The sequence below is a fragment of the Eurytemora carolleeae genome, unplaced genomic scaffold, assembly GCF_000591075.1.
Source record: "Eurytemora carolleeae unplaced genomic scaffold, Eaff_2.0 scaffold295, whole genome shotgun sequence".
Classification (NCBI taxonomy): domain Eukaryota; kingdom Metazoa; phylum Arthropoda; class Copepoda; order Calanoida; family Temoridae; genus Eurytemora; species Eurytemora carolleeae.
Window position 1 is genome coordinate 13,100 of NW_019396215.1, and position 62,115 is coordinate 75,214.

The 62,115-nt window shown below is 32.0% G+C and overlaps 5 protein-coding genes and 1 long non-coding RNA gene across 8 annotated transcripts in view; 3 read left to right on the forward strand and 3 right to left on the reverse strand.

Annotated features, from left to right (window-relative positions):
- The window catches only part of LOC111698355 (mitochondrial uncoupling protein 2), a 14,294-nt gene extending 11,416 nt beyond the window's left edge, over window positions 1-2,878 (forward strand). Inside the window, exons 11-13 of one of the 2 annotated variants that reach the window (XM_023468669.1) lie at window positions 1-58; window positions 1,805-1,867; window positions 2,730-2,878. The exon at window positions 1-58 is cut by the window's left edge and continues 5 nt beyond it. In XM_023468669.1, coding sequence (XP_023324437.1) covers window positions 1-58; window positions 1,805-1,867; window positions 2,730-2,859 — 251 coding nt within the window. In that variant the 3' untranslated portion in view covers window positions 2,860-2,878. The remainder of the gene's footprint in view (window positions 59-1,804; window positions 1,868-2,729) is intronic. The other variant, XM_023468670.1, reaches the window with a different exon arrangement.
- Window positions 2,879-11,808: 8,930 nt separating this feature from the next.
- On the forward strand, window positions 11,809-15,687 carry LOC111698356 (uncharacterized). Of its 2 annotated transcripts, XM_023468671.1 has the most exons (10): window positions 11,809-12,082; window positions 12,366-12,382; window positions 12,819-12,877; window positions 13,422-13,472; window positions 13,789-13,827; window positions 14,258-14,340; window positions 14,397-14,442; window positions 14,757-14,808; window positions 15,163-15,232; window positions 15,546-15,687. In XM_023468671.1, exons 1-10 carry the CDS (start codon window positions 12,020-12,022, stop codon window positions 15,660-15,662), a joined length of 597 nt encoding a protein of 198 aa, XP_023324439.1. In that variant the 5' UTR covers window positions 11,809-12,019; the 3' UTR covers window positions 15,663-15,687. The 2 variants fall into 2 exon arrangements, with proteins under 2 accessions (XP_023324439.1, XP_023324440.1); XM_023468672.1 differs by lacking the exons at window positions 11,809-12,082; window positions 12,366-12,382 and adding an exon at window positions 12,390-12,521.
- A 1,821-nt stretch (window positions 15,688-17,508) lies between these two features.
- On the reverse strand, window positions 17,509-20,537 carry LOC111698358 (mucin-5AC). Its single transcript, XM_023468673.1, has 3 exons — window positions 20,351-20,537; window positions 20,203-20,282; window positions 17,509-19,146 (listed from the first exon to the last, which is right to left on the reverse strand). Exons 2-3 carry the CDS (start codon window positions 20,234-20,236, stop codon window positions 18,065-18,067), a joined length of 1,116 nt encoding a protein of 371 aa, XP_023324441.1. The 5' UTR covers window positions 20,237-20,282; window positions 20,351-20,537; the 3' UTR covers window positions 17,509-18,064.
- Window positions 20,538-20,672: 135 nt separating this feature from the next.
- LOC111698362 (uncharacterized) lies at window positions 20,673-29,375 on the reverse strand. Its single transcript, XM_023468676.1, has 8 exons — window positions 29,289-29,375; window positions 25,788-26,352; window positions 25,580-25,651; window positions 25,415-25,483; window positions 23,205-23,245; window positions 21,461-21,570; window positions 20,863-20,920; window positions 20,673-20,764 (listed from the first exon to the last, which is right to left on the reverse strand). Exons 1-8 carry the CDS (start codon window positions 29,308-29,310, stop codon window positions 20,673-20,675), a joined length of 1,029 nt encoding a protein of 342 aa, XP_023324444.1. The 5' UTR covers window positions 29,311-29,375.
- A 14,260-nt stretch (window positions 29,376-43,635) lies between these two features.
- LOC111698360 (uncharacterized) lies at window positions 43,636-44,546 on the forward strand. Its single transcript, XM_023468674.1, has 2 exons — window positions 43,636-43,934; window positions 44,199-44,546. Exons 1-2 carry the CDS (start codon window positions 43,681-43,683, stop codon window positions 44,374-44,376), a joined length of 432 nt encoding a protein of 143 aa, XP_023324442.1. The 5' UTR covers window positions 43,636-43,680; the 3' UTR covers window positions 44,377-44,546.
- Window positions 44,547-49,342: 4,796 nt separating this feature from the next.
- Window positions 49,343-59,771, reverse strand: LOC111698351 (uncharacterized). Its single transcript, XR_002764521.1, has 4 exons — window positions 59,656-59,771; window positions 55,807-55,894; window positions 51,184-51,253; window positions 49,343-50,502 (listed from the first exon to the last, which is right to left on the reverse strand). It is a non-coding gene; the product is annotated as an uncharacterized LOC111698351 (long non-coding RNA).
- Window positions 59,772-62,115: the final 2,344 nt, after the last annotated feature.

Consider the following 62,115-nt stretch of genomic DNA (forward strand, 5'->3'; position numbering starts at 1 on the left):
TCGTAGCTGGAGTAACCGCTACCCTGGTAGCTAGTCCAGTTGATGTTGTAAAAACAAGGTATTATCGTACTGCAAAAATAATTATGTGACACTTTTGTTCATCCTCAATATTGAGTTCTCAATAGTGAGTTCTCAATTGTGAGTTCTTAAGAGTGAGTTCTCAAGGACATGAGTTAATAATAGTGAGTTCTTAAGAGTGAGTTCTCAATACTGAGTTTTCAATACTGAGTTTTCAACAGTGAGTTCTCAATTGTGAATTCTCAATTGTGAATTCTCAATTGTGAGTTTTCAATGGTGAGTTATTAATTGTGAGTTCTCAATGGTGCGTTCTCAGTAGTACGTTCTTATTAGTGAGTTCAAATAAGCGAGTTCTCAATTGTGAGTTCTCAATAGTAAGTTATCAATAGTGACATCTCAATAGTGACTTCTCAGTGGTCCTCAAAAGTGAGTTCTTAATTGTGAGTTATCAATAGTGAGTTATCAATAGTGAGTTATCAATAATGAGTTATCAATAGTGAGTTATCAATAGTGAGTTATCAATAGTGAGTTATCATTAGTGACTTCTCAGTGGTCCTCAAGAGTGAATCCTCAAAAATGAGTTCTCAATAGTGAATTCTTAATAGTGAGTTCTTAATAGTGAGTTCTCAATAGTGCGTTCTTAATAATGAGTTCACATTTGTGAGTTCTCAATAGTGAGTTCTCAATAGTAAGTTCTCAATAGTGAGTTCTCAACAGTGCGTTCTCAGTGAGTTCTCAATAGTGAGTTCTTTATAGTGAGTTCTTTATAGTGAGTTCTCTAGAGTGAGTTCTCTTAGAGTGAGTTCTCAAAAGTGTGTTCTCAATGACATGAGTTGATAATAGCGAGTTCTTAATAATCCGTTCTTATTATCCTTTCTTAGTTTGCGACATTTTAGTGCGTCATCAATTTGCGTCCACATGCTTCCTTAATATTAGTGAATACTTAAAAGTGCTGATAAATAAGTGCGTCCTGTTTTTCAACAGAGAATTCTGATAAATACTACCAGCTAATATTAGTGAATACTTATAAGTGCTGATAAATAAGTGCGTCCTGTTTTTCAACAGAGAATTCTGATAATAAATACTCCGAGCTAATATTTCCAACACCAAGAGTAAACTATCCCTGTTGTATCTCTTGCACAAACTTTTTATCATAAAAACGTGTCTGCATACTTGTATACCTGCATACCAGGTGTTTTTCACGTAACTTGAAGAAAATTGGCAGAAATTCTTTTTTTTAGCCTATTTTCAGTTTTTAAGATAAGATAAGATAAGATAACGTTTATTGCTAAAATAAATGTATCTGTATACAGATAGAGTTTACAATCACAAAATTGATGATTATATTAACAGTACAAGTATAAAGCAATTAGGTGGAAAATAGCTCTTGGCTGTTTTGATTATTTTTTCCACCTAATGTTAGTAATAATAACAAAATATTTCAATTAAATAGATTTAAGGAGAACGATTAGAGATCAGGGTGCGAATTTATCATATGCAAAATAGTTTATACATAAATTCGAATAACTAGAGTTTAAAGTAATTTTCAGACATGTACACAACAAATATCAAAGCATATTAAAACATATCTAATTAGTTTTACATGAATAGCAATTCGGTTTATAACACATTGTCCTATAATTTTCAAAAAGAGAATTTAGTAGTCTATTTTTAAATATACTTAGAGAGTTGCTTCTTTTTAAGTCAAGTTTTAAGCCCAGCGGAAAAAATATTTTTGTTTTTGATCTGGTTATTGGATTTAAAAATTAATTGTTTTTATGTACAGGTTCATGAACAGTCCTGCTGGGCAATACAGGGGAGCTTTCCACTGCGCTGTACGTACTGCAAGGTAAACAAAGAAAAAACTGGTTTTTCACTATTTTTAAAAATTCTGAAGTTTAAATTAATCACTCTGAAGGCAATTAGTTTTATATACTTATCAAACCCGGAAACATACTTCTTTAAATTTTGATATATGTTATTGTTAGACCATAAAACACCCCAGTCTTCGTCGTACACATCAAAACAATAAAGACGACTTTTGATTTAATTTTTTATTTCTAACAATCTTTCAAACATAATGGATACGCTTACATGGAAGCAAGGAGATGTTGTCAATTAATAGCTTCTCTTTGTTTATTTTTATCTTGTAATTTGAAAAAAGCTTGTTAGAAATCAAACTTAAATTTTAAAGTCGTCTTCATTGTATTGATATAAACACCGACCATAGTATGAGAATATACAAATTTAGTAAGTTTATCCAACCTTTTTCTTAGTTCTGTGCAAGGAACTAGACTAGTAACTCAAATGTACATAAATTTTGAACTGCACTTTCTGGGAGCAGTGTAATCAAACTCAGTCCTTCCCATATACCGGTGTTAGGGTAGAAATCTAGGACATTCACAGAAATGACATAAAATTTCTTAAATTTGTTAGTGACTAAAATTATCGGAGAAATCACAGTGAATTTTTTCTTTGTTATATATTTTAACGAATTAAGGCACAGGTTTTCTTAAACCACCATCCCCCCCCTACTGCAGTACACAGAATTGACATCTCGGATATGGCAGTTCCTAGTCAATGTTTATTTCTTGGTTCTGTGTATTAAATAAAAGTGCCGTGTAAGAGAGTTTTAGGTTAAAAAGAGAAAATAATTTTTTTTCCCTAAAAGGATATTTTATGCAAAACCATCCTTATACTAATCATTTTAGAACTGAAGGTTTGCTGGCTTTCTACAAGGGCTTCAATGCTAGCTGTATGCGTCTTGTATCCTGGAATATTGCTCTCTGGTTAACCTATGAGCAGATCAAGATTGCTGTCAAAAAACACCAGAACTCTTAATAAATCTGATAAAATGGTGGCGGTGGAATTTAGCTGGGGAGAAGGGGGGGGGGGTGCCCTGTTTCAATGTTCGACACAAGCTCATATTTAATCTTTCAAATCACGTTTTATCAACTTTATAAGTTGTTCTTTAAAACATATCTGAGAAAAATACTCTTTCGCTTTTAAACTTATAACTCAGTTATTGACTATTTTTTTCATTAATAATCGACGAAGATTTAAAATTTTGTTTCTATCCTGATTTGATAGTTTCGCGCAAACTTAATTTGATTTATTTATAAAATTTACTCAAGTGATCCACGTGATTTTTCTGCTGTGATTTTCAAGATTTAAATCAGAAGTTTTAGTTATTTTTTGTTCTCTTATACAAATATCGACTGAGCACTTACCTAAGTGTGTATTATCTGGACCATATAATATATATCCTGTATTGACGGTAGATTATGTGTTTATATTTATTATATTGATCATGATAACACTAAATAAACAATTTATGAACTGAAATATTGCAAACTTAAAATAGAGGTTAAGAACAGATAGTTTTGACTAATGTGGAAGCAACAACGACCATCCAGAGCCCTTTCTCTCTAATATAAAAACCTTTCCTAAATATTCACTATTTTCAGGGTCCATAACTTTGTGACTTCTCTTATTTTTGTTGTTAATTTCAGTGGCGGATATAGGAATTTATTAGGGGGGAGCGAAACTGTTACTGCGTTTAGCTCAAAATCACCCTTAACCCTTTCTTGCTCACCCCTAACATTTTCTTGCTCACCCCTAGGGGGAAGCAGGGGAAATATAAACCTTGATTTTGACCTCTTTATTGCACAAGTTTCATGTTCACCCTAAAAATTTAACTGTTTTCTCATTTTTAAAGCCATAGCTCACTACGTCGATTTGACCGCAAAGTTCAATATATAACTAGTAAACACTCTTCAGTCTTTTATTTTTATCAAATAGAATTTTTTTAATTTTTTAGATTTTGGATTTCAGAATTTTCTGTGTATTTTTCGTAGTTAATTCTATAAGCCTTAGCCTCATGGGTGAGCAATTTAGTTTCAGACGTGAGGAATTTTCAAGGAGTGAGCGGCCCTCTCCATGGTTCACCCTGTATCCGCCCCTGATTCATTTTTGCTGTCATAACATTTTTTGAGATTACTGCAAAAAATAGCTTAATATCATAAAATTTTTAATGTTATTGATCAATATGATATTTCACATACTTCTAAAAAGATAATAAGAAAAAAATTAGATTTCTGATGTTGAAAACGACTAAGTGGTCTGTTTTATGCGGATATTTTAAGTGATAAAAAAGCTTTGATGTTTAATTTTATCCTCAAAGCGACAAAATAAAAAACCAACTCGAGAAATATTAAAGGCACCGGATCCCCAATGATACCCTTGAAATCTTTATTTACTCAATGATGTTTAAATTTGTGTAATTCTGATCATTCCTATACAATTTCAAGTAGAAATGCGCAATTGTCCCTTTTCTAGAAAAACTACAATTGAAATTAATCTGTTTAAGATTATAAACAATGAATCGAATTTACATTTATCATATAAAGCTTTTTAAGGTACCGAATTAAATCGGGCATTGTCATCTTTACATGGAGGGTCACTGAAATTACACTTACAGTCCCTTTAGCACGGAAAATGTTTGTGATTCCGATTTTCTAATACTTATATCTCTAAAACCAGATGGTGTAAACCTTTAATATTTCTAACTTTGATTATTTGATCCATCAGAATTTATAGTTTGAAATATCTAAGGTCTAAAACATTGATTTGTAGAGATAAAGGGATTAGGAAATCAGAGTTTGTGACAATGACTCAATTCCTTTACGAAAAACCCAGGCGTTCTAGCAAAGCCCAAAGGATTAGTGAAAGTATGAGAATTAGTAAAAGTATGAGAAGTATCAATGAATTGTAATGTCAAGTATTTTACAAACTGGTGAACTGTCCTTAAGACACTAAAATATGGTACAGGGCAGTAGGAAGACGACTTGAAGGTCGTCTTAAATTTGATATAATTTCCTGCATGTTTTTGTCAACCTAATTTTAGAAGTAAAATCACATAAGTCCTGGCAGTCCCAGCCCTTTTGTGCTTTCAATATTGTTGTCAGATTTCATCAATTTGTTTTATTTAAAAGATTGAAATCTGAACGAAATTCTTAATATCTTTGGTAATTTTGACGACACAAAAAGACAGACCACATTTATTTTTGAAAATCCCAGAACTAGGAGAATTTTGTGGTTAATTGTTTAAAGAATCATAGAAACGTGTGTGATGGTATCAAATTAATCAGATTGAAAAATAGTTTATTAAAATTATCATTAACTACAAAAATAACAAAGTATACGATTTTGTTGGTCTAATTCTTAAATTATTTTACAGTTATTTTTATCTCTTCTATTTCAGTGTTGTATGTTAACTTGATATTGGGTGTGACAATATTTCTTAATCTTTACTTCTCTTGTTCAATAAATATTATGGATTATCCCATAACAATTGTAGTTATTTTCCTTCACCAAATGAAGTAATTGTGATGATTTTAGTTCTAGTGTTTCTCTTCTTTCTGTAATTGTAGTTCTTGTGGATATTGTGGCCATCACAACAAATGCATAGCTTTTGTGGTATTTGTGGATTATATGGCACTCTTGTTCGATGTTCATAACCACTGTGTTTCTCGTAGAAATGTAGTTTTTCTGTTTATTTCGTCTGCAGGTTGTGAAACTCTTAGTTCTTCCATTGTTATGTGTTTTTTCTAGTTTTATTTCTATATTTTCTCTTGAAGGTTTAGGTGTATTCTACAATAGTTCGAGTTTTCTAGTTTCGTTTCTATTTTTTATTCTAGTTGGTTTAGGTGTATTCTACAATAGTTCGAGTTTTCTAGTTTTGTTTCTGTATTTCCTCTTGAAGGTTAAGGTGTATTCTACAATAGTTCGAGTTTTCTAGTTTTGTTTCTATATTTCCTCTTGAAGGTTTAGGTGTATTCTACAAAAGTTCAAGTTTTTTAGTTTTGTTTCTATATTTCCTCTTGAAGATTAAGGTGTATTCTACAATAGTTCGAAATTTCTAGTTTTATTTCTATATTTCCTCTTGAAGGCGTAGGCGTATTCTACAATAGTTCGAGTTTTCTAGTTTTGTTTCTATATTTCCTCTTGAAGGTTAAGGTGTATTCTACAATAGTTCGAGTTTTCTAGTTTTATTTCTATATTTCCTCTTGAAGGCGTAGGCGTATTCTACAATAGTTCGAGTTTTCTAGTTTTGTTTCTATATTTTCTCTTGTAGGTTTAGGTGTATTCTACAATAGTTCGAGTTTTTAGTTTTGTTTCTATATTTCCTCTTGAAGGTTTAGGTGTATTCTACAATAGTTCGAGTTTTCTAGTTTTGCCCTCCGGGTGTATAATTTGTACATTTTGATAAAATACTTGAAAAGAATTTTAAAGAGAAAAAGAAATGAAACAGGGCGAGAAAAGAAAGTTTGAAAATGAGAAGAGAAATTTTAAAAAAGGAGAGATTTTAAAATGAGGCAAAAACGGAGAAGGGTTGGGAAAAAGGGAAGAAAATGAAAAAAGTTTAAAATTGAGGCAAAAAATGTGAGGGGTTGAAAAGGAGGCAATAAAAAGCATATTAAAACTTACTAGTTTTGGGACAGAATATGAACCTTTTGAAACATAAAATGAAAGTTTAGGAACAGAAAATGGAAGTTTTGGGACAAAAATGGAAGTTTTGGGACAAAAAATGAAAGTTTTGGGTCAGAAAATTAAAATGTTGGGACAGGAAATTAAAATATTGGGACAGAAAATGAGAGTTTTGGGACAAAAAATGGGAATTTGAAGCAAAAGAAATAAACAATTAGAACAGAAAAAAATCTTTCGGCTGGAAAATGAAATATTTTGGTTGGGAAATGAAATATTTGCGATGGAAAATGAAGTTAACAATTAGCATGTCAAGAAATGACTATTGGAATTAAAAAGTTCTAGCACTAAGATTCTTGTGGTAGTTCTATCCTATAGAGATTTACCCCCNCCAATGAAACAGATGGAGGTAACGTTCTGACAGACAACCATTAGTATTAGGAGGTCCACCTCCACCCCCCCTACCCAACTACTAGGGTTAAATTCTTATGGGTTTACTGTACTTGTCCCTGTCCAACCCCCCCCTCCGTCTTGCTTCCCTACCTAACCACTATGGTTAAATTTTGATGAGTTTACTACACTTGCTGTGGTCTACCCTCCTTCTGTAGCAAAAAGCATGTAAAATTGATATTCTGTAAACTTGCGGTACGTTGTACGTCATAAATGATTTAATGTTTTAAAATTAGACATAATGAGATTATTCATTGAAACTGCGTTTCAATCGAATACTTAACATGATTAGTTCAAATCATGCGACATACCTAAATTACGGTATAAAATAATGGCAGAGATAGTTTAAATGCGTTATATCTATTCTCTTTAATCCTTTAACTATTTACCTTGAACTTTAACTAGGGTTAAATTCTGATGAGTTTACTGTACTTCTCCCATTGTCCCTGTCTACCCCACCCACCCAACTACTAGGGTTAAATTCTGATGAGTTTACTGTACTTGTCCCTGTCTAACCACTAACTACTAACTAGAGAACTTTGTCAGTTATTAGAAGTATTCCCAATTGTTTTCATATTTTTCCTTTATTTATCATATTCTGGATTTTTAAAGTGTCAACTACAATACCTGGACACACACCCTGGATACATTCTAGTTCAATAGTTGTATTCTGGATATACACTAGTGTTGACTTAATAGTCAGCTTAGTAAAATAAAAGAAATCAATAAGGCTATTTATTAAAATTTATTGAAGTGCAAAATAAAAATGTTTTAAAATAGTTTTTCCAGTGAGACTAAAATTGATTGGTTAGAAAATAAAATAAGGAACTGTTGACGAATATATATGATCACATCATAGGAGCGTTGTAGAGCTTCATGTTGGTGGTGCAGATTCACAGGAACTTAAACAACAGGGATCACCCCTGCAGGTTCAGATTAGGGGGGGGGGGAGAGATCGCGGCTTATCAGTCATGGCAATTGAGCGATTTATGTCTCTAGTAGCCAGATAAACTATAGGGGTAAGCATCGCCTGTTGCTAGGCTAAGTATCTGTATCTTCCTGAAGCAGCCAGGTTTCTTCCTGGGTCGGAGCTGTTTTTTCCTGACTGAATACAGCGGCAGCCACTGTAATATATACAAACTACACAGAGTCGTCTTATATTATATTATGTTATATTATATTATATTATACTAGATCAAAACTTATTTTGTGAGATGGCGCTAATCTACAACGCTTGATATCAATAATCAGTTTCGTTTATCTTCGCATAATTTACGTAAATAATACATACCTTGTAGTCGTGGGACATCTCCAAAAATTGTAAGGCCTATGTTTGACATTTTTTCCACGGCCCTTTTTTTGGAAAATATTATTTTTTTTCCAAATCATATAATGCTGAACGTGAATTAGATGAACAAAGAAATGCGCAAATTATTTCGGGCAAGAAAAAATAAGAAAAACTTGAAAATTTATCACTAATTGTTTGCTGTGCTGTGAAGTAAAAAATATTTGTTTTGATGAATGAAAACATTATTTTCACCTAGTTTAAAAATATGCCACGAACTATCCAGTTTAGAATATTAGCATTTTATGTCGCTTTAATGTAAAATTCAGCCTGCTTTGTAGGCCTGAATTTTACTATCATGGGGATATAAAGATGTAAACCACACAAAGCAAAATCACACTCCTCTGTGATCTACATACTTATACTGAATCTACATACTAGTACAGTGTTTTCAAGTTTTCGACTGAGAAATATCAATTTTTGTTTTTATTTTTAAAGTATCTTTAGTTTTCTGTTGTTTCCAATGTGAGGGGTTTTAAAGTACTTTGAATTATTTATAAAGCACTTTGATTTGAAGGATGCCTAGTAGAGGTGTGTTCTGTTGTTAATCAAGATGATTTTAAACTTCCATATATGTTAATAATTTATCCCCTACACCCTACCTATTGAACTAACAGAACACCAATTTTATCTATTCATTGCTTAGATATTATATTTCAGGGGCTTAATTTAGAGAAAATCCATCTTTACAAGAAGCTCTTAAAGGGCGAGTTAAAAAAGAAAAGAAATTATTACATATTTACCTACATACATAATAAATACATATTCATAATATCTTAGCAAGATTTTTCTTCAATTAAAAACCTAGAATATTCTAAATTAAAAGAATGAGGAATGGAGCACTATAAAACAATCTTCATTAATTATACAGTACTATTCCTTGAATTCTCAGATATTTAAAAATGTATTTATATTTACCTTTAAAAAGTCGTAATAATTAAATGTTTCATTTGAATTTGTTCAAAATATTCACACTATGCTCTATCTTATACTTAATCCAATTTAAACATGCATTTTGAGGATAAACACATATCTGAAATGCAGTAAATTTCATTTTTTGTTTTTATAAAACACCTGTAAAAAAGTAATTAATAATGACAATTAAGCGTTTTAGTAGTTTTTGTATATGGAAAGGACAAGCCTGTCTTCCTTGATCAGTCAAAGGGTTCAAGGGTACTATTGTGAATCAAACGTGCAACTCTACAAAATGGAGAGTCGTTATAAACTATGAACCTATAAGCGCTGCGTTTCATCTAAAAGCTTTAGAATTATTGTATCAATGGGTAACGGCATAAAAAGAAAGATATGTTTTTATTAAACCGCAATACATTCATTCACCCATTATTTTTAATATTCTCTGTTGTTTGTAATTTTTGATTTAATTAAAGCATTATTATCATTTATTCCAGGAAGGCAAGAGTAGATCCATTATATGTTTTTTATTCACTTCAGGCATGCATTTATCATCAAGGGCTTCAAGGCAGCAGTAAAAGATATTAAGAAACCCACTTTTTTCCCATCGTTGCCAAAAAAATAGCACAATTTTGCGCAAATTAGCTTGCGGGTGGACATTGACACCCCTTTTGCGCGGAAATTAATTTGATGTATACTAGCGCAAACTTGAATGTAAGTGAGTGCAATATGCTTGCAAAACAGATTTTGCGCGCAAATTTGCATGTTTAGCGTTAATTGTTTATTTACTTGAATCAAATTTTAGAATCACAAACTGTCCTAATCAAACCCTTTGCTCGTGTAAATGCAAGTGCAAAATATTTTATATAAAATGTAAAAAATGCGGCATAAAAAACAAAAAAAAATCCTATGGAATTACGCAATTTACGCGAAACGATTTTTGAATTCCACTCGAAACCCTGTAAACTCGAAAGCCTTTATATGGTTAATAATATACTAGTGCAGGATTTAAAAAAAAAAATAATTGAATTTCTGGTACGTTCTACACAAGAACGTACACAGAAAAAAAATGTAAGGTTGGCAAAAAAAAGTTGGGGGGGGGGGGGCAAAATTTGAACCGTAAATTCAAAACATTTGGCTTCTTGGATACTTTAAATGTACACTTACAGTCCAATTACATTTCAAGTACCACATTATCTCTCCTTCAAACAAAACTAGCAGAAAAAACCAAATTGATTTTTTTAATGTTCTTCAGTCTTCAGTTTCAGATTTTAAAAGTGTAATAGCTATGAGTTCTAGGGAGGTCTAGGTGGGGGCACTGCCCCCCTTTGCAGGTCTAGGTGGGGGCACTGCCCCTCCCCCTGTATACGCCCTTGGCACTCTGCAGTCTGTAGATGCAGAATATACAGTCCTAACAAGATACAGTAGAAGCCGGGTGACAGAATTAAATTAAAATAAATTCACCAAATTAATCAATATCTATGTTTTAAGAAACATTTAGGCTCAAAGTTCAAGATTTTCATAAAATCTGCCCATTACTACATTAATAAAAAGAATATTGTTAAAGCATCTTTGTCAAAGGTTTCCACTTTCAGGAGAGGGTGCGGAGATTTTACAAAAATTAACCTCGTGCTAATTTGAACTTTTCTTCTAGGTTAGGTTTCAGAAATTAACAAAAGTAAAAATTGTGTTTAGATAAAGTTTAATATATACATTATACATGCTTTGGGCCCCCCCCCCCCCCCCTGTCCTCTACTTTATGAGGTCCCTTTGCATGTTGCGAGGCTTCTGTATATTATGGAAAAGTATTAAAACTACGGGAGGGGGGGTGGAGGGGGAGGGGGGATATATTCGCAGATCAGACTTAGTTTTATCCAAACCTCACTTGAACACGGTCGATGTAATTATCTCTTCTTCTGTTTATTTAAATTTCTATTTAAACTATTCGTCAACTGGAGAATTTGAATTTGTTTGTCTGGCTCAGTGAAATCTATGTTTTATGGGTTTCTGGGCACCAATGGGTGCTGAGCCCCCCTAGGAACTAGGAAGAACATTTTTACCCCCCCCCCACGGAAAAATTCCTGCATGCACGCCTTATAAACGACATTATTCTAATATTATACAGGTTCCTTTATTAAACTTATTTGCATTGTTATCTCAATCCGTTCTTTTTAACTTTTTAAGCCAATACAAATTCTGCATTGCGTCAAGATACACAAGATTAGTTGTCTGACTCTGGGCTGTATCAGAATAATACTGTTTTGATAAGTCATTGAAACCTTAACAATCAAAGCGTAATGAATCTTTAAAATTAAAAAAACATATAGCAACAAATAAATCTTATGGTTGAAATGTAAAGACTCGATGACTTATAATAAAAGGATTTTTTTTAATCCTTAAAAATAATTATGTATTATTATATATTATAATTATATATAATTCTTTTTATTTTAGAATTTTTCAGAAATCTTTAAAAAGAAATCTCTAAAAAAAAACTTTAGCTTTTTATAAAATTCTTTCGAATTTTTATTTTAATAATTCTCTATAAAGGGGTTTGAAAAATGTTCTAAAAGGTTAATATAAAGTTCACAAGGAAGGGCAGCTATAATTAAAGGGTTTATATTAAATTATCTAAAAGATTTATACAAAAATCTCAAGAATTCTTTTAAAACGTCCATACTAAACTTTCTAGAAAGGCTTATACAAATTTCTAAAGAAAGGTTTTTAAAAGATTATCTAGAAAGATTAAATCTGGAAAAGTTATGCGTAATAATATGCATTGCATACTTTTTTTCAGACAAAAATGTAATGGGCTGCAGTTGTGTTTTCTTGCATCTTTTTCTTCTTAATAATTTATACAACTTTAATAAGGAGTTTAAATTAGAGATGAACCTTAAAAATTTGATGGATTAATCTAAAGGCTAAAAAACACTGGCAAACAAACCCCCTCACGCCCGTATGTTTTGTAACAAGTAATGTTTTTTTTTGGCATTTCCCCTTTCTTCTGTTTTAAGATTCCCCCCGCCCTGAGAAGTAAATTAGAAAACTATTTTCATTTTCTCCCCCCAGGAGACCTGCATTTTATTGTATAAATATATTTCCATGTTTTAGATTAATATTTAAATAATCTCGAATATTTATAACATATATCTAGGCGATGACGGCTTTGAGGAATAAAACATACATCTTATTTTAAAAGCTGAATGCCATGATCTGTCAACATATATTAAACTTTTAATTCTAAGAGACTAAGCCTAAAAATCATGCTGATTCTTAAATGGCAATACTCGACATAAATCAGATTGCGAAAGTAAGAACCATAACAGATAATGTGTTTAAAAAACACATATAACAATCAATAGTTAAATTAAAAATACCAATAAAAGAAAAATGTTAAAAAAATAACTTGATTTTAAAAATCATTTTAGTGGTAAAAATTTAAATTAACAAATAAACTAAATTTAAAATAGAGGCTGTTTAAAAGCAAAGAAACAACTTTGTTTTGAATAATTATGATAAAAAACTGAATAAAAACCGAATGAAAATTTAAAATTTGGTGAATATATTCGTGCGCAGAAAAATTGTGTTTAATGTTGAATACAACTAGAAGGGATGAGTCTGGTTCAATGTACAAGGATACATCTGTAGCGTGTTTTCAATGTTCAGGTATTAACATGAATATTCAGTTCCAAAAAACCGGTTTTTAAGGTACTTCAACTTTGATATTAGTTGGGACAATTTCAAAATCTACGTTACTTTCCGTTTCAATCCACATTAATTAAAGAGCATGAAAAATGAGAAAATTATAATAGTCTGAAGTTTGCCAATCTGGATTGGTTGGAAATTGATATCACAATCATTTGGAAAACTAAGAGGAAAACGTTTCTGATTTACTTAAAGACTAAAACTATTGATGGTAAGACTGCAATAAATTATAATGTTTTGCCGCTGCATTTATGTTTATTGTCTGAAACAACAGGTACCGGAACAGAAAAGGATTAAAAGTTTTCTGTATTTTTAAAGAATTTTCTTCTTCTTATGAGACGTACCCATTGAAAATGAAATCACATAACATGGTCCAATAACAAAGATAACAAAATTAACAACTCAACCAGGCCAAAGTGGCGAATTTTAAACTGCCCATCGATCATAACTGTTACGTATATTTCGAAAATGTCCAAGAATAAAGAATCAAACTTAACATGTTCAGATTTGGAAGTTGAGGTTGATTCACAAGATGAAATAATGGGCCCTTGTCCAGGTGAATGCTGTATTCGAATATTATTTTTAAACATATTTGCATTGATGGTTTAAATCTTTTAAAATATATTTGCCTCGTCTGAATGATGATGTCTGTTTTNGGCTTCAGAAATAATTTTAAAATCTACCCTTAAAGTTTCTAAATTTTCTAAATGTTTTTATTGGTTTCGCTTAATAATCCACGAAGAAAAATGTATCCTAGGTAACTAATTTAAGAATAATTATCAAATGCTCAAAATATATAAAAGAGTAAAATTTCGATCTAAATTTAAAGTAAAAATTTCTTGAAATTCTCTAATACAAATTTAATATTTTAGGATGGCTCCGCCCACCTGTTTTATATCCATCATACTCAGGTCCAGTCGTCTTCAACACATCTTCGTTCGTGAAAATGAATGCAAAGAAGATTAAATAAATTGTGTAATATCATTTCATAAAATGATCCTGAATAACCTGGAAGCCAGTTCTAGAACGATTTAAAAAAAAACACAGAAAAAAAACTTTTTTCACTTTACTCCTTTAATAATCTTTGTTTGCAGTAACCTCTGTTTTGGTGTTTGATAGTAAGTCTGGCCCCTGGACCGATTTGTCTCAAATTTTAAATTTGGAAGTTCAGTAGAACCACGGAAATATTCATAGTTTGGTTCTAAGTTGTGTTAGCTGAGTGCCAGAGAGAAAGTTTAATCTCCTGGCAAAGTTAGGTTCCCAAGCTAGTATATCATAGAGATCTCCTTTCAAGACAGTTGTAACTTTTTCTAGAATTTTAGGTTTAGAATTTTATTTTAGTTTATGATGGTTGTATAAGTATTTTGGACAGAAATGGAAGTATTTTAACCCAGGGTGGAATACTCTACTCTTTATGCAAACAGGTAAGGACAAACTATATGTACTGTACTTTATTGTGTACTTTAATGAACGTGTTTAGTATCAGAATATGCCAGGCTATGTACAACAGATTACAGGAATGTCAGGTCCATAATTAAACATTAAATTAAACATTAAATGCTGTTTACATTATGCATACAAACATAGATTTGTTACTATACGCTTACATACAGTGCGTTCTATTTAATATTGGAGTATTTTCAAGCATTCGTTCAAATAGCCCTGTATATTCGCCATGCAACTTTTTTTAATTTAGTTTTTAAAATGAATAATGGTGTATTCTTTCAAGATTCTTTAATTTGTCCCAAAAATTCCAATTAAGAGCTATGCACTATCCAGTTTTATGTGGGACACCCTGTATCCTATTGTAAAATGTTTACAATTACTCTTTTTCTGTCAGGCGGAGAGGTCGTCTGTTGTAAAGGAGAACAGTGTATAACACCGTATCATAGGTAAGTTAAATAAAATCTTTAGATTTTTTAAGATAACGTTTTTTTATTTTTAGGAGGCGTTTTAAAAAATCATTAATCATCAAGTTTTTTTCCTTTCAAATTATTTATTTTTATTACTTTGAACACATGCAAAATTAAAAGTTTACGCTATAAAATTTTTAAATCAAAATGAATTACGCTTTTGCAAAATTCTTACAATCTCATGCCAAAAATATTTTTTTTCTTTATTCATGCACCCCCCCTTCCCATAAAAGTATAAAAAATTATAAACAAACGTGAAAAATTTAAGTTTAAGGAAATATTTCCGTAATATCTCATATTTTTTTATTTGTTTAAAAATGTGCATATTCCCAGAACTGCTGAGAGAAACGAAGTTGGAGAACTGTATACTAAACTTAATACTCTACATACAGCAGAACACAAGGAAATATACAAATAGATCATTATTTTTAAGAACAAATTCTCTGTTTCTTTTTATGCAATTTATGACTTTATATATCTTTTAACGTTTAACCTCAAAGCGTTCATTGCAAAAGTTTGAAGTTTGAATTTTTTAAAAAACAAAAAGTATTCTTTCAAAATTAATTTTCAAGATGTTGAAACCCAATATTTTATTCTTCACTATGATTTGATTGCACAAATTAAAATCACAAGAAAAAAAGTATTTAAAAAAAGTTTCTACCAGCAAAAATCAATGATATTCAGGTTTTAATGGGTTCTATGATTTGTATGTTTAGTCAGGTGATCAAGTTGACCTGCAGGCTTTGTGCAGTTCCACCCACGTGATAAGACATAGTTTCATAACATGTATTATTATTATCATCTCATTTTTTTGTCGACTAATATATATCTAATTAAAAATAAACAATATGAATGTTATTATAGATAGAGGAACCACATACCATTTTTTACATATGGGGGGGGGGCGTGGCGGGGGTGATTCTAAAAATTGTTGTACGAAAACTTATTGTACATACACCCTGACCCATGAAACTGCGGAAAAAGAGGACTGCAATTATGACACTAAATAGTCCCATGAACACATGAAACACAGGAATTTTGAAATGCACACTGACTTTTTCCACTTAATAACTTAATCTTCAAGTGACTGGTAAAACTATTTTCGTTATAACAACATCAAATACTCATAAATGCCTTAACATCGTCTTCTTATTCCAGAGTTGTTTGGGTATTACCAGTTTGATTTGTTAGATGCAGATGATTAATAAGTAAATATGTAATGTATAACAAAGAATTTGAAATTAGACAAGATTTTTTTTATGAAAATGGTCTTTGTTTATCATGGAATTAATAATCATTTTATTAATTACTAGCTGAAGTACCCGGCGTTGCCCGAGGAATTTTCTTTTTTAAAAATAAATTTAATTTTTAAGCATATGTTACCCCCCAGGGTATCCATGTGTTCCCTAAAAATTTCAGCCAAATTGGTTTAGCCATTTGGCCAGCAATAGCTAACATCTATATATAAATTTAGCTTGTCTGTCTGGGTGTTAGTATCCAATAAACGTCAAAACGGCTGAAACAAGCGGACCCAAATTTTGTGTGGTACCTCACGTGACCCCAAGGAAGGTTTATGAATGATCAAAATTTTAAAAATTTGTGTTTAAAAGTTTTTTATTTTTGAAAAATTTTAAAAATGCGCAACAAAATATTATGAAATCCGCAAACATTTTTTGTTTTTGTTTTATACTGTACAAAGAGAAGATGTTCAGAAATAAAGCCACAATTAAAATTTGAAATAGAAGATGGGTGCGAAGCGCCCTACAAGCCTAGAATAATTAAAAATGTTAAATATATGAGCGAAGAGTTTAATTATATAGATTTTATATAATTTATATAATTTATAAATTTATAATTTATTATATTTATTTTGCATTCAGTAAGAAATTATACTTCACAAATACAACAAATTATAAAATATGGTTATTTTATAAATATACAGGGTTATCCACAAAGAATGCGACTTTCATGACGACCAAAACTCTTTAAAGGGAGTGTTTGCGAAGAATGAAAGGTATAGGCTTACAGCGAAAAATAAGCACTTTTGTTCGCTTCTTATCTTCTATCTGTTGCGTCTATAAGGAGTAAATTGTTAAGAACGACTTATGCTGAAGAACGTAGCGTCTATACTCTATACAAATTTAGAAAGTTGCAACATTCAACTCGGATCGTAAATTAATCAAATTCCAAACAAATCATTCAGATATGACAACCCACATTCTTCGATTATTTTTTGGACGCATTCATATTTTGTAAACATTTCATAATATTTCAAATTAAAAAAAATAATATTTAGCTGGCGCTGGATTTTCGAACATTCCGGGAAAATATGAAAATGCCGTCTTTATTATCAAAAATCCTCGAAACAGGATTACATGTTTTCAAGAGCAACTATCAGATGATAAAAAATACAAAAATATTATGAAATATGAACAATATACGAATGCTTTGAAAAATTATGGTTTATTGAGGGTAAAATTTGTTCCTCTACTTTAAGTTTATTCTATAGATAATAAACTAATGATCATGCAAAGAAAGAAACAGTTTACAGTTGCTAGGAACCTAGAAGGTTGAAATAACTCTCTGAAGTGGAATCTTTTGTGGGTAACACACTGTATCTTCATCAAAAAAGTATGGGATTAACATTTAAATATTTGATATACTTAATTGTACAACAAGATATCAGCTACATTTCTAAACTAATCAAACTAAATTAAAAGATTACAAAATTACCAAAATTAGAAAATATCTATTTAAATCAGGAGATAGAGGGGTAAAGTGAGCCAATCTATCCAAATAAAATAGATCAGCAGAAGACTGAAATTAATGATTAACAGTTATAGATCAGTTTAATGAAAGACAATGAAGGTCAAGCTGATTTTTTTATTTTTAATGTCTATCAGCTAGATGGGAGAAAGTTGCTGATTATAAAACTATAGATAATGTTTGTAGAATATAGCTGATTATGAAACTATAGATAATGTTTATCAGCAAGATTGTAGAATATCGCTGATTATGAAACTATAGAGAATGTGTATCAGCTATAAGGTAAAATATAGCTGATTGTGAAACTATTGAGAATGTTTATCAGCTAGATTGTAGAATATAGCTGATTATGAAACTATAGAGAATGTATATCAGCTAGCATAGAATGTGACTGATTATGAAACTATAGAGAATGTGTATCAGCTAGATGGTAAAATATAGCTGATTATGAAGCTATAGATAATGTTTATCAGCTAGATGGTAGAATATAGCTGATAATCCTGGAAAATAGTGTGAATTGAACCTGCAAAGTTGCTCTGATAATATCAACCAGCTTAGTATTATGATCAATTAACTTCTCCAGCTCCTCCTCTAAGCTCTGTTTCGTGAATACACTAGTTGTTTCAGCTGTAGGAGTTGATGCTTCCACGGTAAAAGTAACCGTGTCTGTTTCTTCAATTAAAGTTCCTGTTTCCTCAGTAACAGTTACTGTTTCTTCTGTAGGAGTTCCTAATTCTTCTGAAAGAGTTACTTTTGTTACTGTTTCTTCTGTCATGAGTACTGTTGTTTCTTCTATTATACCTGTTGTTGTTTCCTCTATCAAAGTCGTTGTTTCTTCACTTGGAATAGATGTCAACGAAGTTGTTGTTTCTGGAGTTGTTGGCAGTAGTGTTGATTGAACATCTGAGGGTGTTGTTATCGGAAGAATCGTTGTAACAACTGCTTCAACCTCCCAGGCTGCATTTTGAGGATAGAAGGAGCTTTGTGACAGAGGTTTACCTTTTAGTTCATTTGATTGATCTGAACCTGAAGAAATGATTTCTAATCCAGCTGAAGTTCCAGGTTCAGTTTCTAGTTCAAGATCAGGCTCTAAATCTTCTGTAGTAATTTCTGGTTTTAGTACTCCAGGAGTAGTTTCAGTTGTTTCAATGCTTGTGGGTTCAGTGATACCAGGAGAAGGTTCAGTGGATTCAGATGTTTCAATGCTTGTGGGTTCAGTGATACCAGGAGAAGGTTCATCAGTGGATTCAGGTGTTTCATTAACAGTTGGTTTTGAGTTCTCTGAGGTAGGTTTAGAACCCCCCTGAGTAAACCCAGTAGGTTCTATGATAGTATCTGTTGTTGACGAATGTGAACTTACTTCATGAGTATTTCCAGGAGAATCAGTTATAGTAATGATATCAACCCAGCTCCAAGGAATGAATCGTGTTGTTGCTATTTCCACTTCTGTATCATCTAAAGGTGTTGCAGTTGATACTGATGATGTTATTTTCTGAAAGCTTGGCTCATCTTTGGTTGGATGGATTTGAGAAATATGGATATTTATGATACCTAAAATACATATTTTATATATTGTGTTATCACCATATTGCATTTTTGGGATAAAAAACTTGTAATAATCCATTATTTTATGATAATTTATGCAACGAAATGAAAGCTTTGAGTAGAGAAACCTTATTATAGTGTTTCTACATTCGCACACATACACTGTGTAGATAATTCTAAAATTGAAAATCCAGTATAATCCAGTTTAAATTTAAACAATTATAATCTGTTGCTCTAAGATCTAACTTTACCCTTTTAAACTCTAATTAACAAAAGAATCTAATCAATTATTTTGTGGTTAGATGCATACACCAACACACTCTAAGAAATTTCAAATTTTCATCTAACAAAATTTGTTAGAGCACCGTCATCAAATTCACTTTAGCAGAATCATTTAACGAAATTTGGCGAATGATTCTGCTAAAGTGAATTTGATGCCGGTGCTCCATCAAATTTTGTTAGATGAAAATTTGAAATTTCTTTGAGTGCATGGCGTTCTAATAAACATTGGAATTTAAGAGATGTGTTGAAGTTAATGAATAACAAAGTGTTTTACATGAAATAATAAATCATAATAGTTTACCAAAAGTAAATTTTCCCCGTACAACTTTAGTTTATTACAATTTAATTCAAAACTAACTTAGGAACCCCCCAGCTTTACATAGGAAGGGGTTAATGAGTAATGATCAGATAAGCAAACAAACAAACATAACAGACACATATACATTTGTACTTAATATATATAGATGACCAGCATCAAATTTGAGAAACCCTTTTTTGAATCGGTAGTTTAATACAGTGATAATCAGAAAGCTCTTAAATTTAAAGACGACTTTTAGAATTAAATTTTAAAGTTCAATGAGAAATAGACACAGTAATTGTGCAGTATAACTAATTATACCAAATTCACTTTCTGTTTTAGAGTTTTCTGGTTATCACTGTAGACTCGTAAATTTCAAATGATAATAAAGACAATCCATATGATGTTTGTTTTCCTTTTGTAGTAGTTAAAGTTTGTGATAACTTTGTTAATGTTAATAATGTTATTATTACTTTTCTTACCTTGTGTTGTATTTGTGCCATCTGTTTTCAACATTGCTTGCTCTTTTATTTTAGATTTATTTGCCAAGAACTGAAGCCAGCTGAAATACGTTTTTAATGATATTTTCTTGTTTTATTGTATAGGGGGGGGGGGGGTAATTGTCGTTACCTCAGCGCAGGGCGCGATAAAGCTGTTGAGGAAGAAACTGAACCGGACGATACTGAAGAAGATGAAGAAGAAGATGATGAAGATGAGGAAGATGATGATATATCTACTATCGGTGATGATGGAATAAAGGATGGCAAAGTTGATGATTCCTTTTTTATCTGAGAAATCGGATTCTGAGGTCGCCTTTATCAATTTATAAAGAATAAATTTAAAAGAAAGAAAAAATACTAATAATTGTAAAAAGTATATTGATCAATTTCAACACGAAACTAAAAATTTGGGTTAAAAATATTTTTAAAAATACGAAAATCGAGTGATGAGTTTAATCTTTATTCCTAAATGAATTCCAGTCTTCAATTTCCGGTTTGCTGCTGGTTTCTTGACTGTTTACATCCGCTTGAATACTTGTAGTTTCTACAGCATATTAATTTGTTATTATCGTTTTTTCTTCGTCAGTTAGAGATTTATTTTAGAGATAATTTTGAGAAGTTTTGAGGGAGGGAGAAAAATACCTTGATTGTCGTCTTCTCTGATAGGATAATAGAACTTAAACTTCGTCGTTGTTTTGATCTAAATCAAAAAAGTAATGTTAAGGTTAAGATAGCGGAACCACAATGGCTGCAGAGTGCATAAGCCATTGAAATTATAAAGTTTTATCATTATCATTTATGAGCTAATACATTTCAGCTCTGATGGTTTTAAATCAAGAATAAAAAATTTACTCATCAATTTCATTTTAAGACCTTTTTTGTTAGAAAAACTAAATATTTTCAGTCACAATTGGTAAAATATGTACAATTGTACAATAACAAGTTTTAAAATAGTGTACAGTTTCAACCAGAATTTTGGAGTCATCGAAAGAATTTATAAATGCCGTTTTCTAAAAATACTCGCATAAAATGCTGCAGATATTTAGTTTTTAATGTTTAATATTCCCTGCAGCTGGATATTTCTTTTGTTTTCTTAGACAAATAATTTCATACTCTATTGACAATAATCTGTATTAAAAGCAGAAAGTTAAATCATTATACTTAAAGAGTTTCAGGTCTTCATTAAATTCTCATTCTGTGTGGGTAACCCTGTATATTGCAAAACAGAAAAAATGTTGACCTGTGGAATCTGTGTGAAGCCTTGTGTTGGTGTACTTGTTGGTCCCGGGGATCGTCTACTTGGTTTAGTCCACCAGGATGTTGTTGTAGCAGATGAGGAGCTCAGTCCAGCTAAAAGTTATCAGATACATTGTACCTAGGACTGGGCGTGCTTATTTTTTTTAAATCGTTCGTTTCGTTCCGTTCTTTACCATGAAAGAACGATCGTTTCCCACTCCCCAGGAACGACGACCAGATCTTGAGCTGGGCGTGTTCCTACGTTTTTTTAAATCGTTCGTTCCCTACCGTTAGTTCCCGTGAACGACCGATCGTTCCCCAGGAACGACGCCCAGTCCTAATTGTAGCATGAACGTTGAGTATAGGACAAATGATGGGACACAGAAACTCAAGGGCGGTTTCAGTATTTACGATAGAGGGGGGGGGGAGTTTTAAAAAATCATTCGCGAAAATCCCCCCCTTTGTAATCTTGTAAAAAGAAATCCCCCCCCCCCACCCCTCTATTGCTAAAAAGTTCTATTTTCCGCTCTAACCCTACAACAATTACAGTTTCTTTACAGTATAGGGTAGGGTAGGCAAATGTCTTAATAATCTATTTAATTATCTAAAAACGATATAAAAAAATATTATTGATTGAACCTTTTACATTAATATTATACATATCATATCATATTATTCTAATGAAGGGAGAATTATTTTTTATTTCCTGCTATTATTCTTAAATCATGCTAATTTTTCTTGCAGGAGACTGCAAGTCATTTCTAAGTCTATTTTTAGAGTTAAGAATAACAAAAAGAAGTAAATAAAAGAATTTTTGTTCAAATAAAACAAATTTCAAAATATCCTTCTATATTCCAATCTATTATAATTTAGATTTCTTATGCTGCTTGAAATAAAGGCATTTGAATACTGATGTCCGAAATTGAAGCAAGCCTCTTTGGGAACATCGCCATTCTTCCCAGGTTGACCAACCTGTCGGTGGTAATAAGATGACCTGTTCAATCAGTGCATTGAGCAGTGTTTATATCACAAAGTTTTGACTAATGGGCATATTTTATGGAGGAGGATATACATATGTTTATTTTTACAATGTTGTCACTTTCAAGTAAACTTTATCATTTTTATACAATGTATATTATACATATATAAATAAAAATTATAGTTTAAATGAGAAATGACTTTGTAAAAATCCAGGGGGGGGGGAATGGACTGCCACCCCCCCCCCCCCCGCTGAAACCGCCCTTGCAGAAACTGCATATTTTTTTTGTAAACAAACTCAATACAGTGAATAAGAAAACAATAAAAAGCCAAATGTATAAAAAGATACAAACAACTGATCCAATGCGTTTGTAAAATTCAGACTGTAGAGTGTAGACGTCTCACTTTGACGCTAAAAACATCTGATGAAAGGGTTTGTATTGTATTTTTAGTTATCAGCCACCCTCCGTTAAAAAAGGGGCATGCCAGATGTACAACGGTATCATGAACATCTTAATCAGATCATGTTAATCGATTCGAGGATAACGTCGTTTTTCATTAATTTTGATAATTTCTTCATTGTTTCTGAAACAAGAACTAGAAATGCACAAGTAATCTAAGCTGCAGAAAACCCAAAATTGGAATTAAACAGATTTAAAAATAAAAATACAAGTGATATCTAAGACAAAGTTGTTAAGAGTACCGTTGTGAATTGAACATGTTCAATTAAAATTACAGTCCAAGTAAGAAAAAATTTAAATTTAGTTTACCTGAATATGACTGAGGTTTTGCTATATTTTGAAGAGTCATACTGAAATATAATCAAATATAATCGAGAAACAAGATTAATTATTCTATAGAACAGAAAGTTTTCTTCTAATTAACTGATTAAACCATCCATAGATTAATCAAAATAACAGATAGGGCACTATCAAGATTTGAATGAAACTCGTTCACAATAACCCTGAGGAGTTTTGCGCAGTCGGCCTAGAATTACAAGACAGAGTGAGTCTGTTCAACACCAACTGCTCGAAACTCCTCTGGGCTTCTGCCTCAGGGTTACTGTGAATACGTTTTATCCAAATCTTGAAAAGACGACATCTAGTGTCCTATCTGTTGTTTTAATTAATCTGTGAAACCATCGTTCAATTTCAAACATTTGAAATGTTTTAATTAAGAATTCTTTAAACTGAATTTTCGGAATAGTTGAAGGGAAAACAGATAATACTATTCAGCTGTTTTTTATTTCATCAAATTCAAAAGTTAAAAGATTTAGAATTTTTAGGTTTGGTGAATAAGCTGCATGCACCCGTAAAAAATAAAGAAATGTAAATTTATAAATAATTAAACAGGGCTAACCACAAAAAATAAAACTTCAGCGACGACTGTAAGAAATATCTATTCAGTCCTTTTTACTACATTGATGCCGATGGTTTCTTACAGCTTTAAACCTTTTTACTACATTGATGCCGATGGTTTCTTACAGCTTTAAACCTTTTTACTACATTGATGCCGATGGTTTCTTACAGCTTTAAACCTTTTGCTTTCTTTGCCAAATAATTTTGTGCACACAAATAAAAATTGATATTCAAGATCAAAAACCGATTTTAACATTAAGAAGTTCAGAATTGAAGAGTTTGAGGAGAATGTCTATGATGAATGTAATGAATAATGAATTCTAGTAAATACAAGCCAGATGTAAATCCTAGAGATTTCCGAGATCAATTAATCAATTTCTCTCGTTTTATAGTATCGATCCCTTCAATAACCTCCTTATACATATCTCTCAAAGTATAAATGAATTGGGATTGATCAGTTTCATAGTTTTATTAAATACATCTGAAACGTTTATTCCATGTTTTTGTAAGTTCCATTTAGATATTCAGCTGCTACAGTTCAGGCTCTGTCTGAACAGCTACCTCTATTACTCTATCTCGTTCAGCTGCTCTCAGAGTCTCTGTTATCCTGGCTGCTCTTTCAATCTGGGATTCTCTCTGTCATCAGCTGCTCCTCTAACTACTAGAGCTGCTCTTTGAGTCCACCTTATGTTAGCCGTTCTTACGATCTGAGCTGCTCCCGGAGCTGTTCCTAGAGTCCCTGCTATTTCTATAGCCATACTTACAGTTTGAGCTGCTCCCAGAGTTATCCCTAGAGTCTCTGCTATGTTAGCACGGATGTGTACAGATATCCAGTTCCCTTATGTGTCCTGGATATCCTAGAAGTCCTGATTGCTCTGTATCTCGTGTGTCCCTGTCAATGGAACCAACTCGAGATCATAGAGCTTCTGCTTATAAACACCTTAGCTGCTCCAAGGCTCCAGTGACTCTGTTCATAAATCCAGCCGGAGAATAAAGAGCGTCCTCTGATCTTAGGATTCCAAGGATGTACATTCGTGTTGGAGGACGGAAGGAGGCGTCCTTCTTAGTCCTTTGGATGTCCTGGTAAGATATATTATTCTGAGAGCTGTCCATGAAGTACAATTCCCCAGGCCTTTGATAAACGGAGCTAAGCTCTAACGTCCTGTATATAAGATCCCGGAGCGTACTGCTTAATCTCCAGGTTCCAGATATTGCGATAACAAAAATGATGAGTTTTTTTCAGGAGTAACTAGTATGTCTTAATAAAAAACAAGTTGGACGTTTTTTCGCCCGATGAGCTTGAACCCATCTTGATTGGATAAGCTAGCTGTAATCAGTAAACAAAATAACCAACACAAAATCCAAGAGGCCAATCATCCTCAGCTAAGCTTTCGTGGCGTTCTGTAGTAATTTGCATTACACTGACCAAAAATATTTAGCGTTTGGTGGAGAGTGCAGTTCTGTTATTTGCTCAAGGAAGGATTGGTTTTGATAAATAATGGATTTTGTAATTTTCAACTGAACTGTTACTAAACTTAATCATATTGGTTGCAACAACTGCAAATTAGAAAATACTCGGCTTTTTTTTTGAGTTAAAGAGCAATCGTTTAACAATATTTTACCTATTTAGTGGAACATATTCTTTTCTACTTGTCTTAACACGACTTGAGTCGGGTTTCTCATAATCAGTCCTAAATATTGAGCCTGCACTTTTATTAGACGTTCAGGAAATATTTAAACTGGTTTATAACTTTATTAATATTTGGAAGTAGTATAACCCTGTTTACCTATTTTCTTGTAAATGAGATATATTGATAATTTCTTTTAAAGATGTTACACTGAATTTCTTATCTCGGTTCCTGTGAAATAATAATCAATATATTTATGTTAATATTACAGCAGTAATTGTGGCATTCATGGTGTTAATAAAAAAATGATTTCGATAAAAAAATATAATTACGTGAAAAATATTTTTTTAACATAAAACATTATTACCTTAGATCCAAGGGTATTCTGTATTTGTTTTTTGTCCACAAGATAGTTCCAGATTTTTCATTTGACCATACATTTAATTGATCGAGTTCCTTGCTTGATTGGTCGAGTTCCATGTTTGACTGATTAAGTTTCTTGCTTGATTGATTGAGATCCATTTTTGACTGATCGAGTTTCATGGCTGATTGATCGAGTTCCATGCTTGACTGATCAAGTTCCTTGTTTGATTGATCGAGTTCCACGCTTGAATGACTGAGTTTCTTGCTAGACTGATCAAGTTCCTTGTTTGACTGATCGAGTTCCATGTTTGACTGATTTAGATCCATGGCTGATTGAACGAGTTCCTTGCTTGATTGATCAAGTTCATTGTCGTATTGATAAACCATGTTTGGAAATTGATCGTGTTTAATAGTTGATTGGTCAAGGGCATTGGTTGATGACTTATCGAGTAATCCGGTTGATTGATTAGACGATAGATCGATTTGATTGATTGAATTGATTGGTATATTTTCCTGCCAGTTCCAGGATTTTAAAGGACCTCCTTTCACTGCTGTACAAAACATAACAACTAAACAACAAAATATGAAATGTTTTGTAAGAACATGTTGGATTAAAGAGCAAATAAATGACGACTAAGATGTTCTAATATCAACCCCCCCCCCCTCCCCCCGTTTGTTTGAAATCATAGATTTCTTTTTTTAAACCATGTAATTTTTAGTTACGAAGTTCATGTCAAGTTTGACTAATTTATTGTATAGATTTAATTGATGTTTAAAGACGACATAGTTTACTAATGTTCCCTCATCCATGAAAACTCTGAGATTAATAGTATATATTGAAGAGAGGGGGGGGGGGGGTAACTGGTTAAGGAGGGGATGGCGTAGAGAGGGGGGGGAGAAAGGTAAAAGGCGATGTCATGACTAGACATTCTTAAAAAATACTAATTTCACTTTTATTCAGTTTTAAGTTTTTATTTTTTTGCAAAACGTTATTTCTGTCAAAGGCTAAAAATTTGTATTCCAGGAATTATCAATAAAAATAAATGAAAGAGACGTGTTATTATGTAACCTACTTTTAGAACTGAAGATTTTAAATAATTAATTAAGAAAATAGAAAAATCAAGAAAAATCATAAAAAAACAAGAAAAATCAACAAAAATCATAAAAAACAAGAAAAAATCAAGAAAAGTCAAGAAAAGTCAAGAAAAACCAAGAAAAATCAAGAAAAATCAAGAAAAATCAAGAAAAATCAAGAAAAATCAAGAAAAACCATGAAAAATCAAGAAAAATCTTGAATACGAAGAAATCTGATTAGGAAAAGTGAAAGAAAGAGAATGAAGAGGAAACGTAATAACAAGAAAATATAATGCATAGAAAAGTTAATGATAAAAGAAAACTAATCAAAGATTAACCGCAGTGCAAAAAATACATATAAAGCAAAAGCACGAAACGTGTGGCAAGTAAGTTTCAGAAGAAACTTCAAATTACATGTTTTAAAGGAAATTGATTGAGAAGGAGTAAAGATGAAATATTGATTATAAAGATTATCTGCCGATTTCAAGCTGCGAGGAATTTCAAGAAATTCTCACGGGGAATGGGGGTGGGAGGGGAAGGGGGATGGAACTGCAAGCGAGGGATGAAACATGAAAAATAAGAACGGAGAAAGTTAAGTCTGAAAGGAAATGAAATTAAGAGTGTGCAGGAAGAAGAAAAAACAGGGGAAGGAGAGATCTAAATTTTGATAATAGGGTGAACAGATTTGTTAAGAGTTTAAGTCTTCCTTGTCGTGGATCTAACCTTTCCTTTCCCATTCCTTTTCATGTTCTTCCTTTTATTTATCCAACCTTTCTTTTTCCTCATCTTTGTCCAACCTTTCCTTTTATCTAAATTTTTCTCCTCTCATTTCCTTTCTTTTATTCCTTTATCCTTTCTTCCTATCTTTCCTGTCCAAACAATTTCATTCTTTCCTGTACTTATCCATTCATTCTTTTCTGTCCTTTCTCTTTTTTCTGTCTTTATCCTTTCTTTCTTTTATTTCATTATCCTTTCTTTCTTTCCTGTCCTTACCCTTTCTTTCTTTTATTTCATTATCCTTTCTTTCTTTCCTGTCCTTACCCTTTCTGTCTTTCAAGTCCTTGTCCATCTATTCATTCCAGTCCTTATCCATTTTTTTTTCCTTTCCTGCCATTATCCTTTCTGTCTCTTTTGTCCACCCTTTCTGTCTTTCAAGTCCTTGTCCATCTATTCATTCCAGTCCTTATCCATTCTTTTTTCCTTTCCTGCCATTATCCTTTCTGTCTCTTTTGTCCTCATCCATTCTTTCTTTACTGTACTTATCTATCCTTTCTTTTCTGTCCTTATCTTTTCTATATTTTTTGTCGTTTTCCTTTTTTATTTTCTTTCGTTTTCCTTTTTTGTTTCCTGTTCTTACCCTTTCTGTCTTTCATGTCCTATCCCCACTTTCTTTCCTGTCCTTCTCCATTCTTTCCTTCATGCCATTTCCTTTTCTTTCTCTCCTGTCCGTATAATTTCTGTTTTTCCATGCCTTATCCATTCACTCTTTTCTGTATTTATACATTCTTTATTTTCTGTCTTTATCCTTTCTTTATTTTCTTATTTTAGCCTTTTTTCTTTTTTTTCATTATCCTTTCTTTCCTTCCTACCCTTTCTCTTTTCGCCTTACATGTTCTTATCCATTCATTCGTTCCTGTCCTTATCCATCCTTTCGTTCCTGTCCTTATCCATTCATTCATTACTGTCCTTATCCATCTCTTCGTTACTATCCTTATCCATCTCTTCGTTACTGTCCTTATCCATCTCTTCGTTACTGTCCTTATCCATCTCTTCGTTACAGTCCTTATCCATTTTTTCGTTACTATCTTTATCTTGTCTTTCTCTCCTGTCCAGGCCTTATCCATCCATTCGTTCCTGTCCATCCATTTTTTCCTTACTGTCCTTATCCATTTTTTTTCATTATCCTTTCTTTCTTTCTTGCCCTTTCTCTTTCCGTCTTTCATGTTCTTATCCATTCATTCGTTCCTGTTCTTATCCATTTTTTCGTTCCTGTCCTTATCCATTTTTTCGTTCCTGTCCTTATCCATTTTTTCGTTCCTGTCCTTATCTCTTTCCTGTTCATATCCTTTCTTTCTTTCCTGGCATTAAACATTCTTCCTTTCCTGCCTTTAACCTTTCTTTCTTTCACAAATTTTCCATATTTTGTCAAATGGCCGAGGCTGCGTTGAAACAAAGAAACGGGAAAAAAAACTGCTTCAGGAAATATTCAATCTTAAATACACAAAAAATACTCCTTAAAAGGAATTGTGTCTTTGCCACAAACTTTGATTTTCTAATTCCTAAATCTGTGAATTCTGTTAGATCAAAGATTTTAAGTTTGAAATACCAGACGTTTACACCAGCAAAGATGCAGGGATTGGAAAATTTAAATTTGTGGCAAAGACTCAACTCCTTCTAAAGAGGCTGATTGACTATGCATGTACTAATGTACCTTGTATGAAGAAAAGTATCATTGTACTAATGTATCAATGTATCAATGTATCAATGTATCATGCTACCGGAAAGTCCTGTGTCCAACCGAAAACTAAAATATACTGTCTGTATCCCACAATCCTAAACCATTCTATAACTGTCTCAAGCTTAAACATGGCATCTCACATCCGTGCCTCACATCAGATAGAAAGTAAGATGAAGGATAAAATATATATTTAATAGAATAAGAGAATTTTTATTCAATTCTAAGGCGGAAATGATAAAAATCTTAAGAAAAAGAAATTCCCAAAAAACAGATTAAAATCTGTTTTGTTTGTCTTTAATCCTCTTCTATTTTAATAAATACATGCTTAAAGAAGGAATTTAAAAGGACTCTTCTATTATAGAGTTTAAGAATTTACAAAAGTACTCTTTTAGACCTTACTAGCTGAAGGGCCCGGCGTTGCCCGTGAAAAAAAATTGAAAAAAAAGATTTTGAAAAAAATGATGAAAAAACAATTTTCGATTTTTTTAGCCTATATCACTCCCCGACCACCCATGAGTGTCCACAAAAAATTTCAGCCTAATCAGTCCAGCCGTTTTGCCGGATATACGCAATATACGAATGTCTTGTTTTATTATATAGATATATCCTAGCTTTTATATCTGAAAAATGATAATTTTTAATTAGAGTTCTCTAAACAGCGGCATAGAGCAGAGACTATGCAGAAAATTGACATCAAGAATCTTTTTTAAGACAGAAACACGATAATAACTCCTTCATTTCAAGTGTCTAAGGACAACGATATAAAACGGGCATTTATTTCAATTAGATTACATTGACAGTCTCTTTTAAAAAGGAGGGTGATGATGAAAACATGTTCTAAACTTTCTTCTATTCAAGTTTGTTTTAATATTAACATTAGAAAGTTTTTTTTTTCATTGAAAGTTTACTCCAGCGTCCAAAGCTGTTGCACTAAAACTTTGAAATAAGTTACTAGTTTCGACAAACTTTTAGCATATCCTTTCATAACGTTGAGCCAGGTTAAAACTATTCTTGAGCAAAAATATCTACCAAACCAACATAATAAATGTGCGAAAAAACGGTTGCAATAAACAATTTTTTTTTTTCATTAACCGATAATCTGAAAAAATAAGAAACTTATACCGTTGAAAATTAGTATTTCTCTGTAAAAATGAGTTCCGTATTTATTTTCATCATTAAAACAATCTAGAAAAATGACAAGCTCTAGCTTCTATTAGAACATAAAAGAGGATTCCTGTGTTTGTTCTGCAGTTTGAGTTCTAATATCAGATCTTCATCTTTTCTCTTGATAAACCAGGTTATCTTACAACAATATAATCCTGATCAACATCAAAGGGGAAGATTAAAGAAACTGTTCTAAATATTAAGCTAACCTACATCTACTCTAATATCTTTTAAACAATCTGATAAAGACCGGGTAGAGTTAAATAACTATTAAGACCTAAAAAAGGGCTAAAGCTCATTAGAAGACTTTTTAATGTGAGCTCATATCTGCAAAGTATGTAAAAAACATCAAAAAAAAATTGTTTCCATTTAAGTTTTTAAATACTTTCCAAAATAATTAGGATCGTAAATTACATATTTTCAAGGTTGTTGACTCTTTTAGATTTATCTTTAATATACTCGCTCTGAAACCCACCCTGTGCATCAACATCAACATTTTTTGCATACAAATCTTCAAAACTGCTCCTTCTTAGAAATGTAAAGTTTCAGTCTGAGAGTTCCATGAAAAAGGGAAAACTCCCCCATCCTGTTAAGGGTTAAACTTTGACGTGATTATAGAACAATGTACAATAGAATTGAAAACTAACATCTAAGAAATTGTGGTTTATTTAACACTTTACACTTAAAAGCAATCGAATTAAATTGTCGCAATTTTTTCTCGATTCAGAAAATTTGGGAGGCTTACATGTTGTTCAGTTCAGAAAAGTAATAAAAAAACTATAATTATGTTTATATTATTTTTAATTATCTAATCATGCATACATATTTGTATTAATTTATGCATGACAAGATATGTCTTTAATGTTAATAACGCTGCAAGGTCTAGATTTTAATGATTTATTAAAAACATAATTACCATAACAGAAGGTTTTAAGCAGTAGTTTTTCCTCTTTTCCTCTTTAATCTACAAATCATAAAATTCATTAACATTTAATAAACTTTTGCAAAATCACAGACAATTCTTCATTTTGTCCATAAAACTTAAGTTTATTCAAATTATGTGCATTTAGATAGAACTGAGAAGAAAGAGGGTTAAGTTAATATCTAATTCTTAAAGCGACAACATTTTAGAATTTAACTACCGAAATAACCTTTTCTGAAAAGTACTTTTTTACTTGATCTTAATCTTTCCAATTTAATTAAATTTTTGTTTTTATAACGAACAAAGTTTGCATATAATGTAAGGTATAAAGTGCATAAAAGTTGTAAGAAATCATTCATGCAGATGTTTGCTATTCCTATAAACCACACAACTCCCCCCTCCATTGATTCTAAACAAACTGGTCAAAAACCAGTCTCAAGGGACAATATCAAATATTTAGTTTAAACTAAGGTTCAATCTTCCAAGATGTTTGGAAAGAGGTTCTGGTAAACAAGTAAAAAGAAAAATACACGGAAAATAAATGAGGCGCCTCAAGGTTGCAATGAGGACTAAGCGCTAAGGCTACAATAGGCTAGCGGGCTGTGCGCTAAGGCTAGAACATGCTAGGGGCAGAGCGCTGCGGCTAGAACAGACTAGGGAAGTTGCCGCTTGGGAAATCGCGCATTTCGAAAGTTGCAAGTTCTTGGTAAGTTGCCACTTAATTGGGAAAATGTCTTTAGGAAAGTACATCATTCCAATGCCCCTTCTTTCTTATAATTATTTCAGCTTTTATTTGTTACGTACTTTACCTTTCGCTACAACAATTTCAGGTTTCAATGGTTTTCTGCTTGCATTGGTGAATTATCAAAAAAAAGTCAGTGAATCTCGGTATCAAGCATTGACCTCCATTCTATGCGCATTCTCATTTTAAAAGAACGTAACGAGAGCTTAGAAACTAAACAAATATATGATAAATATAACACCAAAAACAAAAATTATAAATAGCAAATATGAATATATCTATATTTAATGGATAAACATTAGTTTTAAAGTGAAGACTGATTGTACCTTTAATCAAGAATGAGTTCAAAATTAACGATCTGTAATCAGGAATGAGTTCAAAATTAACGATCTTTAATCAGAAATCAGTTCAAAATTAACGATCTTTAATCAGAAATCAGTTCAAAATTAACGATCTTTAATCAGAAATCAGTTCAAAAATTAACGATCTTTAATCAGAAATGAGTTCAAAATTAACGATCTTTAATCAGAAATGAGTTCAAGATTAACGATCTTTAATCAGAAATCAGTTCAAAATTAACGATCTTTAATCAGAAATGAGTTCAAAATTAACAATCTTTAATCAGAAATCAGTTCAAAATAAACGATCTTTAATTAGAAATGAGTTTAAGATTAACGATACAAAAGTTTCGACCTTTGACCGTACAAGAATCATCCCTGGGGTCATACGCACACATTCTGGGATTGACTCTTACATAAATGTACGTAAAGCTAGCTGTACTTAAACATTTCTGTACATGTCGTTTATCAATTAAAGCCCTTTCAACGGGCTATCTAATGGAAAAATTATGCTCTCGTTTGAACTACTCTGTAAACATTTAAATATTATTTTTAATTGTTATTTAATTTAAAATGTTTTCTTTGAATAAACTTTTTAACACAAAATCAGTTCAGCCTATTTATGTTCCTTATGTAAACAGACAAACAAACAGAGAGAAAAGCATAATAAATATATATAAATGTATTTATAAATACTATGCTTTTAGGGCAATTCGCGCACATCTACTATTTTAACTTTTAATTGTGGCTTTATCTCTGAGCATCTTCTCTTTGTACAGTATAAAACAAAAAGTTTGCGGATTTCACAATATTTTTTCGCTCATTTTCAAAATTTTACAAAAATAAAATCTTTTAAACACACATTTTTAAAATTTTGATCATTTATAAACCATCCCTGGGGTCATGTGAGGTCGCACACAAAATTTGGGCCGATCGGTTCAGCTGTTTTGACCTGACGTTTATTCCTTATTTTCTTAATACTAATGTAATAATTAAAAAATGGTTTGATTTGGTAAAGATAGGCTGGGTTTAAGAGATCTATTTCGAATTATCTAGAGATGCAATCTCAAGTAATTGAATAAATGCCATTGTTTTTCTTTTCAGAAAATAGATTGATTGTATAATTCTTTTAATCTGGATCATCTTGTGGATTTACAAAATCAAAAAAATGGTCTACTTTATTTCTTCAAAAATGTTCCCGACCATTTCAACGACATTGGCGGTAACTAATCGTCTAAACCAAATATTACAAATCCTCCTACGGCGGTAACTAATCGTCTAAACCAAATATTACAAATCCTCCTTGAGCGGTAACTAATCGTCTAAACCAAATATTACAAATCCTTCTACGGCGGTAACTAATCGTCTAAACCAAATATTACAAATCCTCCTAGAGCGGTAACTAACCGCCTAAACCAAATATTACAAATCCTCCTACGGCGGTAAAAATCACGGATATAATAAATTGGATATATCATGGTCAAGGTTTGATGTTATTTTCGGGTGGGGTGCATGTAGTACACTAGACATTGAACCCTAGATTTGCAATTTGTATAATTGATTTTCGTAATAGTTAATAGTTGTCAAAGGAGTATAGATAAACAGTGTAAGTCTTTAAAACATGATAAAATTTGGCCTTTTTTCTTTGTCTCATAAAAATTGTCGGAGATACTTAAGGTTTAAACAACCTTAGTTGTATTTTATGCTTTGAATTTTATACAAATTTCTCAATATCTCAGTGAATTTTTAAGGTACAAAAACAAAAACTGCAGACAACATTTTGGAAATCTCAAAACAAGGCGCATTTGATTCTACTTAACTCTGTTATTTTACAAGATTTTAATTACAGTATCTCATTTAATTCTGTTTACTCCACGGCCCACGATCTACCAAAGCTCTTATCTGATTTGGACTCTGAACTTCACATCAAACTTTTTTCAAAGTACTAATACTGTTTTTTATAAAATATACGATAGCCAGAATTATAATTTTTAAGAGTTAAAACCAATTAAGTATATCATGCAGAGATTTAAAAAATTTCCCAAAAAAATCTAGGGTCGACTCAGCTATAATAGCTGTAAAGCACACCCACAAAATTACATGAACACTTGCCCAGAATAGTGTAGATCGGTAGATTGAAGCATAAAATATCAAAGGTTTACACCATCAGGTTGATAAGATATAGATATAAGAAAACTTGAGTTTTATCTTTTTTTTCCTGTTGTATTTTGGTTTGTCCAGATAAGAAGGTTAAAAGACCGAGGAGTAGGGGGAGGGGGGTGGAGAGGGGAGGAGTTACTATAAGAACTCCTAATTATAATTTTGAAATCTTACACCTTGTTCTATCCTCCTTCTTAGTTTAATTAGTCTTATTCTCTATCTTTCTCATCATCTATCTATCTACATTTCAATTTATCTAACCATCTGCTTGGATGCTTGTCTGTCTGTTAGGGTGTCTATATAACTGTTTGTTTTTACTTCTAGCTAACTAATTTTACGTTTATCTTTATAAAGCTATAGAGTAATGTTATACTCTGAAAATCAGACAGTCGTAACAAATATGAAGATCTAAAAGTTAAACAGCTAGAGATATAGGAGCTAAATACCAAGACAACTAGAGATATAGGAGCTAAACAGTAAGACAGCTAGATATATAGAGAGCTAAATACCAAGAAAGTTAGAGATATAAAGATCTAAACAGCAAGACAGCTAGAGATAAAGAGAGCCAAACAGCAGAACAGCTAGAGATATAGAGAGCTAAATACCAAGAAAGTTAGAGATATAAAGATCTAAACAGCAAGACAGCTAGAGATATAGAGAGCTAAACAGTAGAACAGCTAGAGGTATAGGAGCTAAACAGCAGAACAGCTAGAGGTATAGGAGCTAAACAGCGACAGCTAGAGATATAGAGAGCTAAACAGCAAGACAGCTAGAGATATAAAGATCTAAACAGCAAGACAGCTAGAGATATAGAGAGCTAAACAGCAAGACAGAAAGCTAGAGATATAGAGATCTAAACAGCAAGACAGCTAGATATATAGAGAGCTAAACAGCAAGACAGAAAGCTAGATATATAGAGAGCTAAACAGCAAGATAGGTAGAGATATAGAGAGCTAAACATTAAGATAGCTAAATACATAAAGATCTAAACAGCAAGACTGTTAGAGATATAGAGATCTAAACAGCAAGACTGTTAGAGATATAGAGATCTAAACAGCAAGACTGCTAGATATATAGAGATCTAAACAGCAAGACTGTTAGAGATATAGAGATCTAAACAGCAAGACAGAAAGCTAGAGATATATAGACCTAAACAGCAAGACAGTTAGATGTATAGAGTGCAAAACAGCAAAACAACTAGAGATATAGAGAATTATAAAGCAAGACAGCTGAAGAAATAGAGAGCTAAATAGTGAAATATATAGAGATATATTTAGATAACTAAACAGTAAGACAGATTATTATAAAAACGATAAACAATAACGCAACTAGAGATATAGAGAGTTAAAGAGTGAAACAGCTAAATATGTAGAGAGCCAAACAGCCAGACAGACAACCAGAGAGCTAATGATTGATGCTAGGTTTGACCCTAAAGGATTTGAACAGAAATATAGTCTCGGAATCCTAGATGTCTAGGGTTACATTTCCTTCTCCCATCTCTGTTCACTGTCCCAGGAAATATTTGACAGATCAAAGTTTATTTTGTTAGAATATTATGGAAGCGGCGATGTGAAAATGAAAAGCTGGTAATAAAAGAATATTTCTTTTTTTCTATATATACACATGCTGGTTTTCGATCATCAGCCTGCTGACATAACTATAGCAAAATGGATTCATATTCATCTTGAAGAACTTAACAATATCGTGAAGTGAACCGTTGGGAGGTCATTAAGCATAACATTTACAATCCCCCAAAGTTTGTGCAAACTAATTTTACCTTAAAGATTTTATCAGCAATCCTTTCAACACAGATATTAAACTACCATCTGTACACACATATATAGTACACCATATCATATATAATCTATCTATCTATCTACCTATCTATCTATCTATCTATCTATCTATCTTTCTATCTATCTATCTACAGATTTTATCAAATCTCAGATGAATGATTTCTGCAACTGTCTTTACACGTATCAGGCTTAAAATATTATTATTAGCAAATAAATACCCCTCGCAAAAAGTGGCATGTGCCAATTAGGCCCAAAAATACATGAATTTGGACTTGAGAAAATGTAAGTTGTGAAATGTTGAAAGGTAAATGTTCTTCAAAGATTAATTCATGCAAAATCTCATGAGCGGAATTAAAGAGAATGTTGCTGATATTTCGGATATATCTCGAATGGTTATTTCTAGAAGTCACTGACAAGAAGTAAGTGTAATTTCAAATGACCTACATGCAAAGAGGACAATGCCCGATATACAACGACAATTAATTGTATTTTGAGTAGAATTATTCCTCTGTTAAAACATATCGAAACTTGTTTAAACCTCAACGCAGCTGAACTGAACTCTTAATATTAAAAGCTGTTTTAAAACATTCGAAAGGAAATTTAATTTTTTGCTACTTTTAGCACGTAGCTATTGATATTTCTGAAATATATAACAGCTTGCAAATTATGTGTGTAGCAATTAAAAGCTTTTCAGAAGATTAACAAAAACTTGTCCAACATCCTGAATTAGTTAATGTTTTACAGGGTACCATTGTAAATCAGGTATGCTACTCTGTAAGTGAAATGTAATCTGAAATTAAGCTTACGACTGGTTCAATTTCTCGTCCTCTATATTATAGATTATAAATCTATTGACATATTGTTTTCTTGTTCTCAAGCAGAGTTTAAAAACTTTCTAGCCTAAAGGGAGTGACCGGCTATATAAGGTAGTTGAACTGAGAATGCAGTGTTGTGGAAAACTTCTTTCGGATTCAGTTGAGACATATTAAACTTTTTAAAGATCTGTTAATCCTGAATTTAAGCGCAAATTCGACGTTCAAAACTCCTACTTTGGGGGTGGATACGTTTTCAGAATTAGTTTCTATTTTCTCATTGTTCTGGTTTCTCATTATTCACTAATATTTTCTGCAGATTTTCTAGAATTATTATTGAAAAGACGACATTTGAAGAAATCTGCGAATAAATTCAAAGAAAATTAGAAATTCAATATAATAATAAAAACGAAATAATCGATTTTATCATTGATTTATTGACTAATTTCTTTTAAGAAATATGTTCCTAACCATCTAATTAGATTACTGTATAATTTTCACTTTATTTTTTTTGTCTCAAATGAATCCGAAAGAAGTTTTCCACAACACTTCATACTAAATTTAATTACCTTACATAGCCGGTCACTCCCTTTAACGGATTAACATAGTAGAAGATAACCCCGTTTTTATTTAAATAATAATAATTAATGGCACTGTATGTATAAGATCCATCTGAAATTATGTTAACAGTCTCTTTTTTTACCTCGGAAAAATGTTGAAACTTTGTTGTCATGGCTACACCGTCAAGCATAAAATTAGGTTTCATCTTAAATTAAATATTTTTAAAGATTTTAATATTTATTCGGGATACCTGTTTGCAGTTTTTCTCCTTTACACTACAAAATAATTGTTCACAAAATATTTGCACATATATTTATTTCTAAAAACAGTGTTCTTGTTTTGTCAGCTCACACATTTTTCGGTAAAAAACGAAACTGTTTTGCAAGGTAGTCAGACCATTCAAATGTAGTATTTATAACTTTAATTTTTAAAAATAAATAAAGAAGTTTACAATATTTTTCAGAGAGAAATTATTTTTTAAATTAGTTGAATTTTCCAATTTGAAATAACAACAGTAATTAAATGTCACAGAAATATTAAAGAAGACTCATTGTGTAGGAGATAATTTGAAAAAAAAGTTTTATATGCTTTTTTAAATTACATTAATATATCTGATGGTGTTGTCTATATTTCTAACTTGTAATGTTTGATAAGGAATTGAACTGTTGCCACAAACTTAAATTTTCTAATTTCAATATCTTAGCAACCTGACGTTGTAAACATTTGATATTTCAAACTTGGATCAGTTGAGCTCATCAAATGCCCAGTTTGAAATATTTAAGGTGTCTTCTTTCCTCTCCGTCTCTTCTTCCCTCTCCGTCTCTTCTTTCCTCTATGCTGCTTTAACACTCTCGACAGCGTCTTTAAGTTTCTTTAAGTCAGATAAACCCCATAGGACCGGATCTTGCTTCATGAACTCCCAAATACGAATCAAATCTGTTGGAGGTATTTCGTCGAAAGAAGAGTTGTTATTGAGTGTTTTATAACATTTTTCTTGGGCGATTTTCACCAAATCCTCGAAAATGAATTTGGTCTCGTATTCTTGCAGAACCTCAAGACAGTAGGCAAGCTTTGTTGGAGGAACTTCCACAAAGCTATTCATTAGATTCCTAATCCCCCGGACCTGATAGGTAGTCCCTAAACCGTAGATCTCAAACAGAACTTTCAAATCATTGATACATTTAATATCATTCTCCTCCCCGCTGTACAGGAACTTGATGAAGGCTCTGAAACTGTTGAAGGACGGACCACGGACCTCTATGACGTTCTCCTTCATGTAGAGGAACTGCTTCTTAAGAACGGGGGAAAGAAGGCCCAGCAGGAATTGATGTCCTTTCACAGACTTCGTCTCGGTCTTGGGGTCAACAGTGTTGAAGATTTTAAATTCAACATCAGAATCATTTTCAGATTCAAAAAGTTTGGCGAAATTATAATTTTTTAATGTACTCTGAGTACTAAGCATTTTAGAATATATTTATATAGAATAGTATTGAAGGTTGAATGAAGACTGAAGAGGTGTTGAGTGAATAGACTGAAGGTTAAAATGGAATCCCTAGATGATAAAGATGAAGATAATAATAAAAATAATTATGAGAATGATAATAATCATCATGATATTTCTAATATCTAACCTATGATTGCTGTATCTTATATCTAACCTATGGTTGCTGTGTTTAATATCTAACCTATGGTTGCTGTGTTTAATATCTAACCTATGGTTGCTGTGTTTAATATCTAACCTATGATTGCTGTGTCTAATATCTAACCTATGATTGCTGTGTCTAATATCTAACCTATGATTGCTGTGTCTAATATCTAACCTAAGATTGCTGTATTTAATATCTAACCTAAGATTGCTGTATTTAATATCTAACCAATGATTGCGGAATAATATCTAACCTATGATTGCTGTATTTAATATGTAACCTAAGATTGCAGCATTTTATATCTAACCAATGATTGCTGTATAATATCTAACCTATGATTGCTGTATCTAATATCTAACCTAAGATTGCTTTATTTAATATCTAACCTAAGATTGTTGTATTTAATATCTAACCTATGATTGCTGTATTTAATATCTAACCTAAGATTGTTGTATCTAATATCTAACCGATGATTGCTGTATAATATCTAACCTATGATTGCTGTATAATATCTAACCTAAGATTGCTGTATCTAATATCTAATCTAAGATTGCTGTATTTAATATCTAACCTAAAATTGCTGTGTTTAATATCTAACCTAAGATTGCTGTATTTAATATCTAACCAATGATTGCTGTATAATATCTAACCTATGATTGCTGTATAATATCTAACCTAAGATTGCTGTATCTAATATCTAACCTATGATTGCTGTATAATATCTAACCTAAGATTGCTGTATCTAATATCTAACCAATGATTGCTGTATAATATCTAACCTATGGTTGCTGTATTTAATATCTAACCTAAGATTGCTGTATTTAATATCTAACCAATGATTGCTGTATAATATCTAACCTATGTTTGCGTATTTAATATCTAACCTAAGATTGCTGTATCTAATATCTAACCTAAGATTGCTGTGTTTAATATCTAACCAATGATTGCTGTATAATATCTAACTTATGATTGCTGTATTTAATATCTAACCAATGATTGCTGTATAATATTTAACCTATGATTGTTGTATTTAATATCTAACCTAAGATTGCTGTATCTAATATCTAACCTATGATTGCTGTATAATATTTAACCTATGATTGCTGTGTCTAATATCTAACCTATGATTGCTGTATTTAATATCTAACCTATGATTGATGCATATCTAATATCTAACCTATGATTGCAGTGTTTAATGTCTAACTTAAGATTGCTGTATTTAATATCTAACCTAAGATTGCTGTATATAATATCTAACCTAAGATTGCTGTATTTAATATCTAACCTAAGATTGCTGTGTCTAAGTCCAAATCGGAGAGCAGTGGCGTCCAAACTTCTTTTCCAGTTCTACTGGTAGATATTATTTAATCTAATTTATCAAATACATAAAATTAGTATCCCCGTTTAGTGTTAAGGATCAGGATTTAATAAACCCGCAATATTTTGACTCTAAGGATCCGTATACAGTACATAATGATACATGGATCTGAATCCAAGTTTCAAAATTTTTAGTCCTCAAATAAAGTTGTAAAACAAAAAGAGACCAAAGAAATAATGTCCCTCCCTTTATTATCCTCGTTTTTCCACCTTAAAATCAATTATTTTCGATGGAAGTTCTCTAGAGAAGCGATCTGCCGAATTATTTTGTAAATAGAAGGAAAGACATTGCAATAATTGCCACCTTTCCAAGAAATAAAAACGGGGTTATCTTCCACTATGTTAATCCGTTGAAGGGAGTGACCGGCTATGTAAGGTAGTTGAACTGAGTATGCAGTGTTGTGGAAAACTTCTTTCAGATTCATTTGAGACATATTAAACCTTTTAAAGATCTGTAAATCCTGAGTTTGAGCTCAAATTCGACGTTCAAAACTCCTACTTTGGGGGTGGATACGTTTTCAGAATTAGTTTTTTTTTATTATTAAATATTAAACATATTGAGAAAATAAAAATTAATCTTATCATCGAAAATAGTAATCTTGTTCAATTATTAGTTTCTATTTTCTCAATATTCTAGTTTCTCATTATTCACAAAGATTTTCTGCAGANGATTTCTTCAAATCCTTCAAATGTCGTCTAATAATTGAACAAGATTACTTATTTCTGATGATAAGATTAATTTTTATTTTCTCAAAATGTTCCTCTACATGACGTCTGTAGTTTATTGTAGAACTTGTTTTACATTTTATGTCGTCGATATTTAATGATTAAAAAAACTAATTCTGAAAACGTATCCACCCCCAAAGTTGACAGTCCCTTTTCGTAATTGTTAATTGTTTGTTGGTTCATCCGTATCCAGATCCACGTCTAAACGGCTCCAGTAAAGTGACATAAATGTTTCGATGAACATTGAACATATGTTTTTTAATTGCTTATTTAATGAATTGACAAAAGAAAGAAATAAGTTTACAGTTGCCTAGGGAATCATGAATTTCAGGAAAAAGATAACATACTTTCCCTACAATCGTTTTATAGGCGATCCGCCCAAGACAGCTCAGTTTATGGAGACTCTTTAAAAGCCAGGCGGTCAACCCAAGACAGCTCCGTTTCTGGAGACTCTCTAAAAGCCAGGCGGTCCGCCCAAGTGCAGCTCTGTTTATAAGACAATCTAAAATCTTAACTTGAGTCTATATAGTCACTAGTCTTCCTCTTCCAAATTTTTATGGGTCTCACTGCAAATTTGATTGCTTATAACCATACACAGGAATGTTTATTTCCATTCCAAATGAGAAGTAACTAGAATAAAAATACAGTATTTACCATTTCTTTCTTTGGGGGTGGATACGTTTTCAGAATCGTTTTTTTAAATCATTAAATAACGACGACGAAAAATAATGTAACAATTATACAGTAATCTAATGAGATGTTTAGGAACATATTTTCTCAAAAGAAATTTGTCAATAAATCAATGCTAGAATTAATTATTTCGTTTTCATCCCTATTTCGAATTTCTTATTTTCTTTGAATTTATTCGCAGATTTCTTCAAAGTCTTCAAATGTCGTTTTTTCATTAATAATTACAGAAAATCTGCAGAAAATCTTTTTGAATAATGAGAAACCAGAATAACGAGAAAATAGAAACTAAAACATGACCAAGATTACTTATTTTCGATGATAAGATTAATTTTTATTTTCTCAACCGGTTCCTAAACAACTAATTAGTTTACTGTAGAGTATTGTTTACATATTTTGTCGTCGTTATTTAATAATTTACAAAAAACCGATTCTGAAAACGTATCCACCCCCAAAGTAGGAGTTTTGAACGTCGGATTTGAGCTCAAACTTAGGATTTACAGATCTTTAAAAAGTTTTATATGTCTCAAATGAATCCGAAAGAAGTTTTCCACAACACTGCATACTCAGTTCAACTACCTTACATAGCCGGCCACTCCCTTTAAAGGGGCTATTTGTTTAGTTCTAAATGCCCGTTTATTAAGGAATGACATGCCTGATTCCTCAAGTACTCAATCAAACTTTGTTTGAGCGAAAATGATGGAAATTATCTCTGGTTTGTTTTCTGACTTTTTATATTCTTTCGGCTTTATCCAGCAGAAACAAGGAAGTTAGCTGACAGAATTGTTTTTAATTCCCATCAAAATAGAGACTTCTTTAAAGAATATCCACGTTCCATTTCTACTAAAAACCTTATTAAAGGAATAGATTTCTTATACTGGTTTTCTAATTCCTATACCTTTGCATCCAAATGCCGTAGACTTTAGATATTTTAAACTATGAATTATGTGCATTTAAATAATCTAACTATGAAATTTCAAAGGTCTACACCATAAAGTTGCAAAGATATAGGAATTAAAAAATAAGAGTTGGTTATTAAGTTCCTTTATCTACATATTAAAAATTTCCATCTCTATGAGAAACACTGTAAAATGCTTCGGAGAGCAAAAATGTCAAATTTCAAAAAGTGTAAGTGTAAAAATTTTGAATTACGAAACATTTATTTTTAAATACAGTTCCAACTCTAAGTATAAAGTCTATTTGATTTAAGATCTATATCGTTAGAGGGCTAGTTACACAGGTCTATAAATAGATATCAAGGAAATTCCAGGATAACCGGCGCTTGCTCTTTATTTTCCTCCTCCCATCCACCTGAAAGGCCCCTTTGTGCGCCCCCCCCCCACCGCCACCCTAGTTTTAATTATTAATAACGACCTAACTGCTCTCATTTGAACATCAACCCTGACTAGAAGCAGTTAATATTGTTTTTTAAAAATGTCTCAAGAATTCATGATGCTCGTCAACATCATGTTGGCAGTTTCGCTAGTGTACTCCAACCCTCTACAAGGATTGAAGGATTTAGAGAATTCGGAGGTTCAGGGAGCATTGGAGGATCTGGCATCAGCTGTTGGACAACTGGAGAACTTAGAGAAACTGGAGAAAATCATCCTGGAGGGTATTCCGGAAGAGCTAATAAAACCGGAAGAGATTGTAGAACCGGAAACAGAATTAGCTCTAACAAATGCGAGGTTAGATTCATAAAACTACATATATTACATTAAGACGACTTTCTTTGAGCGTATTGAATGTGTATTAGATGGTGTTACAAAAAAAGTTTTATTTGTAACTAAAAACTTTATTATTAAGTTAAGAAGTTTACAATAAGAAAATTTTATCAAGATTAATCAATGAATTATGAATACTTTAAAGGATAAATTATAATAATAATAATAATAATAATAATAATAATAATAATAATAATGATAATAATAATGATAAAAAAAATTATTTAGGTCCTTAGTGGAACGTGAGGGTAAATTCATAAATCTGCTTGATATCTTTTATGATAATTGTAGCCGGAAGAAAGAATGCTATGTAGACCATGAACAAGTTCTTGAACATGGAGAATATGCTATAGTAGAAGTCTTTAAGTGTGAATGCTGTGATTGTCATTCATGCGAATATTGCTAAAAATGGTTAAATATTTCCTATAGGGATCGTCTTTGTAATTGCAAGTGTACCTCAAGTAAATTTTAAAATGTTTAAGTACAATTTAAATTTTATAAATAAATTGTTTGCATTTACAAATATGATGGTTCATGCAAATAGATTGTTAGAAGAGAAAAAAAATGAATAAAGCCACCAAATGACAGTAAATTTACTCTTCAGTGATAACAAGAAAACTCCGAAATAGAAAGACGACTTTGAGAACTATAAATGGTCCAATAAGCAGGACTCCCAACACTTGTGCAGTTTAAACAGACGCATTTGATTAAACTAATGATTTATTAAGTGTCTAGTAAGACTATTTGCTTTCTTACAACATAAAAACAATTAAGTATTGGTAAATGTTGTCTTCCCATTCCATTGTTTTCTGGTTATTAACTAAATCTTTGAAATCATATCAACTAGTTGGGCAAAATGTTGTCATTCTTTTTACATTCGACACTTGTGACGTAGTGCATAATTGGTCGATTTTTCTGTTGCCATTTAATGTACTTGACAATAGATTTGGGTTTATGCATTCTTTGTACTTTCAGGAGTCCTCAGTCGTCATAAATAAGTCTCTTTCATCGTTAGTAGATATATAGATAGATAAAGTTTATTGCTAAAAACATGTATCTGTGTACAGAACGAGTTTACAATTACAAATTGATGATTATATTAACAGTACAAGTATAAAGCAATTAATTAGGTGGTAAATAGCTCTTGGCTGTTTTGATATATTTTTCCATCTAATTTCAATAATGATAACAAAACATTTCAAGTAAATAGATTTAAGGAGAACTATTAGAGATCAGGGTGAGATTTTATCTTATGCAAAATAGTAACCCAAACTCTTCATTATATATATGAAGACTATATCATATATGTACAATGTACACGGATAGTAAATTATGTATTTATGGTTAAATATTTTTAATATCATTTTTAAAAAGTATGTATGATGTAAATGTAGCACTATTAGAAAAACTCTAAGCATTTTTGGTCGTAATACAGAGCTATACCTCAAGCATTTCTATATAAATGAAAAGTTTCTTCGAGATCATGATCATAATTTTAGTGGTATATCACACATTTTCAAATTCATTACAAGTCAGTTATATGATATAATTCATATCTTTAAAAACTTTTGGAAGATTGATATTATTACGAAACTAAGAATTCTGTTCCTTTTGATTTGTTCCGGAAGTGGTTTTACATGGCGTATACCATTACAATTATCTATTTAAAGATGTTTGAATTATATTGCTTATTCTTCCCAAATTTTCTGATGATTTTGGGTTCTACTAAAATGAACAGAAAGTACATAATTTGGGTCATGGATTATGCAACAGAGAGAGGAGATGTTGAACTTAGAATGGTGTTATAGTATACTACAATAATAATAATAATACAACCCCATCATTTTAAAACATATTCTCTACTAGCTATATAACAAGCTAGTACTTTACTTGATAAAACAAATAATTACATTAAATACAGTGAAACCCTAAATAACGAATACATCGGAAGAATTTATCAAATGTCGTCTTGACAATTTTTAAATGAGTTTTATACTATATTACGTAAATTTCAGTATTTGCTAAAATAAATAAATAGACATTTAAAAAGTTCCATATAATCATTTAATTAAAAAACTAAATATCTGCAACATTACATTATCAGAAAGTGAAGAATACGACATTTGATGAATTCTAACGATGTATTCGTTATTAAGGGTTTCACTGTACCAGGGACCGGATTTAATGAGTCACGAGAAACCCCGCTGGTTCAAATCCTGAATCACCGATTCAAAGTTAAAGATTTATAAGAATTTTGGTAATTAATTGAAGAGAACTGTGGGATAGGGCTTTAATTATTACTGAAGTGTATTTGATGTTGTTACAAGAAAATAGTTTTAACAGCGACTTATTAAATCACTTATTCAGTGGTCTGAATATGTGTTACAAAGATATAACTGCTGTGTGAGTGTCTAATGTTTATTGGACTATTGAAAGGCATGAAATGAGTGTAAAGTCGTCTTCCTATTTCGAAGTTTTGTTCTAAATATATAGGTAGTTTAGAAACATCTCCAATCCTATGAATTCGGTCAGCTATATGTTTAGACAAATTCAAGATAAATATGAAAACTGGAATGAGAAGCTGTCGAAATTCTTAGATTCTTAGATTTGGCCAATTTTCATCATAAATATAAATTTAGATAAATTGAAGACGACATATATAGTATTACTCAATTATTATCAGAGCCCGTTCTCTCTATAGAAAGTGGTCGTGTAGTTCACGTACTTTGGGGGACGATATGTTGGCTTTACTATAAAAAATAATCATAGAAGGTACAAAAATTTCAAAATACATTTCTGAAAGCTGGCAATCTAAGCTTTCGTCAACCGCCAATAACAACTTTCTACTTTTCACTATTTTTATCGCAAAACGCTAATGAAAAACATATATAAAATATTAATGATGACCTTTTTTTGGTTAAAATTTTATAAAAAATAAGTCTGAAGGGATGTTTAAAGCACAAATCGTGGTCTTTACCAATTCATAAAACATCATAAAAATGTTAGAGGTGTGTTTGTCAATCGATGCATCAAAATAGTGATTTGATTTGAAAATCCAGAAGTTTAAACTGTGTGTCTAGAACTCAATATAAATACAAGTATGAAATTGGTCTGTACCAATTCATAAACATGAAAGAAATATCAGAGGTGTGTGTTTTAGTTAGTCTAAGGAGCGTGAAACACAAGGATTGAACAGTTACCCACATGTTGATTATCAGCTAGCTATTGTGTTAAAACTGCTTAAAAACAATCTCAAATATAAATATTCCTTTAAAGTTGTTTTAACGCTGCAGGGATAAGATGTGCAGAAATAAACAATCATGCAAATACAGGCAGGTTACACCAAGGTTGTAATGCAAGGAAAGTTATTTAAGAGGTGTACGCATCTTTTGTACTGCAGTGTACTGTCTTTGTGCGGTAATGTAAACACAAGACGCAAGTCGACGCCTGACATGGGATCCATCTTTCACATAAAAGATCAATGAAATATTCTAGTCATAGGAAACTATTATGTGAATTATCAAAATTATCAAAATTTAATGCTTTTGACCTCCTCGGATACTAAAAGAACACTGCATGCATCTATTCTTGTTTGCAAATTCCGCCTTGAGAGAACTGGTTTCAATATGTACGCAGAGAACACGCAACTGCAATTAACTTTCCTTGCATTACAACCTTGAGTCATACTAGGATTTTAGGGCGCTTCGCGTCCATTCTCTATTTTAAATTTTTTATTGTGGCTCTTTCTGTGAGCACTGTCAAGTTGTAAAGTCTAAAACAATAACAACAAAATTCGCAGATTTTTTTACTTCACAAAATCAAAAGATTTAAGATACAAATACTGAGCATCCATAAACCTTCTCTGGGGTCGATCGGTTCAACCGTTTGGACGTTTATTGTATACAAACAAACAGAGAGATCAAGGTCTAGTTAATGCAATGTTAAAAAACATTTAATTTTGATAATTTTGAAAATTCACATAATAATTTCCTATGAATATTTCAAAGATTATTTTTGTGAAAATGGATTCCATGTCAGGCTGTGACATCTGCTTATGTTTACTTTTCCGCGAAAAGACAGTACACTGCAGTACAAAAATGCGTACACCTCTGAAATAATCTTCCTTGCATAAAGTACCATGAGACAGATATCCAGACAAGCATAGCAAATAGATTGTCAACCTTTTTGAAGCATAGTTTATATTTAGAAGTAATTGTGTAAGAAATATGTAGAATTAAAGAATCTAAATATGAAACTTCTTGTACTACATTTGTTTAGGATTTAGTCGAGGATTAAAAGTTAGACAAAATAGAATAGAAAACAAGGTTAATGCATGTCGTCTTCTAGCTTCAGTCCTTCGGAGCTTCTTTTGGGGGTTTTCGCCCTTATAACACATACAGGGTGTCCCACGAAACATGACAGTATGCAGGACGACTTGAATGTCGTCTTGATTTTTGATATAATTTGCATCTGGGCCGAGCGCTGCGGGTAGGACAGGCTAGGGGGCCGAGCGCTGCGGCCACGGGTTAGGTAAAGTTAAGACACTTTCTGTAAGATTCTTGTACAAAATTGATAGGAGGGGGGGGTCCAAAAATCGTTCCCTAGGAAATTACCCAAAATTGTATCTTAGAAAATGTAATTTTGGAGTTGAAGTTTGGTAATATAAGTATGAAGTACTCTCTGGCAAAAAGTTCATGAAATTAAATACATATATATTGTCCGAAATTTTGAGGAAAAAATCATAAATTTTAACATTCAATAAAAACAAGTCTTATCAATTATAGCTTACAACATACACATCTTATTTACATTAAAATAATATATTATAAGGTTTTCAAAAAAAAATCCTTGTATTTATTTCTTTATAGAGTGGTATTCCCAAATCTCAATCAAAAAGGGTACCATGGCCTTTAAACCTTTATCTGTTCATTGAAAACAGAGTGATTTATGTGTTTATCTCTAGAAAGGTGTTCAAATAACCGGAAAACGGCAAAGTGTACGCTTGTTTACAGAGTGACGCCCAACAGGATTTTTGTAAATTTGAAGGAAAATATTTATATTCTATAAACTTAGAAAAAGAAAATAATATTGGTGTTCAAACATAAAGACAGCTTGCAAAACTATCGACATTCGACAGCCAAAATTTTGTCTGTAGAGCTATATGGATGCTTGGCTTTAAAGGCGCTTCGCGCCCATCTTCCCTTGTGAACATTTTCTCTTTGTATACATTGTAAAACAAAATCAAAAAAAAAGTTTGCAGATTTTTTAAAACAAATTTTGAGGATTTTCAAAATTTAATGAAAATCGAATTTTGTTGGAGGCTAATTTTTGAAATTTTGATACCCATAAACCTTCTCTGGGGTTATGTGAGGTCCCACATAAAAGCTGACCCTGATCGGTTCAGCCAGTTTTGACGTTTATTGGATACAAACAAACAAACATACAAATGATGAAGTTATTGTCCGGTATTACGAACATTAAGTAAGTTTCTGTTAACATTGCATTACTATATGTTTATTGTTCAGCATTGTTTTGCATTTTGACAACGCGTTGTATTTATTTGAGGAAGTTAGTCTAACTGATCTACTTTTACATTCTCTTGATTTTAGAGATACTGAATTATTTCTATTTCAAGAGTGGAATCTTTTTCAGAGCAAAAATAATGCGTTTATTTTTTTTTATTTTTTTGATTAATTAATTCTTTTTTATGTTTCTCTTTAAAACTGACTTGCGGAACTGTCTGCAGAACAAATTTGAAGAAAAAAAAACGACAATATCCTCTATATTACTGACCAGTTAAAGTTGTGTGAAGGGTGCTATTGTGAATCGGAGGACCACTTGAAGTTACATACGGCAATCCCTTTTAACAATTGAATAATATAATTTTATTGGTTTGATTAATTACAATATGTCGCTGAGTGTGAATGATCCAAGTTTAAATCTTTGATTCATTATTAAAGTTTAAATCTTGAAAGATTTAGAAAGACTTTGATTAAAGTTGAACAAAAGGATTCAATTTCTCTCCAGAAATATCACTCTTAAATTTAGACATGTCATCAAAAACAAAATTTTCAGGTTTCCTGGAATCTTTTAGAATGAACTGTCACTATGGGGGGCCCCTTGCTACCTCTGTTTCCAATTTATAAACTTCAAAGTTTTACGCCATCAACCTTTAATAGTCCAACATATTCGAACAGAGCCAAGAGTCCAAAATTAATTTTTGGTAAGATCCGTAAACTTTGTCTGTTCTTTACATGATCTTAGAAAATTATCACATTTTTCATAAGAAACGTTTGTGAAAAGCTCATCTTGTGAATTACCTTTCTCATTCAAACATTTCTGGTATAATGTACAATCGTCTTTGTTGATATGGATCACTTTATGTTGCGGTATTTTTTCAATTTCTTGCGCATTTTCCCACTTCTGCTGATAACTATCTTCTTGAGTAGAATATAGAGCATGAAGGCTATCTTGAAGATTAGTAAGCTCAGGTTCGAGGACAAACCTTTTGTTTCGATTATACCCGGAGCTCCTGAAATTGAAATCTGTAAATTAAAAGTGATTGGATTTTGACAGTTATACACTTTATTGAGTAATAGCTCGAGAACCCAGCGTTGCCCAGGGTACTCATAGTTACTTGATCGTAAACTACAATTTTTTCCATATCAAAGTTGACCCATTCTACTTAGAATCTCAAACCTAAGCTAAGCTAAGAACATTCCCTCGGATCTCCCTAGTTCCTCAATCAAATTTGAGGAAAATCGACCTACAACAGGGCGAAAAAGTAAATTTTTCACCCTGCTATTAAAATTTCAAATTTCATACCTAATTTGTCTCATTGTAGGGAGATAAAGTTACTTAATCACCCTACAGGGTGATTAAGTAACTTTATCGACCGGCTTTTAAATGATTTGAGTAAAACTGTATAAAACTGTATATGTTATTGAAATGGGTATCATGCGTGCGAAAAAGTTTTTGCTTGATTTTAAATTTCTCCAGTTTGTTTTTGATCAAGATAAAAGTATTTTCATTTTGATCTTAAACAAACTAGAAAAAATAAAAATCCCGGCAAACACTTTTTCGCACTATAATAATACCCATTACAATGACATAAATAGGTATTATTTCTTTATAGAAATGTATTGATAAAAAGAATTACAGAAAGGTTAGTGTTTGGGCAAATTGATTTAATATTTTAAATAAAATTTTTTACCCTTGAAATGCGTTGAAGTAAGCGTAGAATAGTGTGGCTGCAGCTATACCTAATCCAAGAAGTATAGGACCTAAACATTTTTTCTTCTTTTTATAACATAAAAATAATATTAAGTGACAATTCATGAATCAACTAATGTATAAGATATCTTATAAATATAAAAAAATATATAAATTTTTTTGGAAGATACTCTTTTTTTGTTTGTTTTGAAAGAGCTTATTTATCTGGTTGGGTTTACTTTTGAAAAAAGTCTGGTCTGTGAAAAAAAAATCTAAAATAGCCCATAACTTCTTTTGTGACTAAAGCTACAGATATAAAAACTATATTTTTAAAAAGCCCTTGAATGAAGAAATGAATGAAGAAACATGTTTCACACTTTAATATTTGTTTTTAAAAAAAAATTCCTCACTTTTTTGACACTTTTCAGGCATTTTTTCAACCCTCCCTAGCACCCAAACTGTTAAAGTTATCGGTCTAATTTTTGTTTCAATAAGCTGCCTTTTTCTAGGGGGCGGGGGTTGCGCCAAACACCCCCCCCCACACTATACATAGATTTAGACCTCCAGTCTTTAAAGGGTTAAAGTATGTGGATCCAAAGATTAGATTAAGTCTCCTGCTCTTTGTATAGTCTTTTAATTGCCTATTTTATAATTGTACAACCAAAAAAAAACAAGATTAAAGTTGCATGAAACAGACAGGATGTCGTCTCTGAAGTTTTATCCTTTGTGGGTAACCCTGTGTCTTCCACTAGATTGATTAATAATAATCCTATATTAAATAATATCAAGCTTACATTGAACTGGGTTCAGGGGCGTATTCAGGAATTTGTTGGGGGGGGGCTTACATTTTTAGTCTTCCCAGTGGGGGGGTGGGGGCTCAGCATCCGATGGGGCCTGCAAATCCCCTGAAATCAATAGATATCACTAGTCCAGGGGAGGGGCTTAGCCCCCATAGCCCCCCCTGAATACGCCTCTGACTGGGTTCATTTTCAGTTAGGCTATTTTATTAATTTAACAATGCCAAAAATTGCATAAGTTGATTGCTACACATATATTCATGCATTCGTTGAAATTTTAGCAGTTAATGCCGTGGGTGGAGTATTTATTTTTAATGGTTCAACTATTCTTCAGTATGGTTTACCACATCTAATTTTCCAACTAACCAGAATACAATAAAATATAATTTGGTCAAAAAGAAAAGTAACTTTTGCATAGCACTGCATGGACCAGGTATACGCTTCATCTTAAATATAATATATCCAGAGTCAGAAACTTAAAAAAATGTATTGTCATGAAATCCAGTATTTTTTTTTTGATTCCTAAAATTCAAATCTACGCTAATGTTAAGATACCAGAAAGGTAACTCTCTTAAATGTTCGGCTCAGCCTCAGCGTGTTGAAAATATAGTTGAAATTGAAATTCATATTAACCCTATCCCTGCTGGGGTACTTGAAAACCAGGATATGGGGGGGGTCAATTTGACCCCCCCCCCTCTAAATCCCATGTTTGATGTCCAAATATGACAAATCTTACATCATTGGAAAGCTCTTGTGCTCTACTTTTAGAATCTGCAAAAAAATTTGCAAATTTGCAAAAATTGAATTTTTTATCGCAAAATCCAGTTAAATAGTAAAAATTTGTCCAAAAAATGAAAAATTATACATTTTTGAAAAGCCCTTGACCATGCCATTTAAAATATGCAAACATTTTTGCAAAATTTTAAATAACCTGATTTTTAATCAAGAAAAACTAAAAATGTGCAAATTTCCTTTGACAGGTTGTTTGCAAAAAAGTTGCAATTTTTTTTCGCAAAACTTGTGCAATCTGTTTCCTTATGTCATAGGCTTTCCAAAAAGCTAAATTTTATCAAAATCTGACAAGTGAAAGTGGGTCAAAACAAAGATTTAGTTTGTTACAGGAAAAAACAGTCATTCAGGCAGTGTGCCTGAGGACTCAGGCAGTTAGTATTAAAGCCCGGTTTTAGGCTTAAAGGGATGGCTTTGGGTATGTAGGAAAAGTCAGAAAATTTCAACAGCCTCAGACCAATACTTTTTGAGTTATGTAAATAAAACTACAGGGGGGGGTCAAATTGACCCCCCCCCCAGCAGGAATAGGGTTAATAGCCCAGCCAAGATAGGGTTAAAATCTAAGTTTATTGCTATAGAGCAGCAGTATCTACATATATTTAATAAATATCGTAGTAAACCCCATATTTATATTACGTTGTACATTATCTGTAATCTAACTACGCTTGTTAATAACTCTTATCATTACATGTATTACGATTTAGCTTAATTAAGTTCATTAATTTAACTAGTACCATAAAACTCAAATCTACATAAGTTAACCATGAATCATTGCTTCATTGCGTTTTCACCCCCATTAATTCTAGTGTAGACTGTAGAGAAGCAAAGAGTTAGCTCTGTGTATTAGGGATACACATTAAGAAAGACAGAGTTGTATCCGGGTTACAGATTAAGCTAGTTGTATCTGAGCGATACATACTAAAGAATACAACACGCCTTATCTGGATTGTTAGAGATTGAGTATTATTGATGAGAGTCAGAGTCTTGAAAGACAGATACATATTAAAGAATACAAAATTGTCTTATCAGGGTTGATACAGACCTAGGAATTATTATAGAATGTGGAGTTCTAGAGCAAGTTGTATCTGTACGATACAACGAATACAGAGGTTGTATCTCGATCGATCATAACTTGGGAACCCCTGGACCGATTTGCCTAAAATTTTGATTGAGGAACTCGGAAGACCCACGCCGGGAATGTTCCTAGCTTGGTTTTAGGATTCTAAGTTGAGTAAGTCGACTTAGATAGCGAAAACTCAGTTTCCCGGTAAAATCGTTCTAGTGCGGGTAAATGGCGGGAGTAACTTTTAGTAACCTGAGTCTACTAAAGAATGCTCGAATTTTAAGTTTGAGGTTAAAAGTTCTGTAAAATAATGAGTAGCTACTTGAATATTAAACTTTCTCAATTTTAAATTTGAATTTCCCGGGGAAAATCTGAACCAATCAGAGAAAAGGATTTACGGAGAAGTATCGGTATTAGGTAATCAGCTGTTTTTTTAATTTTAAATTATTTACGAGACGGAAAACAAAACATATTTCGAGTTACAACCGTATTTTGGGTTTACGTGCAAACATTAATTAATCTAAAACGTGAAATTTTATTAAACAAGGTTTTTATGATAGACAAATAGGGATTGCGGGATTTCAAGATTTTAACCCTGTGCTTAAATTTTAACTTGTCGATTTCGGCGAGTTAAATATTTAACCACAGGGTTAAATATTTAACCTGACGGTTAAAGTTCAGGTTTAAATTAAGTCAGAAGTGGAATTTAACCATGAACGTTTTAGACTCTGGGCAGCAATGGGTTCCCAAGCTAATTGCATATAAAGGATTAAAACTGTTAACTGTTCCGTCCATTCAATAATTATTAAATTGGACTTTTTTACGTAAAATATTTCTTAACTTTCGATAATGAAACAATAAGACAATATGTTTTATTTTATTTTGGAATCATACATCTCATTTTTATTCAGTCTTAAAAATGTAGAATGATATTTCCAACTGTTTAGTATTTCCATTAAAAGTTTTTGTTTTATGACATGAGAAATATAATAAAACAATATTGATGTTATTGTTCTAATCAAAGATAAATATATATATATATATATGATGAGTCCTAATAGGACGAAACACTGTGTCTATGGATATATATATATAGAGAGAGACAGAGAGGGTTGTTACGTTACGCCCTGAAAAATAATGTTGCTCTCCCGATTATTGTACAAATTGTGTCTAGATTAGGACTGAGCACGTTCGAACTTTTTGTGCTGATAAATTTTCACAATTTTTGAAACGCAATTTAAATCATGAAAATTAACGAATTTTGTTATTATCTTCAAACAGAATCCGTTTTTTCGTTCATTCTGTTTAGTATAAATGTGAAAACTAACGGGGTTTTCGCTTGTTAATGAAACTGTTTATTTAGAAAATAATGCCCTTGTTTAGCGGCCTGTAGCCTATTAGTAAAAGTAAATTGAACCTATATGAAGCATAAAGTCTGACCGCGTCAACCTTGTTACACCGGCTAGTCCTGTCCATATAGAGCTAGGTAAAGTACAAACTGAGCCCGGAAAGGTTGACCCGGCTCGGAAATTCAAATGTACTACGGCTGCCCGTGCCTTGTTTAGCGGCCTGTGGACCTGGTTCAAATGAATTTCTTTGAGGCATTCAAAACACAATTTTATTTCACTAATCCTTCTTTTGATAGCTCTGGAGTACTGATCCTTTATTGTTTCCAGAATTAGAAACAGCCATTTAGTTTTTTATCTTGTTCTGCATATTGCTTTAAATTCTACGTTGTTTTGTAGTGATGCTATATTAAAGGTATTTAATTATTCATGATAAAACTAGCTATTGCAAATATATTTTGACAGATTAATCTGAAACTATTTAATCAGGTCTCTATGCATTTTCTTGAAAAAAGTTATTTCTAAATACATCTTGGATAAACATTTGGGTCGCAATTTTTCTTCTTAAGATCATCAAAAAAAATGTTCAAAAATTTCTGTTCTTTAATTCTTTAAAGTGAATTAGCTACCTGTAAGATTAAGTGTAGTGTTAAAGCTCGTAGATCCTGAGTTGAGTTGGACGAACCCAAGTCGTCCCTCTCCCTCTTCAATATCGTCCTAGACAAAAACATTTTCAGTTCCAGTCGTTCCTCTCCCTCTTCAATATCGTCCTAGACATAAACATGTTCTGTTAAAGTCGTCCCTCCCCATCTTCAATATCGTACCAGACATAAACACTTCAAGTACCAGTCGTCTTTCTACCTGTTCAATAAAAAAGGTCACACAACAATTTAACAGTTAAAGGACTTAAACAACGTAAAATATACTTTTGCCATTATTGTAAGATGAATTAATACAAAAATATTGATTTTGCAAATGTTAGCTAATTAAATGCTCTGTACACTATGGTGTGTTTAAATTTTCATATGTTTTTAAAACAATTTTTCACACATTTGACACATCTGGGTTAAGCTTTGAGAGTTGCAAGACAAGAATAAATAAATGAAGATTTTGTTATGAATAACCTTATGTAGGTCATAAGTTTGTCTGTAAACCAAGGAGTATGAATTACAATAGAGAAGGGGTTGACCCGGTCCGCTTTATGATTTAACATGCTAATAAACACACGGTACTCCATTTGGAAAAGAGATTTATCAAAGGTCGTTTTTTTATTTTCTAAATGTGATTTTTAATAAACCAAAATGTATGACACCAACTATGTATTATTTGATGTACACACGCAACGTTCTTGTTTTTAGATTAGGTCATTGTATTTACATTATACATCAGGCAGAGAAGTCGGCTGAATAACCCACAAATATTGGCAACGCTTAGGTAAACTTTGAAACAAAAAAATCAATTCATTTATTTGGTACACTAAAAACCACAGTTTAAAAATAAAAAGAAGACCTTTATAAATCCTTTTCCAAATTGAGTACAGTTCAGCAAAGCATGTATAACAATGTGAGGCGAGGTCAACCCCTCGAGGCGGTTCAGGTCGACCTCTCGAGGCGGTACAGGTCGACCTCTCGAGGCGGTACAGGTCGATCTCTCGAGGTGGTACAGGTCGACCCCTCAAGGCGGTACAGGTCAACCCCTCCTCCATTTTATTTCATACTCCTTGCTTTAAACACATGTGGGATCAACATTCAGCAGCCTGTTCACATATTGACAGCAATTCATGCAGAAATAGAGATAGTTGATAAAAAAGACAGAGATTTTTTTTTTAAAAAAGACAAATCTTTTTCTTACAGTTTTTTTTTGAGGGGGAGGGGGGGGGGGGTTTTAGGGGTCCAACCCGGGGCTCACTGCATGTAGAACCTAAGTTTTGTTTCCTCATAAAATACTATCGAACCAAATCCACAATTTGTAGAATTAATAGTTTGACCATGTGACCTCGTCACTTTACTATGCAGTTTTTCATTAATTTCATATCTTCTTTATTATTTATCTATACTTCTGTCTATAAATATGACTATCTTATCTTTATAATTATATATAGTTTAAGAATTAGAATGATGCAGGTATGTAGACTTATAGACTGCATTTATGACATTAAACAGTTCAATATGCATAGGATACGGCAATTGTGCACTGTAAACAGACCCATACAATTTAATTTGTGATTTAATAAGTGTCTAGTAAGAATTTTTGCTTTGTTAAAACATCAAAGACACTTAAGTATTGCTAAAAAGTCGTCTTCTTATTTCAGAGTTTTCTGGTTATCACTGTATACAGTATTAATCTCTGTCTGGGTGTCTGTTTGTCTGTGTGTTCAATTATAACTCGCCAACCCCTTGGCCGATTTGCTTCAAATTTTGATTGTACAGAAAACCACGTTAATGTTTTTAGCGGAAATATTGTGTCCGTGCAAGGCTGTATTCTCAAAGTATTAAAAAAACTCATACTCTCTTTATCTCTTTCTATCTATCTATCTATCTATCTATCTATCCACTTATAGGCGTATCCAAGGTACTAATGTAAGGAAAGATAATTGCGGTTGCGTAAACCCTGCGTACATATTGAAACCAGTTCTCTCTGGGCGTAATTTGTAAACAAGAATAGATGCATGCAGGGTTCTTCTATTATCAGAGGAGGATAAAAATATTTAATTTTGATAATTTTGAAAATTCACTTAATAGTTTCCTGAGATCATGTCAGGCTTCGACATCCGTCTTGTGTTTAATTTTCCGCCTAAAGACAGTACACTGCAGTACAAAAAATGCGTACACCTATGAAATACCTTTCCTTGCATTAGTACCATGGGCGTATCTATGTATCTATTCTCTAAGGATTGAGATTAAGAGGTATCATTAATAAACTGATACTTTCATTTATATATCTTTATTTCTATCTATCTATCTATCTTTCTATATATCTATCTATCTATCTATCTATCTATCTATCTATCTATCTATCTATCTATCTTAATATCATGGTAATGAAAAGATTGAGATAAAGAGGTATCATAAACATAAATGGAAAATGTCTCATTTTTTTCTGTTTAAGAGTGGATGGGCGGGTGGAGTATAACATTTTCCATTTATCTCTGAGAGAAGAGGGTTTTATATAAATCTCCGTCCCTCTGCTAACCTGACGAAACCTTGGAGTATTATTATTTCAGAAATTTAACCTACGAGATCTTCTGCGAATGCTACAAAAACTTTGATTTGGATGTTTTTAATCTAAATAGGAAAGAAACTGAGTTTTGCCATGAAATCATATTTTCTAATCCCTATATTTTTGCAACCTGATTGATTAGATTTTCAAATTCAGGTCTGCGGCATCGGGTTGCAAAGATACAGGAATTAAAAACAAAAGTTTGTGCCAAAAACTCATTGACATTGAGTTTCCAAAAAAAGGAGGAAATTGTGTTTACTAAATAAGTTAAAAGTCAGTAACTTCATTAATACTTATACGCACTTGGAAGTTTTATATAGAGCCCTAGAGGTATCAGATGGGACTGTGGGACACCCCTCCATCATTTTTTCTAGCTTTACTTTGTCTTCAAGGCAATCTTTTTAATTCATGCAAGAAGACAACGGATAACGTTAAACCTTTCTCTGATCAACAGCGTGGAAGATATTGTCGTTACTCTAGGTCTAAAAGTGTTTTATTCTAATAATTTCTTTATGTTTTCCTGCAGTAGATACCGTCGGGAATTGGGCATTATACTATCTTTGCTTGGAGATTGGAGGGTTACTTCAAGTTTCGCGTACAGTCCCTTTAAATGGTTCAAATCATGTTACGCTTACAGTCCCTTTAAATGGTTCTAATCGAAAAGTTTTTTTTCTCTTCCTCGAATGGTTCTTAGTTTATCTCTCAATATCCCTGGTTTGTTTTTAAATACTCCACCTTTAGAGACCTAAAGGTTTAATGCACTTGAGAGAATAAATCTTTCCAAAATTTCTTATTTGTTTTTTTTTCAATTCTTGTTTTTAAACCTTTTTACTCATAAGAAAGAAAAGACTATATACGTGTCCACTGTCAATGATGTAATATATGCTAACATAAATCAACACAAGTTTATCAGGGCGCTTCACGCCCCTCGTGTAAATCTTACTGCCATTGTTTATTCGTAAATTATAAAACTTTAAAATCGCTTTTTAAATACCATAAAACTTCCCATGGGCCTGATCGGTTTAGCCGGTTGACTTTTTCAGAAAACAGACTTACAAGCCACGCATACTTTTTATATAGACTAGACATTAGTGGGCAATTAAGCGTAAAAAGTTTCTTTAGGATGAAGTCGCAATTTTTGCTTTTAAATGTTAAAACTGAATTTTTTCCGTTCCTTTAAGATGTATCCTATAGAGTAATACTCTATGGATGTATCAATGCCCCCCCCCCCCTAGTAACTAAGATCATCTTAAAAATACCTCTTCAAAAACGTTACTGAGTAAAGTTTTCCATCCTGAGCTCAGTGTTTTTTCTTGAATTTCCTCCTCCGCTGAACTCAGAAAAATTGAACACAATAGGATTAACCAAAAATACATTTTCTGAAATAAGAAAACAAATCTTATTGTTGTAACAAAATAAAGGGATTTTAGTCTTTTTAGAATTAGGGAATGGGTTAAAAGATTCGCGAAATTTGAATTTATTCAGTTGTATGAGGAAAAAACTTATTTAATTTTATTTGAAGATTTTGGAAGAAAAAGAAAAGTCTCAATTTTGAAAAATTTGATTTAAAATGGTAATACAAAGTAACACTCCATGTACAATGCGGAACCTTGGAGGGTTGAAAGTTCTAAGTTTTAAAAATTTATAGGTTTAATAGAGTTTTATTGAAAAAATTCAAAACTATATTAATGATATCAATCCCATACTTGATCTGAAAGGTACCATTGTAAATCGGGCTGAGCCTTCTTTTCATGGAGGTCACTTATTATTACATTAACAGTGAAAGAAAAGTTAAACTCTGAACAATTTTTAAAACGAAAAAATATGCGAAATCTTTTGAGAAAGTTAACAAAATGTAAAAGGTTTTTAGTCTACATTTCACATGATAAAATTGTTCTTTTCTCACAGGATTTAAATATTTAAGTGTTTGTGTATCTTTACTCCCTGTTGGTCCAATACGAACCTGTGAAAACTGTAAAAACTCAAACTTAAAGTTATAACAAGTTAAATTCAGAGTTTTATGCTTACAAAGTATAAGTAAACACTGGGGAAAAGAATCTTTTTGAATTTTAAGAAATTTTCTCGACTCTTAGTGATCGAAACATTTTTCTGTATTGAACTTTTTTTGGATTCTACGATTTTTTAGATTGAATAAATTTTTTTTTCCAAATCATAAGTTGTCCCTTTTTAATATGTAGAAGTTTTAGTGAATATTGAACATGCTGGGCCTACCCTGGTTTTGTACCAGGTGGATTATATGGATTATTGGATTTGACTCAGGGGTGAATATAAATAGGGGGGGGGGCTATGGGAGCTAGGCCCCTCAGCCTCCCCATCCTGGAAAAGGTGAAACCATGATTTCCAGGGGATTCAGTTCCACCCAAAATGTCAAAATTGATAAGCCCCCCCCCCTTATATGAGGCCCCTGATTTGAATAAAAAAGGGAGTGATGTGATCTTACAATAAGAGGGAAATTTAAATATTCGGCAAATTTCTGACATGTCGATGCATATTCAAGGATTTTAGTGAAGATTTAACATAGTACATAGCGCTCATCTTTTATCTTGATTTTAATAAATTTTCAAATTTTCATTTTGTCAAACGTCCGAGATAATTTCTGAAAAAAAACATGGTCGAGTAAAAACTGATTTTTTTCTCGCTTTTTGTAACTCGCTAAAGCTCGGAACAAAAATTAAAATATAATCAAAAAAGGGTTGAACCTTTACTGTAAGAGAACATTTCTGTTCAATAACTTAACAAAACCAAAATTATAATGTTATTTGTATAATAGTGTTATTACTGTAAACTAACCAGGAGAAGAAGGTTAGATTAATGGGACATTACTTATACAGCTTTGTGACCTCTGAGCTCATGTAAAGTCCTCGCTATTTTAAACATGTTTGTTCATTAAAAGAGGAGTTTTTAATTAAAAACATTAAAGATTTCAATCTTACACGCAATTTACTTGAGCTTATAGTGTTATAAATATAATTACGTCTGCAATTATTAAAACAAGTTTGCATTGAGCTCTTATTATATTTCTGCAAAAATCACCAGGCCTGAACCTTCTCTTTTAATCCATTAAAAGTTTCAAACCCCCGTTCAAAAACATTATATTGTATTAGGACATGCATTTGTTGTATATTTAACTCTTTAGAAAATGAAAATTTTATTAAAAATCCGGCTAATTTCTTAATTGCGTATTTTGTATAAAGTCAACTAAAACTTTTAAAGGATTTATTGATTTCACATTGATTGAATTTAAATTGATTCGCCGATTTCCAATTATCCAATTTCTGAGTTATTTTCAGAGTTTAATTAATTGTTAATTTCGTCGGTCGTTTTCTGCCGGCATATGGACTATTTTTGAGATTTCACGGGCAACGCCTGGTACTTGAGTAAGTAAAATATATTTATATATATATGGTTGAGTGGTCTAAATGTGCGATTAGGACACAGGTATTGTTTAAACTAACACGGTAAATAAGGTGAGGATTGGAGTAAACTGTAATATAAATAGATAGATAGATAGATAGTGATAGATAGATAAACATGTTACAGTTAGTGAACCAATATTCACTGTATTTTACCCAGGAGTATAAAATAGAAGGGAGATACAACTAACGCGGACCGCCCTAACATATGATTACACATGCTTTGCAGACGGTACTTTATTTGAATAAGAAATATTTGTCCGATGTACAATTACCGGGTATACA

Excerpts from the sequence above, each read along its gene's own strand:
- LOC111698358 (XM_023468673.1), bottom strand. The coding sequence starts at position 20,236 with ATGTTGAAAACAGATGGCACAAATACAACACAAG. Across the intron at positions 19,147-20,202 it reads TGGCACAAATACAACACAAG|GTATCATAAATATCCATATT; the intron begins GTAAGAAAAGTA and ends TATGTATTTTAG.
- LOC111698360 (XM_023468674.1), top strand. The coding sequence starts at position 43,681 with ATGTCTCAAGAATTCATGATGCTCGTCAACATCATGTTGGCAGTTTCG. Across the intron at positions 43,935-44,198 it reads TTAGCTCTAACAAATGCGAG|GTCCTTAGTGGAACGTGAGG; the intron begins GTTAGATTCATA and ends AAAATTATTTAG.
- LOC111698356 (XM_023468671.1), top strand. The coding sequence starts at position 12,020 with ATGGGCTGCAGTTGTGTTTTCTTGCATCTTTTTCTTCTTAATAATTTA. Across the intron at positions 14,443-14,756 it reads ACAGATTACAGGAATGTCAG|GCGGAGAGGTCGTCTGTTGT; the intron begins GTCCATAATTAA and ends TTTTTCTGTCAG. Across the intron at positions 15,233-15,545 it reads TACATACAGCAGAACACAAG|TCAGGTGATCAAGTTGACCT; the intron begins GAAATATACAAA and ends TTGTATGTTTAG.
- LOC111698362 (XM_023468676.1), bottom strand. The coding sequence starts at position 29,310 with ATGATACTTTTCTTCATACAAG. Across the intron at positions 21,571-23,204 it reads AAAACCTCAGTCATATTCAG|CTGGACTGAGCTCCTCATCT; the intron begins GTAAACTAAATT and ends GATAACTTTTAG. Across the intron at positions 20,765-20,862 it reads CAGAGAAGACGACAATCAAG|AAACTACAAGTATTCAAGCG; the intron begins GTATTTTTCTCC and ends AATATGCTGTAG.